Source organism: Oncorhynchus tshawytscha, linkage group LG15 (assembly GCF_018296145.1).
Source record: "Oncorhynchus tshawytscha isolate Ot180627B linkage group LG15, Otsh_v2.0, whole genome shotgun sequence".
In the NCBI taxonomy this organism is placed as follows: Eukaryota; Metazoa; Chordata; class Actinopteri; order Salmoniformes; family Salmonidae; genus Oncorhynchus; species Oncorhynchus tshawytscha.
Genome location: NC_056443.1, coordinates 7,891 through 79,979, shown reverse-complemented (window position 1 = coordinate 79,979; position 72,089 = coordinate 7,891). Strand labels below are relative to the sequence as shown.

Here is a 72,089-nt window from a genome sequence, read left to right as displayed (position 1 = left end):
GATGAACAACAAGCTAACCTTTCACCCCAAAGCCATTGGACATAGGCCTATCATCGGCACAGCGAGCACAAAGCAAGCATACTACCAGCCCTAGGCTAGTGCTGATGGGAAAGTGAATAGCTCTGAATGACATCTACAGTTGAGAGATCATGGAGATATAGGAGAGAGAGTGAGAGACAGCTCAATGGGGTAAGATGAGATGGCATTATTAGATCGAGCTAAGATGCGGGATAGACAGCCTAGCCTACACTGCTGTCAGGTGCAACCCTGCTACTCATCAACTGAGATTGAACCTATCACGTAGATGATAGATAGATCAATGCCGAGCATGAAATAAGATCAAGCGGTTCAGGTTTGGAACAGTGAAGCGTCAGTGTGAATTTGACCTGAAGGTAAAGCATGAATTACAGAGAGAAATAGCTTGCTACTTGAGGCCAACAGACCATAAGCTAATTGGTGTTTAAAAGGAAAACTCAAAAACCCCAAAACTATCTTTTGGTATTTGTTTCATTAGTCCATTGTTGACATAGACTCAACATATTTTGCTTGTCAGAAATCAAGTTATGTAACTTTCAAAATACAGAAATTATGCAAAACGCAGCATCATATGATGCAAAATGCATCATATGTGGATGATTTCTGTACTTTGAAAGTTACATATCTTGAAAAAACTTGATTGCTGACAAGCAAAACATTTTGGCACTATGTCAACAATGGACTAATGAAACAAATACCAAAATATCGTTTTTTGGTGGAGTTTTCCTTTATGTGTCAAAAACAGCCCGCCAGTTCTGCTATTGGCAACTGTTGGTTTCAGCACCATGGAAAGCAACTAGCTCACAGACAGACCGCTCATCCGCTTGGCTAAAGCGCTTCCTTCCACAAGATGTTCGATGTCTTTCCATTTACAAAATGAAATTCAAAACCCACTTTCAAGATGCAATAAGGGGAAATCAATGACTGTGATGACATTTGCGATCGCTGTTCTATATATAGCCACATTAATATGTATGTATCCCCTCCCTATTCTGGCTTGGGTAATAATAACTGCTCTCACCAACAGAGCGAATTAGTGATAAGGAATTTGTGATAACGTGTATCGTGTGCCAATGTATATGTTAATGATATACTGGTGAGAATTGTTGGTCAATAGGGGACACACAGCCAGCGTCGGCCTGAATATCGACTCTTGACATATATTTGCAATAGAAGCTATGTAAATACGAGTAGGTTATGATATATAATTGACAACATTGGAATGGTGATATACAATGTTGGCACCGTGAGTGGAGAGGCTATTTGTTTGGGATGATAGCGTCCTTCGTGGGGAAAAATACAGTGGCTTGACAGAGTAATTTTTACCCAGGAGGCATTTCGTTTCTTTACAAACCCTGGCGTCTTACCACCGATTTTACAGCGGCTATCCTTTGATAATGGCACAATTAAACGATTTACGCAGTAATTCGCATGCAAATAATTGTTACAAGAGATTATTTCAGTATCATACCATTTAGTGCATTCTAATATTTGATCTGATGCGGTATTGTAGACGAACTGACAAATTGTCCAGCATTTTACCAGATGCTTTAAATTAATAAATTAAGCGAATTAACAATTTATGGTAAAAACAGCATTGGTCTTATGGCTATCAATGCTTCAAGACTATCTTTGTAAATGTCAATAACAATAACCACCTATCCCATTTTTGAATGGTATCATCTATCCCCATGGTAAATGTGAATGGGTGTGAACATGCATTCTCCTTTCCTGTGCATTCATAGTGATACACTGCTGACAAGCTGCAGTGCTCTGCCTAATCAAAACACGGCACAAACACACGCCTTTCGTTCTCTTTCGTGAATAGGCCCGTTAAATGACGGGGTACGGAGAGGAGTGGACATTTTAAAGTGCACAAAAATGCCAGTAAAATCCTGCCTTCGAGCGGGCGCGCCCCCGGGCTTGTTGGCTTGCGCCCTTGACATAGCCGCGGCGAGTTGCTTTCTGTCATCCTCGCTGAGTTGGCTCAGGTCCACCTGTGCCCCCGTGGAGGTCCGAATGAAGCCTCCTTTCCCGTCCGGTGCGAGCCCCTCCGGTAATCCAGCAAGCACCCCTTCGCCGCCTTCGAGGCTCGCTTCGTTCCCCATGATGGCCCCTCCCGCCGCCCCCGTTTCGATTTCGACGCGACGCTCTGCGTTTCTAGCTCCAAAGAACGTGGTGAAAAGCGGTGAAAACGACCCCCCTCGACTCTGCGTGCATCTCAAATTATTTCTCCATCTTTACATCGCCCTCTCCCTCGTTCTCTCAGTTCTGTGTTGATATCGCGCATCTCTTCTGTCGATGGACGACGGTTTTCCGTGCGGGTCTGTCTTCAGTTCTATCCTACTACACCACATCCTCTCCCTCTCTCCCTGCGCTCTCAAACGCGCATGTTCCGCTTCTGACAGGTGATAGAAGACTTCACTGAAGGAAAATATGTGGGCTTTAAAGGGATCAACGTTAACCGTTAAACACATAACGTGTAGGCTACAGAAGAGCTCTTGTTAGTTCAAAGGGGCAAGTGTATTTCCCTGTACTCATTTGTAACCTTTACAACAATGACACGACCTAAGCTGCTGACTATTGATTTCTGTAATACATGACGTCCTGGTGACATTTTGGCTGTTATGTAAATATCACGATGATCATGTAATCTCAAGGTAGGCCTACAATGAGTGGGTTCAAGTGTTTAGGCATCACACATCCAGATGTATACACACACACACACACACACACACACCTAAATGCCAGTGATATGCCATTATAGCATTGTAGTGCTCTGGGTCAAGTGTGCAGGTGTGCATGCTTTTGTTCCAGCCAAAACACCTCTTCAATATATTATCACGATTTTGATTGATTTAATTGAAACTACACCCCGCAAATCATGTAGTTCTCCACTACCGGACTGGTAGCATACGACCTTGCATCCCACTGCTGGCTTGCTTCTGATGCTAAGCAGAGTTGGTCCTGGTCAGTCCCTGGATGGGAGACCAGATGCTGCTGGAACTAGTGTTGGAGGGCCAGTAGGAGGCACCCTTTCCTCTGGTCTAAAAAAATATTAGATTGTGTAGGGTGCTGTCTTTTGGATGTGATGTTAAACAGGTGTCCTGACACTTTGTGGTCACTACAGATCCCATGGCACTTTTTGGAAGAGTAGGGGTGTTAACCCTGGCATTTTTTATTTTAGTTAACTAGGCAAGTCAGTTAAGAACAAATTCTTATTTACAATGACAGCCTAGTGGGTTAACTGCCTTGTTCAGGGGCAGAACGACAGATTTGTACCTTGTAAGCTCGGGGATTTGAACTTGTAACCTTTCGGTTACTAGTCCATCACTCTAACCAATAGGCTACCCTTCCCAATCTAGCACTCACACCTAATCATCCCCAGTTTACAATTGGCTCATTCATCCCTTGTAACTATTCCCCAGCTTGTTGCTGAGAATGTGTTCTCAGTCAACTTACCTGGTTTAATAAAATAAAATAAACTATCAGAGTTGGTGAACATGGGGCTTGGATGAGACTTCATTTCCCAGAGTGCATCACTATGGCTGGATCTGTTTATCTGCACTGAACCTCAATTAGTTGCTTTTTCCTCATACTGTATCCTTGACACTATTCAATCAAATCCTATTACCAGGTCTTTGGGGTGTTCTGGTACAGTTTGGATTCATGTACCAAGCAGAATAATGTTTATAGTTTGGACATTCATGTAGCATGTAGCATGTAGCATGTAGCTAATCCTGGAAACATGGAAACAGTTTTTTATTGAATAGGGCCCCTTGTGACTTGACTGATACACTAATATGCGTAAACAGTTTGGTATTTACTCCATGTAAACAGTTTGGTATTTACTCCACGTAAACAGTTTGGTATTTACTCCACGTAAACAGTTTGGTATTTACTCCACGTAAACAGTTTGGTATTTACTCCACGTAAACAGTTTGGAATTTACTCCACGTAAACAGTTTGGTATTTACTCCATGTAAACAGTTTGGTATTTACTCCACGTAAATAGTTTGGTATTTACTCCACGTAAACAGTTTGGAATTTACTCCACGGAAAACAGTTTGGAATTTACTCCACGTAAACAGTTTGGTATTTACTCCACGTAAACAGTTTGGTATTTACTCCACGTAAACAGTTTGGTATTTACTCCACGTAAACAGTTTGGTATTTACTCCACGTAAACAGTTTGGTATTTACTCCACGTAAACAGTTTGGTATTTACTCCACGTAAACAGTTTGGTATTTACACTGAATGTATTAATCTACATATAATAATCATTAAGTGGGTGCTTACATTTGTCCTATTTCACACATGTACAAGCACATGTATGAATTGGATTATTACTTTTTGCATATCCCACTCCCCCTGAGACGGGACTCAGCCATTATTGACAGCAACCCTAGAGCAATTAGGGTTAAGTACATTGCTCAAGGGCACATCAGCAGAGTTTTCACCTAGTATGCTTGGGGATTTGAACCCACAACCTTTCAGTTACTGGCCCAACACTCCTAACCGCTAGGCTACCTGCCACCCAAACATGATGCCTAGTTTATGGGGAAAATATGTACCATTCTTTTTAATTCGTAACAGATTTATACATAATATTCTCAAAAAAACATCCACAAGATGAAAACTATTCACACAGTTGTAGCTCAAACGGAGTTCCACACTCACTTCCTCCACACACAGTGATTCTAATTCTGTATTTTAAGCAGGCACACCCTCCAGATCACTTATGATATGATATTATAGAGCGTCCACTGTGCTTTTCATCAGTGGAATGCGCTGTCATGTGATTATTCACAGCTTACAGAGCTCCAGGCTGGATGTGTCCTCTGTGTACCCAGCTTTAGGCTCTCCCTCCCTGGGTAACGGCAGAGGAGAGGTCCTAGGGTGGGAGAGTCATTTCGGTGAGCAATTTCTCTATAGATATCTTGTTATTGGCTGTGTTTCAATCCAAAAGATCCCTCAGCCTAAATTCATTGCCCTCATGGATAGAAACAACTGGGTAGGTGTAATCACTAGATCCATCTAGTTCCCACCATATTGCATTTCACCTATCCAGCCCTATCAGACCTGTGAAGGGAGTGAACAAGGTCAGAGGGGAGGGAACATCCTCTTGGAATAAAACACAGCAATCAACTTGTGTACTTGTGTTTATTATTGCAGTGGATGGTCATTGTGGTTACTATAGTATTGGATGGTCATTGTGTTTATTATAGCAGTGGATGGTCATTCTGTTTATTATAGCAGTGGACGGTCATTGTGTTTATTATAGTATTGGATGGTCATTGTGTTTATTATAGCAGTGGACGGTCATTGTGTTTATTATAGTATTGGATGGTCATTGTGTTTATTATAGCAGTGGACGGTCATTGTGTTTATTATAGTATTGGATGGTCATTGTGTTTATTATAACAGTGGATGGTCATTGTGTTTATTATAGCAGTGGATGGTCATTGTGTTTATTATAGCAGTGGACGGTCATTGTGTTTATTATAGCAGTGGATGGTCATTGTGTTTATTATAGCAGTGGACGGTCATTGTGTTTATTATAGCAGTGGATGGTCATTGTGTTTATTATAGCAGTGGACATGGTCATTGTGTTTATTATAGCAGTGGATGGTCATTGTGTTTATTATAGCAGAGGATGGTCATTGTGTTTATTATAGCAGTGGACGGTCATTGTGTTTATTATAGCAGTGGATGGTCATTGTGTTTATTATAGCAGTGGACGGTCATTGTGTTTATTATAGCAGTGGATGGTCATTGTGTTTATTATAGCAGTGGATGGTCATTGTGTTTATTATAGCAGTGGATGGTCATTGTGTTTACTATAGCAGTGGATGGTCATTGTGTTTATTATAGCAGTGGATGGTCATTGTGTTTATTATAGCAGTGGATGGTCATTGTGTTTATTATAGCAGTGGACGGTCATTGTGTTTATTATAGCAGTGGACGGTCATTGTGTTTATTATAGCAGTGGATGGTCATTGTGTTTATTATAGCAGGGATGGTCATTGTGTTTATTATAGCAGTGGATGGTCATTGTGTTTATTATAGCAGTGGATGGTCATTGTGTTTATTATAGCAGTGGATGGTCATTGTGTTTATTATAGCAGTGGATGGTCATTGTGTTTATTATAGCAGTGGATGGTCATTGTGTTTATTATAGCAGTGGATGGTCATTGTGTTTATTATAGCAGTGGACGGTCATTGTGTTTATTATAGCAGTGGATGGTCATTGTGTTTATTATAGCAGAGGATGGTCATTGTGTTCATTATAGCAGTGGACGGTCATTGTGTTTATTATAGCAGTGGATGGTCATTGTGTTTATTATAGTATTGGATGGTCATTGTGTTTATTATAGCAGTGGATGGTCATTGTGTTTATTATAGCAGTGGATGGTCATTGTGTTTATTATAGCAGTGGATGGTCATTGTGTTTATTATAGGATGGTCAGTGGATGGTCATTGTGTTTATTATAGCAGTGGATGGTCAGTGTTTATTATAGCAGTGGATGGTCATTGTGTTTATTATAGCAGTGGATGGTCATTGTGTTTATTATAGTATTGGATGGTCATTGTGTTTATTATAGCAGTGGATGGTCATTGTGTTTATTATAGTGGATGGTCATTGTGTTTATTATAGCAGTGGATGGTCATTGTGTTTATTATAGCAGTGGACGGTCATTGTGTTTATTATAGTATTGGATGGTCATTGTGTTTATTATAGCAGTGGATGGTCATTGTGTTTATTATAGCAGTGGATGGTCATTGTGTTTATTATAGCAGTGGATGGTCATTGTGTTTATTATAGCAGTGGATGGTCATTGTGTTTATTATAGCAGTGGATGGTCATTGTGTTTATTATAGCAGTGGATGGTCATTGTGTTTATTATAGCAGTGGATGGTCATTGTGTTTATTATAGTATTGGATGGTCATTGTGTTTATCATTGGATGGCATTGTGTTTATTATAGCAGTGGATGGTCATTGTGTTTATTATAGCAGTGGATGGTCATTGTGTTTATTATAGCAGTGGATGGTCATTGTGTTTATTATAGCAGTGGATGGTCATTGTGTTTATTATAGTATTGGATGGTCATTGTGTTTATTATAGTATTGGATGGTCATTGTGTTTATTATAGTAGTGGATGGTCATTGTGTTTATTATAGTGTTTTAGTGGATGGTCATTGTGTTTATTATAGCAGTGGATGGTCATTGTGTTTATTATAGCAGTGGATGGTCATTGTGTTTATTATAGCAGTGGATGGTCATTGTGTTTATTATAGTATTGGATGGTCATTGTGTTTATTATAGCATTGGATGGTCATTGTGTTTATTATGGTCATTGTGTTTATTATAGCAGTGGATGGTCAGTGTTTATTATAGTATTGATGGTCATTGTGTTTATTATAGTCATTGGATGGTCATTGTGTTTATTATAGCAGTGGATGGTCATTGTGTTTATTATAGTATTGGATGGTCATTGTGTTTATTATAGCAGTGGATGTTTGGATGGTCATTGTGTTTATTATAGCAGTGGATGGTCATTGTGTTTATTATAGCAGTGGATGGTCATTGTGTTTATTATAGTATTGGATGGTCATTGTGTTTATTATAGCAGTGGATGGTCATTGTGTTTATTATAGTAGTGGATGGTCATTGTGTTTATTATAGTATTGGATGGTCATTGTGTTTATTATAGTATTGGATGGTCATTGTGTTTATTATAGCAGTGGGTCATTGTGTTTATTATAGTATTGGATGGTCATTGTGTTTATTATAGTTGTGTTTATTATAGCAGTGGATGGTCATTGTGTTTATTATAGCAGTGGATGGTCATTGTGTTTATTATAGCAGTGGATGGTCATTGTGTTTATTATAGCAGTGGATGGTCATTGTGTTTATTATAGCAGTGGATGGTCATTGTGTTTATTATAGCAGTGGATGGTCATTGTGTTTATTATAGTATTGGATGGTCATTGTGGATGGTCATTGTGTTTATTATAGCAGTGGATGGTCATTGTGTTTATTATAGCAGTGGATGGTCATTGTGTTTATTATAGCAGTGGATGGTCATTGTGTTTATTATAGCAGTGGATGGTCATTGTGTTTATTATAGTGGATGGTCATTGTGTTTATTATAGCAGTGGATGTTCATTGTGTTTATTATAGCAGTGGATGGTCATTGTGTTTATTATAGCAGTGGATGGTCATTGTGTTTATTATAGCAGTGGATGGTCATTGTGTTTACTATAGTATTGGATGGTCATTGTGTTTATTATAGCAGTGGATGGTCATTGTGTTTACTATAGTATTGGATGGTCATTGTGTTTATTATAGCAGTGGATGGTCATTGTGTTTATTATAGTATTGGATGGTCATTGTGTTTATTATAGCAGTGGATGGTCATTGTGTTTATTATAGCAGTGGATGGTCATTGTGTTTATTATAGTGGATGGTCATTGTGTTTATTATAGCAGTGGATGGTCATTGTGTTTATTATAGTATTGGATGGTCATTGTGTTTATTATAGTATTGGATGGTCATTGTGTTTATTATAGCAGTGGATGGTCATTGTGTTTATTATAGCAGTGGATGGTCATTGTGTTTATTATAGCAGTGGATGGTCATTGTGTTTATTATAGCAGTGGATGGTCATTGTGTTTATTATAGTAGTGGATGGTCATTGTGTTTATTATAGCAGTGGATGGTCATTGTGTTTATTATAGCAGTGGATGGTCATTGTGTTTATTATAGCAGTGGATGGTCATTGTGTTTATTATAGCAGTGGATGGTCATTGTGTTTATTATAGCAGTGGATGGTCATTGTGTTTATTATAGCAGTGGATGGTCATTGTGTTTATTATAGTATTGGATGGTCATTGTGTTTATTATAGCAGTGGATGGTCATTGTGTTTATTATAGCAGTGGACGGTCATTGTGTTTATTATAGCAGTGGATGGACATTGTGTTTATTATAGCAGTGGACGGTCATTGTGTTTATTATAGCAGTGGACGGTCATTGTGTTTATTATAGCAGGTCATTGTGTTTATTATAGCAGTGGATGGACATTGTGTTTATTATAGCAGTGGACGGTCATTGTGTTTATTATAGTATTGGATAGTCATTGTGTTTGGTATAGGTATTAGTATAGCATTGTGTTTCAGTTGAACAGAACAGCCTTCTGCGTGTTTCAATTGTAAACATAGTAGGCAGTAGACTCCTCCTCTCTCAGTAGTGTGTCTCTCCTCTCTCTTGATCTTTCCATCACTTTCCCTTCTCCTCTCCATCGTGTATCTCTCTCTCTCTCTCTCTCTCTCTCTCGCTCTGTCTCTCTCTCTCTCTCTCTCCCTTTCGTTTCCTCTATTCCTCCTCTTCCCCTATCCCTCACTCATCCCCTCCCTCTCTCTCCCTCCCCCTCCTTCCTCTCCCTGGTGGTGACAGTGTGTGTGTAGATGGAGGTGTGTTTTAGTCAGGCGCTGGGTGCTGTCTCCAGTGATAAACTATGGTATTGAACAGAGAGCCTTCCCCACACTGACACTGGGCTGGCCACTGGAGCGAGCCCTAATGGCCTCTAGTCTGTGGAGCGGAAACAGCCCATACGCGCTCTCTCACACACACACACACACACACACACACACACACACACACACACACACACACACACACACACACACACACACACACACACACACACACACACACACACACACACACACACCACACACACATAAGCATGCAGACACTGGTGTACACACTCATATCCGTACACTGACGCACACTATTTTGCATACATGTATACACACTGTGTGTGTGTGTGTGTGTGTGTGTGTGTGTGTGTGTGTGTGTGTGTGTGTGTGTGTGTGTGTGTGTGTGTGTGTGTGTGTGTGTGTGTGTGTGTGTGTGTGTGTGTGTGTGTGTGTGTGTGTGTGTGTGTGCGTGCGTGCGTGCGTGTTTGTGTTTCTAAGCCAGGGAAGAATGTAATGGAATCTGGTAACCAGATCACACACACTGGGCTGTGTTCATTACATTTTAATACACACCTGACGGCCAAATGTGACTCACTAGTCGCTCACAGTGAAACTAGTTTCATTTCAGTCTGAGCTATCCAAAATACTTCCAGATGATTTGTACAATATTAATAGAAATGCCATAATATATATTTCACATAGTAAGGGATCAATATCAAATAGATTTGTCCTACCAAAAAACAAGACAAGAATAAATATGTAGTGATACAATTCCTACCACTAAAATCCTACAGTAAGTGTTCACTGAAATATGCAACCAGTGAACATCCAATCACCAGCCTTGGCAATTCCAAGGCAAATCACTCCCACTCTGCAGCAACAGGTGTCAGAATCAGACAGTTAGTTTCATAAAAGAGAGAAGCAGTCACATACCTTTGTCAGGGTGTATATCCTGTGTCTGTGTCCTCTACTATCCACTCTGAGAACAGGTTCCTCAGTGGTTTCTCAGTAGCACTAGCCCTGCGAGCGGAGCGATGTTTAACCAGAGGTTGATTAGTCCTGAACCCTTTCTATTCCCATTAGCGACCTGGCACACGCCTAACTCTGCCCTTAACACCAGATTCTTCTGACCGCTGACCAGAGAGAAGCGCTGAACTAAAAATATTCTTAAAGGAACAGTGTACTCTATCTCCTTCTCTCTTTCTCAAGACACACCTCATAATCCTCTTTACTCTGAGAGATAGGCCAATCACGAACTATACTATAATCTGTTGTTGTACACCAGCAAAGTTCAGCCTGTCACTCAGACGACTCCGACTAGGGGTCAAATCTGGGGTCAAATTCCACCTTTAATCTGGTAAAATTACATCAATCTGCAGATCTGATTGAACTGAAAAGGGATTGAACACAAGTCGGAGAAACACCTCTGCTCATGGTATAAAACCATCAGTCAACTCCAAAATCAAACACCACTGAACATCCTAACATGAGTAATACCGCTAGGGGGTATTTCAAGACATGTATACAACATGCATACTACTGCGTTCAAGCAGCTCGCTGTCAACAGATTACTGCATCTTTTCCTTTACAATGCCTAGACAGCCTTCTGGTTGCATAACGCATCTATCTAAACTCTTTGTTCCTCACACACTTCATACTGACAAACTGATTTACAGAGCTCTGGGTCCTATTTTTTTAGGCACCAAACAAGAGAAAACAGAATGAAAAAGGAAACTAACTTAAGCTTGTCCAAAACATTTTGCCACGGTGTGTCCTAATGAATATGACCCTGTTTTGGTGAAGTAGGATGACGTTGCCCCTAGACACTGACGCTCGACGGTCAGTTTAGCGTTTTCCTCATAATTGTCAAGGTAGGGTTGGAGAAGGGTAAGCCGATAGATCTGCAGATCAGGACATTCAGGCATTGTCTGCCAGGATTTGTTTTGGTGCTCTGACCTCACCAGGAGGGTGAGGCTGATTAATAAAGGACATCAGGTTCTTCTGTTCTTAACGGGATTGACAGGTCAGAGAAGTCCCTGGTCGCATTACCCTGTTCGGATGTTTCATATATCAACCAATGGTTGCGGGTCATGTCGTCGACCATGTCATCGACTGCCAGATTACTATAACAAATTATATGCTTAGTTGATACATAAAATACTTATTAAGGCGTTGTAAGATCTGTCAGGCGTCAGCAACGCGTCTTAACCATTGGTTTCCCTTCCAATGATTAAGGGTCAGCAAGACCCATAGTCCATCATGACCCATAGAATTGGCTGATCCTAGATGGGGCAGTAATACACTTTTACACTATTGAGATGAGCTATACTGTTTCAGCGTGGGTACACATCCACCATGGCTGCTGGAACCATGTTGGAAAGGGAAAGAAGTCAGCTCAGTACAGTTCAGGTAGGCATGAAGGTGTGAATAGGGTCTATCGCTGCCTTTTATCTGTCTTCTCTATTCACTCACTCCAACAAATTTGCATTTAACCTTTACTTAACTAGGCAAGCCAGTTTAGAACAAATTCTTATTTACAATGACGGCCTATGACGGCCTACAATGACGGCCTTCTTGTCCCTTTCTCTCCTTCTCTCTAACCCCTCCTCTCTTCCTCTAACTGCAGAAGGATTCCTCAAATCAGTTAACATTTCCAGACGAATATAGTGATGTAGCAACACCATCGAATTATTCAACTGTAGTGAAGTGGGAGGAGTCCCTTGACAACTCACTGTGTAATCCGTCAGAGAGGGGAGGAGAGCAGACATACAGAGTTAGAGAGAGAGAGAGAGAGAGAGAGAGAACAGAGTGAGAGAGACACAGAGAGAGAGAGAAAACAGTGTGTGTGAGGGAGAGAGAGAGATAGAGAGAGAAACAGAATGAGACAGAGAGAGGGAGACAGAGAGAGACAGAGAGACAGAGAGAGACAGAGAGAGAAAGAGAGAAACAGAGAGAGAGAAGAGAGAGACAGAGAGAGAAAGAGAGACAGAGAGAGACAGAGAGAGAAAGAGAGAAACAGAGTGAGAGACAGAGAGAGACAGAAAGAGAGAAAGAGAGAAACAGAGTGAGACAGAGAGAAACAGAGTGAGACAGAGAGAGACAGAGAGAGAAAGAGAGAGAAACAGAGTGAGACAGAGAGAAACAGAGTGAGACAGAGAGAGACAGAGAGAACAGAGTGAGACAGAGAGAAACAGAGGAGAGAGAGAGAAACAGAGTGAGACAGAGAGAAACAGACAGAGAGAGACAGAGAGAGACAGAGAGAGAGACAGAGAGAGAAAGAGAGAAACAGAGTGAGACAGAGAGAGACAGAGAGAGAGAAGAGAGAAACAGAGAGGAGACAGAGAGAGACAGAGAGAGACAGAGAGAGACAGAGAGAGAGAGAAACAGAGAAACAGAGTGAGACAGAGAGACAGAGAGAGACAGAGAGAGACAGAGAGAGAGAGAGAAAGAGAGAAACAGAGTGAGACAGAGAGACAGAGAGAGAGAAGAGAGAACAGAGAGAGACAGAGACAAGAGAGAGACAGAGAGAGACAAGAGAGAGAGAGAGAAACAGAGTGAGACAGAGAGCGAGAGAGAGAGACAGAGAGAGACAGAGAGAGAGAGAGAGAGACAGAGAAACAGAGAGAGACAGAGAGAGAAAGAGAGAGAGAGACAGAGAGAGACAGAGAGAAACAGAGAGAGAGAGAAACAGAGTGAAAGAGAGAGACAGAGAGAGACAGAGAGAGAAACAGAGAGAGACAGAGAGAGAAAGAGAGAAACAGAGTGAGACAAAGAGAGAGACAGAGAGAGAAAGAGAGAAACAGAGTGAGACAGAGAGAAACAGAGAGAGACAAAGAGAGAGACAGAGAGAGAAAGAGAGAAACAGAGTGAGACAGAGAGAAACAGAGAGAGACAAAGAGAGAGACAGAGAGAGAAAGAGAGAAACAGAGTGAGACAGAGAGCGACAGAGAGAGACAAAGAGAGAGACAGAGAGAGAAAGAGAGAAACAGAGTGAGACAGAGAGAAACAGAGTGAGACAGAGAGAGAGACAGAGAGAGAAAGAGAGAGAGAGAGCAAAAGGAAGAGAAAGGGGAGCAAAAGGAAGAGAAAGGGGTTCCCTCCTTCATTTGTGCTCTCTCTCACACACCCCGCTGTGAATCCCTAGCAACACCTCTTGTTAGGGAAGTGCGTCACAGGTGGTGATGTCACTGTAACAAGGCCGGTCCACTTGGTACAGATTAGGAGGAGGAAGGTGGAGAGAAGGTGATTAGCCAGGCTTGTAATAGATGAGTCACACTGAAGGACACACACACACACACAGGCAGAAAAAAACATGCATACACACACACACATACACACAGACACACACGCAGACACACACGCATACAAACAAAGAAGGCAAAACACACCCCTACGTACAGGTCTACATACTGTATATTAATTCTAAAACATTATAAACATTGTGGTAAACATTCAAGGTGAAAGACGCCCCGAACACATTCAAAACAACATGGGTTTTGACTACAGCAAATAGAGGATTCGTTGAGTGCAGTAATCTCGCCAGGGCAAAACCAAACCATACAAACTCCAAGGCAACTCAAGTCTCTGACACAGCTTTCTCAAAATGAACTCCCCAAGCAGTTGTTCTGTAGCCTGGTCCCAGATCTGTTTGTGCTATCTTGCTATATCCTTGTCACTCATTGTCACACCAACAGGCATGTCCTTCCACTTAAAGGTCACCTTTGGGCACCAAAACGGTCCAAGTCTGCCTCTTTTCTCAATTTTCAAACCAAAATGGGGTGTGCCTTTGGTGGTTCATAGATGTGTCATTCTGGTGATTTGTGCCGTGACCGACGTAGCTAGTTCCTTAGCTAAGCTAGCCACTATAGCTAGCCTCCTCCAGTATGTGTTGATGTCATTTCACAGGATACATTTTTTGGACGGAAGCTGTAGACATTGGTAGGAAATGGCACTTGTAGCCAAATATCTTTGTAATTTTGTTTTGTTTTTAAGCATTAAAATGGCCTGCTATGATGGTTCATTGATCTGTTATACCGTTTAAAGTCATTTGTCCCCGCCCCCCAAAGTCACCTTTATAGCTGGAATCCACATTAGGTTAGCAGCACCACTGTTTACCCCAACACATTTGTTTTTCTTTTTATGAAACAGGAGAGGAGCATCATGGTAAAAAAGTGCAATAAATACTTTGCTGTTCTGTCGCGCGTGTAATAATGTGCAACGATTTCTGAGGGGAAAACACTGTTCGTTGTTGGAAGTCATTTCTTTCTATTTGGAACATCACAAACGGATGTGGCAGTTTCACCATTACTGATTCCAGCTTTAAAGAGACACTGATTGAACGTGTTTTGTGTTGCTCATTATAAAAACACGTTTTCAGTCTTGGAGGTGTGTTTCCTGACCGATTCAGTGTTTGGTTAGTGATGTTTGTCCCCCATAAGACACTTAAGACATGGAAGCCTATTTCACTTCCCTCACAATCCCCAGAATAAATCTAAGACAAATCAAGAAATCTGTAATTAATTTTCATGTTTTTTGCCGAGGATGTTTTAGTTGCGCAATTTTACATCTGACTAAGGTGTTTGGTGCAGTATTTCTGAAGTAACAAAATGCACAACGTGTTGTCTTATAGAAACAAAGTGGTAACTGCTGGGCAGGTCTGGACAGTTTCACTGTCACCGCAGCTGTTCACCCCATGTCAGTCGGCAAATGGACATCGTCAAATCAAAACCTTCATTTTAGGCGAGAATGACTTCATGATCAAAATGTAGTCAATTTGAACAATAAAATAACCGTTTCTGACTCATATCGATAACACATAGGCTGTTTTCAAAGGGATTTGTTGCTTTTTAACTCTCTTTAACACTGGACACTATACATCTGTATTCCATCCACTCAGGGAATGGCCACAGAGGAGCTATTGATTCTAACCTATAGCAATCAATAGCCTCACAATCAAACCCCGTGTGTGTGTTGGCATGAGGGGGGTCGTTATGTGTTTGTGTTTTATGTGAATGAATTGTATGTGTGAATTTCGTTTTGATTGACAAGTGTGTTTGTTTACGAGGTCGAAGGGTGTGTGTCGTTGAACCTTGAGGGCTTGTGTGTACAATAGGATCCAACAGACATGAATACAACATTCCCAGAGCTCATTGAATCCTCTCACACTTCTCCTGGGAATAGCTATGGAAACTGGGAAGAGAGAGAGAGAGAAAATGGGAGGTGTAAATGATATAACTGACCACTGTTAGAAATGTAAAACCATCTCTGCTTTTAGACCTGTACATAAGACTAAGTGGTGTTCTTGAAGTCGTCATAGTGCTGGGGCTGCTCACTATATGTTAATGAGGTCTTCCAAGGGCTCGGTCTAGACTCATAATGGCCGCCAGTGACTCCTCTGTTTCTGGGGGTTTCTGCAACCCTTCAAGAGTCAAGCGTTGCCATGGCATCTGTGACCTGCCGCCTGAGGGGTCGTAACTATGGGGTGAGTGAGGGTTGGAAATCACACATCAAACAATCAAGGTGCTCTGTGTGTGTGTGTGGCTGAATGTCCTGTGTGTACTCAAGAGCAGCCTCGAGGTATCAATGTTTTACACTGTGCTTAACATTAACCTTATGCTAAGTTGTGGTCAACTGGGGTATAAAGAGAGAATAGGGTTCAGCTTGGTACAGCTGTTGAGAGGAAGAGATGAGGAAGAGATGGTTAGAGAAAGCAGGGGAGGGAGAGGGAATGAAATAAATAGAAAGACAGGGAATAAATAAGAGAGAGATATTTAAGGAGTAGGTCTGTGTGAGCACTGTCTTGTCACGGACCTGAATCTCCTCTCCCTGCTGACAGAGTTGATTTTCCCAGAATCCCTGGAGCCCACTCCTGGGCTGCGGAACGAGTGTGAGTCAGAGCTTCTGAAGAGTCCAATCTGGGAGTCGTGAGGAGACTGGGAGACACACACACATAGAGGACGAACACACACATAAGAGAATATCACAATGTCACATACACACATATATACAATTATTTATTTTTTTAAATTGGGGGTGTCTCTCAACTTATTGTTAAAAGTTAGAATAGTAGAATACACCAGATGCCATTTCTAAATGTGTCGTGCATCTGCAGTGTTTCTCTTGTTATGTCACTCCATTAGCCATGTCAGCTAACACTCTATAGCCTGGTAGATAGTCTAGCCAGCTATCTAAACTTGTAGTAATCATGACCTGACCTCCAGGGGGACCCATTGATTGTGTTAGTCATTCTAGCTCAGCTCTTATATTAACACGACATAAGTCATTACAAAATGTGTAGAATTGCAGAAAACTTGCTTTAAAACTGCTACATTTTCTCTGGCAGTGTTACCCCCATGGCAGTGTTTTCTCTACTCCCCATGGCAGTGTTTTCTCTACGCCCCATGGCAGTGTTTTCTCTCTACATGGCAGTGTTTTCTCTACCCATGGCAGTGTTTTCTCTACGCCCCATGGCAGTGTTTTCAGTGTTTTCTCTACAGTCCCCATGGCAGTGTTTTCTGGCAGTGTTTCTACTCCCCATGGCAGTGTTTTCTCTACGCCCCATGGCAGTGTTTTCTCTACGCCCCATGGCAGTGTTTTCTCTCCCATGGCCCCATGGCAGTGTTTTCTCTACGCCCCATGGCAGTGTTTTCTCTACGCCCATGGCAGTGTTTTCTCTACGCCCCATGGCAGTGTTTTCTCTACCCCATGGCAGTGTTTTCCCCCCCATGGCAGTGTTTTCTCTACGCCCCATGGCAGTGTTTTTCTCTCCCATGGCAGCCCCATGGCAGTGTTTTCTCTATGGCAGTGTTTCCCCATGGCAGTGTTTTCTCTACGCCCCATGGCAGTGTTTTCCATGGCAGTGTTTTCTCTCTGGCACTTCCCCATGGCAGTGTTTTCTCTATGGCAGTGTTTTCCCATGGCAGTGTTTTCTCTACACCCCATGGCAGTGTTTTCTCTACTCCCCATGGCAGTGTTTTCTCTATGGCAGTGTCCTACTCCCATGGCAGTGTTTTCTCTACCCCATGCAGTGTTTTCCATGGCAGTGTTTTCTCCATGGCAGTGTTTCCCCATGGCAGTGTTTTCTCTAGTGTTTCACCCCATGGCAGTGTTTTCTCTACACCCCATGGCAGTGTTTTCTCTACGCCCATGGCAGTGTTTTCCCCATGGCAGTGTTTTCTCTACTCCCATGACAGTGTTTTCTCCGCCCCATGGCAGTGTTTTCTCTCCGCCCCATGGCAGTGTTTTCTCTCCGCCCCATGGCAGTGTCTTACCCCATGGCAGTGTTTTCTCTACTCCCCATGGCAGTGTTTTCTCTACTCCCCATGGCAGTGTTTTCTCTACTCCCGATGGCAGTGTTTTCTCTACTCCCCATGGCAGTGTTTTCTCTACACCCATGGCAGTGGTTTCTCTATGGCCCATGACAGTGTTTCCCCCCATGGCAGTGTTTTCTCTACTCCCCATGACAGTGTTTTCTCTACGCCCCATGGCAGTGTTTTCTCTACTCCCCATGGCAGTGTTTTCTCTACCCCCCATGGCAGTGTTTTCTCTACCCCATGGCAGTGTTTTCTGACAGTGTACGCCCCATGACAGTGTTTTCTCTACACCCCATGGCAGTGTTTTCTCTACGCCCCATGGCAGTGTTTTCTCTACGGCCCATGACAGTGTTTTTCTCTACTCCCCCCATGGCAGTGTTTTCTCTACGCCCCCATGACAGTGTTTTCTCTACGCCCCATGGCAGTGTTTTCTCTATGCCCCATGGCAGTGTTTTCTCTACTCCCCATGGCAGTGTTTTCTCTACTCCCATGGCAGTGTTTTCTCTACTCCCCATGGCAGTGTTTTCTCTACGCCCCATGGCAGTGTTTTCTCTACTCCCCATGGCAGTGTTTTCTCTACTCCCATGACAGTGTTTTCTCTACGCCCCATGGCAGTGTTTTCTCTACGCCCCATGGCAGTGTTTTCTCCCATGACAGTGTTTTCTCTATGGCCCATGACAGTGTTTTCTCCATGGCAGTGTTTTCCACCCCCATGGCAGTGTTTTCTCTATTCCCCCCATGGCAGTGTTTTCTCCCCATGACAGTGTTTTCTCCCCCATGACAGTGTTTTCATGGCAGTGTTTTCTCTACTCCCCATGGCAGTGTTTTCTCTACTCCCCATGGCAGTGTTTTCTCTACTCCCCATGACAGTGTTTTCTCTACCCCATGGCAGTGTTTTCTCTACGCCCCATGGCAGTGTTTTCTCTACTCCCCATGGCAGTGTTTTCTCTACTCCCCCATGGCAGTGTTTTCTCTACGCCCCATGGCAGTGTTTTGGCAGTGTTTTCTACTCCCATGGCAGTGTTTTCTCTACTCCCCATGGCAGTGTTTTCTCTGTTTTCTCCCCATGGCAGTGTTTTCTCTACTCCCATGACAGTGTTTTCTCTACTCCCCATGACAGTGTTTTCTCTACTGACAGTGTTTTCCCCCCATGACAGTGTTTTCTCTACTCCCCATGACAGTGTTTTCTCTACTCCCCATGGCAGTGTTTTCTCTACTCCCCATGGCAGTGTTTTCTCTACTCCCCATGGCAGTGTTTTCTCTACAGCCCATGGCAGTGTTTTCTCTACGTCCCCATGGCAGTGTTTTCTCTACGGCCCATGACAGTGTTTTCTCTACGGCCCATGACAGTGTTTTCTCTACGTCCCATGACAGTGTTTTCTCTGGCAGTGTTTTTCTACCCCATGACAGTGTTTTTCTCCGCCCATGACAGTGTTTTCTCTATGACAGTGTTTTCCATGACAGTGTTTTCTCTCTATGGCAGTGTTTTCTCTACCATGGCAGTGTTTTACCCCCATGACAGTGTTCCCATGACAGTGTTTTCTCTACGTCCCATGACAGTGTTTTCTCTACGTCCCCATGACAGTGTTTTCTCTACGTCCCATGACAGTGTTTTCTCTACGCCCCATGGCAGTGTTTTCTCTACGTCCCATGACAGTGTTTTCCTCCCCATGACAGTGTTTTCTCTACGTCCCATGGCAGTGTTTTCTCTACTCTCCCCATGACAGTGTTTTCTCTACTCCCATGACAGTGTTTTCTCCGCCCCATGGCAGTGTTTCCCCCATGACAGTGTTTTCTCTACAGCCCCATGGCAGTGTTTTCTCTCCGCCCCATGGCAGTGTTTTCTCTACGCCCCATGGCAGTGTTTTCTCTACGCCCCATGGCAGTGTTTTCTCTAGTGTTTTCTCCCCATGGCAGTGTTTTCTCTACTCCCCATGGCAGTGTTTTCTCTACGTCCCATGACAGTGTTTTCTCCCCATGACAGTGTTTTCAGTCTACACCCCATGGCAGTGTTTTCTCTACACCCCATGACAGTGTTTTCTCTACACCCCATGGCAGTGTTTTCTCTACTCCCCATGGCAGTGTTTTCTCTATGGCAGTGTTTTTCCCATGACAGTGTTTTCTCTACATGCCCCATGGCAGTGTTTTCTCTGGCAGTGTTTTCTCCCCCATGGCAGTGTTTTCTCTACTCCCCCATGGCAGTGTTTTCTCTACGCCCCATGGCAGTGTTTTTCTCTACCCCCATGGCAGTGTTTTCTCCCATGACAGTGTCCCCCCCATGGCAGTGTTTTCTCTACTCCCCATGGCAGTGTTTTCTCTACTCCCCATGGCAGTGTTTTCTCTACAGCCCCATGGCAGTGTTTTCTCTACATGGCAGTGTTTTCTCCATGGCAGTGTTTTCTCTACGCCCCATGGCAGTGTTTTCTCTACATGGCAGTGTTTTCTCCATGGCAGTGTTTTCTCTACTCCCCATGGCAGTGTTTTCTCTACTCCCCATGGCAGTGTTTTCTCTACGCCCATGGCAGTGTTTTCTCTACTCCCCATGGCAGTGTTTTCTCTACTCCCCATGGCAGTGTTTTCTCTATGGCAGTGTCCCATGGCAGTGTTTTCTCTACTCCCCATGGCAGTGTTTTCTCTACTCCCCATGTGTTTTCTCTACTCCCCATGGCCCCATGGCAGTGTTTTCTCTACGTCCCATGGCAGTGTTTTCTCTACTCCCCATGGCAGTGTTTTCTCTATGGCAGTGTTTTTCCCCATGGCAGTGTTTTCTCTACTCCCATGGCAGTGTTTTCTCTACTCCCCATGGCAGTGTTTTCTCTACACCCCATGGCAGTGTTTTCTCTACTCCCCATGGCAGTGTTTTCTCTACAGCCCATGGCAGTGTTTTCTCTACACCCCAGCAGGAGACCACATACCTCTATAGCCCTTATATCCATTGTCCCATTCTGTCTATTATAAAGAAGTGATGAACTTCCATAGGTCATTTTTACAGTACGGGGATCTGTGTGCCATCTAGTGGCAATCCCATGACAACAACGGTGACGTGCATTTCAATACAGTCTACAATAGGCCAACCTACACACGACCACAAAGAAACAAACCAGTGGGTTAGCAAACATATGGTGTCTTCCTATTCATTCATCTGACTAAGACCCAGTACAAACATATTCTTCTGAGTGGAACCTCGAGCAGTGGAGGCTGCTGAAGGGGGGAACGGCTCATAATAACGTCTGGAACGAAGCGAATGGAATGACATCAAACACATGGCAACCGTGTATTTGATGTATTTGATACCATTCCACTTATTCTGCTCCAGCCATTACAACAAGCCTGTCCTCCCCAATTAAAGTACCATCAACCTCCTGTCATCAAGAGAGACTCTTTTCCATGGTAAAACCAGACATATTTCAATCCATCTCTAAATCCGAGATAGCTTGTTGTGAGACACATCGGTGTTGCATTCCTACCTACCAGCTGTTTAGCCTTGTCTATGCTGCAATACAGACCTGTCATTGACACAACAGAACAGAATGCCTCAGTTCAAAGCTACATGAATATGCATAGATGTAGCTTAATCATGCTTGTTGTAATGGTTCCAGGTTGATGTTTTTGCAGTCGTGCTGCACGTTTCAAGCGTCTCAGATTTGCTGACATAGGATCAGATTTTGTGTTTTAGATTATAATGAATATGATTATATGGACAGGGGAGACCTGACTCTAGATCAGAACTCATACTCTGAGACACTTGATACATACAACCCCTGATGATTAGCCCGCGACACAACTGCAAAAAGGTTAAGTGAACCGCCTGGGCCACTTAACCTGGATCAGCACCGATGTTTCAAGCAGTGAGCAAGTGTGTGCCTCTGCTTTGAGGAATCTATGGGTGTATCTCAGTCATCTAAAATGGGTTCTTCTCCTTGTTTCCTTTCCGCCATTGGCATCCACCATACTGCTTTAAATTTTCAGATGAGTACAGATGAAGAGGAGACGAGAGCAGGAAGCTACTCCAGACTATTGAGATGCACCCAAAGAGAGCAGTCACTGCAATGTCAATGACATAATAAACCCTGTGTTTAAACAGCCTTTTTAAAGGGGTACAAATATACTGTAGTGTGTTGTTTTATCATTGGTAGTCACCTATCACACCATTCCAAAGGTGTGTGCGTGCACTTGCACACGCACGCACTCACCACAGCAGGTTGGTGGCACCTTAATCGGGAGGATGAGCTCGTGGTAATGGCCAGAGCGGAATGAGTGGAATGGTATCAAACACATGGTTTCTATGTGGTTGATGCCATTGCATGAGCGTCGTTCCAGACATTATTATGAGCTGTCCTCCCTCAGCAGCCTCCACTGTCACACACACACACACATACAGCCCTTGTGTTCTTGGGGCAGCACCCATGGTAACGAACCCTGTGAATTCACAACACGTTTGTGACTCTTGGGGCCTGGGAACATAGATTGTGCTACTCTCATCAGTTAAGCTGAGGTTTCCACATGCACACTCTCTCTGTGTGACTGGATGGCTGCAGCGTCTGTGTGTGTGTGTGTGTGTGTGTATATGTGTGTGTGTGTATGTCAGTCAGAGGGTTCAGGGAGTTTGTGCCCACGCAGAGAGTGGTAGAGAACCTTTTAAGGTACCTGCAGGGATTCCGTGGTAGAGCACCATTTTAGGTAACACGCTGTGCCACTGTAGGCTCAATTAGAGTGGAGATGACGACCTCACGAAGGCCTTTAGTGACACTGTGTTAACTGTTAACCATCTGTCTCTCTAAAACTCTTAGACATAATCTTCAAAACTACAGACATAGAGTGACACACAGTGCAAGACGTTGTGGCTGATGAACATAAACAGCTGATGGTCATTGCATTCCAGTCACATAATTGATATACAGGGAACTTAGACTACTAACTAAAGTGTTCGAACAGGGGTGTTCATTCCATTGAGTTTAGTGTCTGTTTATTTTTGTTAAGACCTAGACAACCAGGTGGGAGGAGTTCCTTACTAATTAGTGACCTTAATTCATCAGTCAAGTCCAAGGGAGGAGTTAAAACCCGCAGACACTCAGCCCTCCGTGGAATGAGTTGGACACGTGAACTAGAATGACAGCTAAAATGTCATCCCCTGAAAAGCTAGGTAGGGATGGAAGTCCATTGGAACAGAGAATAGTGACCTCTTGTGGCTAATCCAAAACATGAACCTCCAGTTTAATTATTCATGACAAGGGGTGTTTTCATCCACAAGGAAGGCTGCCTCTTACTTATACAGCATAACATATCAATGACCTTTTTTGACACATCATTTCTGCCTTTAGTCAATGAAATCTCTCTGAGAGCCGTGGTCAACCCACTGAAGGATGTGGACAGAGAGCTTGTGATTCTACTTCAATATTTACTATACTTAGCACTGAGAGCCCACTATGGTTGTGTTTACACAGGCAGCCCAATTCTGATCTATTGCCACTAATTGGTATTTTAATCAATCAGATTGGCTCTTTAGCCAATAATATCAGAATTCGGCTGCCTCTGTAAACACAGCCATTGTGATTCAGCACGCACCTTAGAACTGAGTCACATCTTCCTCCACGGTCTGGGTTCAGAAGTCCTCTGGTGAAGGAGTAGGCTTCACTGTCTGTTGGAAAGTATTTTTAAAACGTTTTTTAAAGAAGATATAATACTGTGTAATTCACCATAATGTAAAAATACGTTTTCATCAGCTCAACCTTTTACCTGTGTGTTTGAGTGTGCAAACTGACTGCTCCCAGTCCCACCTGTGACTAAATGTGATAAAATGACTGTACAACACAAACAAAATACCTTTTGTCAACTCAGATTCACATGCATCAGACTGTACCATATATAACTGGAGAGAAGTTACAAAAGAACAACAACAAGGCTAGGTTTTACAGGAAATGTTTAATTAGACAACTGAACGCATGCCAGGAAGAACCATGTTACAGCAGAGGTATCTGTTCTCTCCTCGTCCACCTTACACATCGTGAGAGACCGGAAACATACCACAAACCACCAGGAAACCTTGCTATCTGCTGTCCATTATTGCTGTGACAAATCAGTCTTGTTGTATACTGAGGGGGAAACACATTGTTGTATGAAAAGTTGAAGGTCTTAATACAAGTTTTGGGGTTGGAGTATCATCACTGGGGTGTATTCATTAGCAGACACCATAGCAAAACGTTTAGCTACAGAAAACGATTTGCGACAAAAATGTGCGTTTGTTATTGGACAAGTTCAGGTTAGTCCCTCCCCGTTTCGGCCTGTTTGCTTCTGTTTGGTTCCTAGTGAATACACCCCTGGTACATGTTGGCATCTTTGTTTGGGCAAAATGAAGAATATTCACATCTCTCTTGCACATGTTGCCCACAGGACTTTTACCTCTCACAGGAAACATCTAGAGACAATAGAAAAGATGCACTTAAGTAGCATTCACATGCAGCTTTAACTCAGCGTCCTCAGACTAGGTTTAGATTGGAACCTTTTCCTTACTAATTCTTACATAGGAATTCACAGCTAATGTTTATCAGGTTTTGGGTAGTATTATCTTACATAAAATGAGTATTTGGGATGAACGAAATAGGTGGATGGGATTCCAAACTCCAACGAAAACACCTCCTGGGTAGAAAAATGAGCCATTTAGGAAAAGACCAGAAGAGACAGAAACATAGAAGAGGGTTTGAGAAACTTGTGCTTATCATCCTGAAGGCTCTCAGTCTGGATACTGTAAACACACAACAACCCCCCTGCTCCCACCTTCACCCGTGGTTCACTTCCCAAAACACGCCCCCGGGCTCACGCCCCTGTCCTTGACAGAGGAAGTCCGTCCTCATTGGTCCGTTTGTGTTTCTCAACGTGCCACAGTTTTTTCTTGATTATTGATGAGCCAAAATACCAGAATATCAAAAATAAATGCAACCCTTTCACAAAACAATGAGAAATAAATAATCAGTGGTGTTCTGCTTGTATATATTTACATACATAAAGAGTCGTTTTGTTGTTGTATGTATATGTACAGAATCAATAGGCAGTCTGTTTTTTCAGACTGAGCACGATATGACTGGAATTATAAATTCACACGCAACTCCAGGAGAAAGCAAAGAAAGAAAAATAACTTAAAGGGGCAGGTCAAAAATTCTACTACATAATTGTTTACCCCTACAGGGATGCAGTGGTTTGTAGTAGAGAGAGAAGTAAATATCAAATAAAAACAGAAAATAGATTTTTCTTTCATAGGACTCCTTTAACATAAAAACCTTACACAACGAGTAACTGGCGAAAATAGCTTATTCAAATCATGAACATTGATTGACTACGACATGCACAATGCTTTTCAAGCCTTGGGAGGAAGAGAAGCTTGATTTTGCTGCACAGATCACAGGCTAATGTGGATTTTGTCATTTTATATTGAATAATTCTGTTATTGAACTATAAACAATATGCAGGGCACCGTTGTGGATTGTTAATCAGCTAACTGTGCCCCATTTAATCTGTTTGACCTATAAGACAGTCAAGCTCTATGTACAAGCCCAAAGTGCTCATTCATGAGAGTCATTGTGAATCGAATCAGTTGAATAAAGTTGATCCGACAAACTGTATTGTGGGAAATGCAGTTCACTCTCTGAAAATGACTGTGCTTCTTTTGATGTATTTCGGTTCTAGTTTGTAATCGACTGGACAAATGATTCTTTATCCTTATAGTTCTTCCATTCTCTATATAGTGGACATCCTCTTCCTTCTGCGCATGTCAACAAGGCCAGTAGCTGCAGTAACAGACGTCCCTACTGAACTTAAATGTCTTAACCCCTTGTCTGAAATGTCTTCTGAAATGTCCTGTAGGGGCCATTATCCAAACTTGTCCAGAGGTCTGAATATGTATCATCCTCACTGAAAATGAATGTTTTTTTAACCCCATCCCAGTCCTATACGGAAGTAGCGTCTGTACAGAAGGGCTATGTGTCCACCAGATAACTCGGTCCCACTTGCAACACGGACCTGGACTACACAGTTCCTCAAATTGTACCCCCTGGGCCACTATATCCACATGGTTAGCATGTACAGTACGCATACGATTCCAGTTTAGCCTCAGTCTTCAATGTCCTGTTAGTCGCCAGGCTTCTCCAAGTCTTCACAGGGTATTTGCAGTGTGTGTGTGTGTGTGTGTGTGTGTGTGTGTGTGTGTGTGTGTGTGTGTGTGTGTGTGTGTGTGTGTGTGTGTGTGTGTGTGTGTGTGTGTGTGTGTGTGTGCTTTATGTGTGTATGTTTTAGACATTCCATTTGGACGGTATATTTCTGTCTACATATTATGTGTGAATGAGCACATGACCATGAGTATTGCATTATGTGGGATCCTACATTACATCTTTATGGGATAGCAAGTCTATATTTAATGTACAATATGTGTGTAAGTGTGTGTGTTGCTGTGTGTGTGTCTCAGACACTCCGGGGAGTCTCTGTTACTCATGGGTTCTCCTGTTTCGCCTTCTTATTCTCTGCCATCCGCCTCCCACATGGCCGTGTGCTGGGGTCCACCTCTGGCCCCACCACCCAGGCACCTGGGTTCCCCCGGGCGCCTTGGCCCTTCTGGGGGCTCTGGGTGGGTGTGGCCTGAGAGTTCTGGGCATTCTGGTTGTTGTTTTAGGGGCCTGTGCCTGGGTTAGCGTACCCCGCATGGTGGTACCTTCTGGGGTTCGTGCTCCCGGGGGCTACCTTCTTTGTTCTGCTGCTGCACGGCTGGATGCCCGCTCTGCTGCTTCTGGGCATTGGGTGCACCTGCGCCAAGGACTACTTTAGGCTTTAGGCCTGAGCTTGGGCTCATGCCGTCAGGACCTGCAGACTTTGGTCATTGGTGGTGATGGTGGGGTTTTCAGGCGCTGCTTGCTCCTTCCGCCACACACGCTCGCAGAACTCCTCCACGCTGTTCAGGTCAGGGTGGTCCAGGAGGAGAAATCCCTGTACCACAGCTTGTGTTTTGTTGAGTGCCCTGCACCAGCAGACACCTGCCACCAGACCCACTACCTGCGCGCCCAGACCCTCCAGCTCCACCCTGAAACCCACCAGGCAGCAGCTCACCCGGCCTCTGTGTGGGGATTGACCTCGGAGGGAGAGGCGGGAGAGGCTGGATGAGCCGTGCCACAGCGTGGCAGGTGTAGACGCCTGAGTGGGCCTGGGTGAGGATGCGGATGAGCAGGCCCTGCTCCGTGCGTATCATCCTGTCCTCCGACTTGATCTGGAGAGAGAGATGGAGGAGGGAAATGAGGATGGGAGGAAAGCGAGGGAATAGAAAGGGTGGGGTGGATTCAATATCCACTCAATATGGTTACATTTGAGTGCATGACAAATTATTAACAAACTGAAGCAATTTCAGGTAATCATTTGTGAAGGTTTTGTGTGCTTGCAAAAGTTATTGAAAATGATTGGGACGTTATTGAGAATGATGGTGAATAGGACACATCTTGCATGCAGAGTGTGTGTGTACCCACCTCATGTTTGCGGTCCTCGTTGGGTCTTTTTGGAGCTGCCAGTAGATGAGGGCTCTCTGGGACTTGGGACTACACTCCAGGAACATGCTGCTGTTCTCCACTCCGTACCTCCTGTCTCCACATGACCCAGCCCGTGCGTCATCTACACAGAACACAAGGATAGGGTTACCAGAAACACCACAGTGGGGTTTGTGTGTGTGTGTGTGTGTGTGTGTGTGTGTGTGTGTGTGTGTGTGTGTGTGTGTGTGTGTGTGTGTGTGTGTGTGTATGTGTGTGTGTGTGTGAGAGGAAAGCGTAAAATAAAAATCTAAAGCGTTTGTACCATGATGCTGCAGGTCGGAGCACTGGGAGAGGATCTCCATCTCTGATGTCCTGGCGTCCGTCTCTGTGATACAAACAAAGAAACATACACATGTTAGATTGTGTTCCCAGTGAGTTAATCAAACGTCCCTCACACACAACATATCAACCTGTAGGGTATTCGGTCAGGCCCCTCACTGCTCTGTTTCCTCCAAATATTTCTCTTATTTCCAGTGATTGAGGGCTCTATGTACTGTGACGTTTCTACCACTAGAGGCGATCTTAACCAGTGGCACAGCTGACACATTTGTGCAGTACAACTGAAGAACAGACCAGAACTGTTTATTTCACCATCAGCCCTCTGTTAAGTCTGATGCTATTGGGTAGGTGGATATTAAAAAGAGAGAAAATCACAGGCACATTTAAAAACAACCTTTGCTTCTATTAAAAGGAATGATTCATTGTGATTCATCGTTCAGGGACATGTCATTACTAAACATGAAACACAGATAGCCTGGGCCTTGAAAATCCTGAGTATGTCCTCCACGACTTGAAAGACCCTTTAGTCGATACAGTGTGTGTGTGTGTGTGTGTGTGTGTGTGTGTGTGTGTGTGTGTGTGTGTGTGTGTGTGTGTGTGTGTGTGTGTGTGTGTGTGTGTGTGTATGTTTTAGAGCATTCCATTGGGGCGGTATTTTTCTGTCTACATATTATTTGTGAATGAGCATATGACCATGAGTATTGCATTATGTGGGATCCTACAACATGCTTCCCTGTGCTCCCTATGTGTTCCTGGTTCATTACCACTAAGATCATAGGCTCTTACGTGTCGTAAAAATCTGAAGGGAGAGAGGGGAGCACAGCCAAAGGTGGAGGTCTCTAGGTCTCGTGGTCAGGTTTCTATAACCATACAGGACATATATATATATATATATATATATATACACACACACATATAAACAACATGTACACACACCCATTTACCCACCCACACACACACATAAATAAATACACTTACACATGCATATCCCCTCCGACGCACACCCTGCTCCTACCCAACACCCAGACACACACACTCCACCACTCTTCCTACATTTCCTCCCAAGCATTCCTGCCTTTGGCTGTCTGAACACGTGCAGGGCAGTCCGAGTGCCTGCTGAGCCGAGCCCGGGCGTCTGGTTCTCATTTAGCTGGAGAATAAAATATTTGGAGAGTACTGGAGCGCCCCAGCAGCTCTGACCAAGGGTGTACCACCACCCCTCTACCGCCCTCCTTCTGAGGCTGCTATTCAATTCACTCATACTTCCCTAGTGTAGATGTTGATCTGAGGTCAGTTTTGTGTTTTCGGACCTGATGGTTAGGGTTAGGTTTGAGGGAGGGTACGCTGATCATAGATCTGTATTTAATAGAGAGTTGTGCTGGACGGAGGTGGAGGGCTGGTAGTGGTCAGGCTAATCCTGCTGGATGGAGGAGAAGGTCATTTATGGGTGTGTTTGTTCATAGCTCTCGGCTGGTGGGGGTGAAGAAGTCAGACGGCTCATGTTGGCCTATTATTTGGTGTGTGTGGCTATGTGGGTGTTTTATAACTCTTGGCTATAGGGTGAAGTGGTTCTAACACTGCTACTGGCCAGGACTGTGTGTGTGCGGGGAAGCATGGTTTTACCACCCCTGAGCTGTGGAATGCACAACAATCACACAAATTGAATGTGTGTACCAGTGTATTTGTGTACGTGTACAAAGGCAAGAACAGTAGGTGAACCCTTTGGAATTACCCGGATCTCTGCATAAATTGGTCATCAAATTTGATCTGATCTTCATCTAAGTCACAACAATAGACAAACACAGTGTGCTTAAATTAATAACACATAAATAATTGTATTGTTCTTGTCTATATTGAATATGTCATTTAAACATTCACAGTCTAGGTTGTAAAAAGTATGTGAACCCCCCAGGCTAATGACTTCTCCAAAAGCTAATTGGAGTCAGGAGTCAGCTAACCTGCAGTCCAATCAATGAGACCAGATTGTAGATGTTGTTTAGAGCTGCCCTGCCATATCAAAAACACACACAACATGTGAGTTTGCTGTTCACAAGAAGCATTGCCTGATGTGAACCATTCCTCAAACAAAACAGGACCTACGATTAAGAATTGTTGACTTGCATAAAGCTGGAAAGGGTTTCTCTCTAAAAGCCTTAATGTTCATCAGTCCACAGTAAGACACATTGTCTATAAATGGAGAAAGTTCAGCACTGTTGATACTCTCCCTTGGAATAGCCCTCCTGCAAAGATGACTGCAAGAGCACAGCGCAGAATGCTCAATGAGGTTAAGAAGAATCCTAGAGTGTCAGCTAAAGACTTACAGAAATCTCTGGAACATGTTAACATCTCTTTTGACGAGTCTACGATACTAAACAAGAATGATGTTAATGGGAGGACACCACGGATGAAGCCACTGCTCTCCAAAAAACCATTTCTGCACGTCTGAAGTTTGCAAAAGTGAACCTGGATGTTCCGCAGCGCAACTGACAAAATATTCTGTGGACAGATGAAACTACAGTTGAGTTGTTTGGAACGAACACAACACTATGTGTGGAGAAAAAGGCACAGCACACCAACATCAAAACCTCATCCCAACTGTAAAGTATGGTGGATGGAGCATCATGGTTAGGGCTGCTTTGCTGACTCAGGGCCTGACAGCTTGCTATCATCAATGGAAAAATGAATTCCCAAGATGATCAAGACATTTGCAGGAGAATGTTAGGCTATCTGTCTGCCAATTGAAGTTCAACAGAAGTTGGGTGGACGCAACAGGACAACGGCCCAAAACACAGAAGTAAATCAACAACAGAATGGCCTCAACAGAAGAAAATACACCTTCTGGAGTGGCCCAGTCAGAGTCCTGACTTCAACCCGATTGAGATGCTGTGGCATGACCTCAAGAGAGCAGTTCACACCAGACATCCCAAGAATATTGCTTAACTGAAACAGTTCTGTAAAGAGGAATGGTCCAAAATGTCTCCTGTTGTGCAGGTCTGATCCACAACTGAGTTTGGTGAGGTTGTTGCTGCCAAAGGAGGGCCAGAGTTCACATATCTTTTTCACCCTGCACTGTGAATGTTTACACCATGTGTTCCATAAAGACATGAAAACATATCATTGTTTGTGTTATTAGTTAAAACAGACTGTGTTTGTCTATTGTTGTGACCTAGATGAAGATCAGATCAAATTTTATGACCAATTCATGCAGAAATCCAGGTATTTCCAAAGGGTTTACATACTTTTTCTTGACATTGTATGTGATATGTGGGCATGTGCACACATGTCCCTAAATGCTTGTATGTGGATTCTGTGTATATATGTGTATGCATAGGAACTTTTCTGTCTGTTTGTCTTTCTGTGTGTGTGTGTGTGTGTGTGTATTCATACTTTATGTTTACAAACCAGCATCCTACTACTTCAGACCCTCATTCTGCTTTTCTGCATTCATACTTGCCTGTGTGTGTCCCTACGAGAATGTCTGTGTGTGTGTGTATTCTACCGCTTGCGGTAGGGAAGTAACGGGAGCACTCTGTTCCATCCCAGGCACAGTAGGGGTCACGGGCCAGACAGCACTCAGCGCAAGCCTTCCCGTACACCTCACAGCGGTGCAAAGGCATCTGGGAAACGCCTAGCGCCGAGCCCAGGTACAGCTGTTGCTGTTTGGTGGAAAGCTCCATTGCTGTGATGGGGGTGGGCTCCTGCAGAAAGACACAGTTAGAGAAGATATAACACTCTGATTCATTTAGACACCCCCTCATAACTCCCTATGGAATTTCCCCACTCCTCCCTTTTTATTTCAGAGCTAGACATTGATCATGTACCCTTCACTTCCCAACAAAATGACTGGTGTTCTATTACACTCCCTTGAATATTTTCCATGTAAATACAATCAATTATAACCATAACCAGTTTCCCAGTGTGTGACCGTACCCTGAACACGGTCATCTCCTCCAGGACCACCTCTTCCAGGTCATGCCAGCTCTCTCTTGGGATGGTAACCACCTTCAGGACCGTGCCCAGGTCTACAACAGGAAACATACATCAGTATTCAGTTATCTATCTGACTCTAACCACCTACAGGACCATGCCCAGGTCTACAACAGGAAAACATACATCAGTATTCAGTTATCTATCTGACCCTAACCACCTATTCAGGACTGTGCCCAGGTCTACAACAGGAAACATACATCAGTATTCAGTTATCTCTCTGACTCTAACCACCTACAGGACCGTGCCCAGGTCTACAACAGGAAACATACATCAGTATTCAGTTATCTATCTGACTCTAACCACCTACTCCCAGGTGAAACATACATCAGTATTCAGTTATCTCTCTGACTCTAACCACCAGGACCGTGCCCAGGTCTACAACAGGAAACATACATCAGTATTCAGTTATCTCTCTGACTCTAACCACCTACAGGACCGTGCCCAGGTCTACAACAGGAAACATACATCAGTATTCAGTTATCTCTCTGACTCTAACCACCTACAGGACCGTGCCCAGGTCTACAACAGGAAACATACATCAGTATTCAGTTATCTCTGACTCTAACCACCTACAGGACCGTGCCCAGGTCTACAACAGGAAACATACATCAGTATTCAGTTATCTATCTGACTCTAACCACCTACAGGACCGTGCCCAGGTCTACAACAGGAAACATACATCAGTATTCAGTTATCTCTCTGACTCTAACCACCTACAGGACCGTGCCCAGGTCTACAACAGGAAACATACATCAGTATTCAGTTATCTCTCTGACTCTAACCACCTACAGGACCGTGCCCAGGTCTACAACAGGAAACATACATCAGTATTCAGTTATCTATCTGACTCTAACCACCTACAGGACCGTGCCCAGGTCTACAACAGGAAACATACATCAGTATTCAGTTATCTCTCTGACTCTAACCACCTACAGGACCGTGCCCAGGTCTACAACAGGAAACATACATCAGTTATCATCAACATTCAGGTCTACAACAGGAAATAATATTCAGTTACACTACAATATAACAGTTCAGTCAGTTATCTATCTGACTCTAACCACCTACAGGAAGGAGGCAACGAATCATTGCAGGACTTTCAAAAAGAAGGAGGCAACGAATCATTGCAGTTTATTGAAGTTGATGTCAAGGTGAACTTTGCTCAAGGGGACATTTGCTTGCCTTAGGTGCTCATGCAGCGTAACAACCTTGAGCACAAATCATAAATTCCCCCCCAAAAAACGCAGACTTTTTTTAACGTAGCATTCAACCAGTTGGATTGCTAATTAAAAAAAAAGGATAATATAAAAATAAATGAATCATATCTCACTGACCTGTTCCAATGAACATGACGTCGTACTGTCCGTCCTCGGCCTCCACCTTGTCCACCACTAGCTGGGAGAACTGGTAGTCCACATCAGTCCTCACCACGATGGGACGACCCCCGATGGGGTGCACAGGGTTAAACATGGCCGGGTGGCCCCGCGCAAAGGTGATCACATCATCAGGGAGGTCCTTGGTGGAGTCAAAGCCCCCAAAAGTTTTACTGGGGCACTATGAAGAACAAGAGGCTATAGGTCAGGTTTAATACATCTATGTGTCTGGAACTGAGGTCATAGCTGGGGCACTATGAAGAACAGGAGGTTCTAGAGTTAACAAGTCACATTTAATACATCTATGTGTCTGGAACTGAGGTCATAGCTGGGGCACTATGAAGAACAGGAGGTTCTAGAGTTAACAAGTCACATTTAATACATCTATGTGTCTGGAACTGAGGTCATAGCTGGGGCACTATGAAGAACAGGAGGTTCTAGAGTTAACAAGTCACATTTAATACATCTATGTGTCTGGAACTGAGGTCATAGCTGGGGCACTATGAAGAACAGGAGGTTCTAGAGTTAACAAGTCACATTTAATACATCTATGTGTCTGGAACTGAGGTCATAGCTGGGGCACTATGAAGAACAGGAGGTTCTAGAGTTAACAAGTCACATTTAATACATCTATGTGTCTGGAACTGAGGTCATAGCTGGGGCACTATGAAGAACAGGAGGTTCTAGAGTTAACAAGTCACATTTAATACATCTATGTGTCTGGAACTGAGGTCATAGCTGGGGCACTATGAAGAACAGGAGGTTCTAGAGTTAACATGTCACATTTAATACATCTATGTGTCTGGAACTGAGGTCATAGCTGGGGCACTATGAAGAACAGGAGGTTCTAGAGTTAACAAGTCACATTTAATACATCTATGTGTCTGGAACTGAGGTCATATGTATTTCATGTTGAGCCGTGTTATAATAAGTAGGGAATATGGTTATTGAGGTTATTGTGATGAATACTAATGTTACATTTTCCTTTCATAAGTCACCTATTACCTTGCTATAACTATTGATATTCATGACTTCTATAAAAGTTGACATGTGTGCCATCAGTCACTTGCTACTTCCATATACGTAAATATAGGTATCCGTTGTGAATTACTTGTATTTGTCTATTAGCTTCTAAGTAGCAGCTATGAGGTGCTATAACTTGTCATAACCCCATATGACCCCCTGTGACTCACCGTGCCAGGGGGGGTAGGGCACCCTCCCCTGGAAGGGTACCCACTGGTAGGTGGGCCCATCTCGGTGGGCATAGGGACCCAGGAAGACCCTCCGGATGTCTGCCATGTTGTACATACACACTGCTGAGCCTTTGAATATGTTACTGTAGAGGGGAGTAGGGAGGCAGGAGAGAGGATGAGAAGAGGGTAGAGGGAAAGAGGGAGAGAGGGAGAGGAGAGGGAGAGAGAGAGGGGGGGCAGGAGACTGTGAGACCCATAACCATCACAACATAAGACAATAATAATATCCAGGTCTGATATTATAGCTGTAGAAGAGGACATAATCAAAGCTCACCCTGACATACAACAGACAGACCAAGAAGAATGTTGTCATAATTAAATGGAGAGGATGTCGGTTAGAAACATGGCTGTGATAGAATCCAGCTTCCAGAGAATGGACAGGAATTTAGGCCGGTTACCAACGAGCGAGACCGTAATTCACCCCTAATGGAACACAGTTGGAGGGAATGATGGTAATGCTGTGTTGCAGTATTCCACCACTGTAGGTTTTCCAATGGACAATTCCATCATTTGTTCCAAGTGCTAAAGTGTATCTGTGTGAATCGTAGGGCTGGACAGAATCATTTACAAGAAATGGTTCAAGACCATAAAAATTCCTCTAGAATGAATTTAAACAAATCCATGTACTGACACAAAATACAAAACAATACATTTTCATTGACTAGATGCACATAATAGTGATTATTTATGGATATGCAGTAGTTTATTGGTCCATCTGAAACTATATTCCCCTGTGGCTTGGTAAAGTAGTACACTGCGTTATACAGAGAATAGTATCACTTGAGATTAGAGCTGGGCGATGTGGAAAACCATCCATATCACCATAAATTGCCTGAATTGATGCAATAACGACAAACAGAACGTTACGTTTATAACAGCAGTGTTTAACCTTTTAATATTACAACAATAAAAAAAGTGGAAAACATATTTCTTTGCAACATATTTCTTTGCAACAAGGCCTAGGCCTATTGAGCAAACATGGACATAATGTTTACTCTGGAGGATGCTCTTAGTCTTTCTAAAACAGTTCAATGGACTAGAGTTGAAGGATAGCTGCTCACTGTTGTGTCTGGGAAAGCTAAACAGCTGCTTTCTAAAACACTTTTCAATGGATATGAATCTGCGTTGACCAGTCTTCAATGAGTATCCCATGCCGGACAAGATATGTGTCTGTGTGTGCAGGTATACTTTCTTCAATGAGTATCATGGACATATGGACAAGATATGTGTCTGTGTGCAGGTATACTCCCTCATCTTCAATGAGTATCCCATGGCCTCTAATGGACAAGATATGTGTCTTAACCAGCTCTTCAAACCCAGCTGGACAAGATATGTGTCTGTGTGTGAAAATCCCTCTCTTCAATGAGTAAAGGCCTCTAGGAAAGATATGGGACACATACCTCCCTCACCTCTTCAATGGTATCCCATAGGCCTCTAATCATGGACAAGATATGTGTCTGTGTGTGCAGGTATACCTCCCTCACCTCTTCAATGAGTATCCCATAGGCCTCTACATTATGGACAAGATATGTGTCTGTGTGTGCAGGTATACCTCCCTCACCTCTTCAATGAGTATCCCATAGGCCTCTACATTATGGACAAGATATGTGTCTGTGTGTGCAGGTATACCTCCCTCACCTCTTCAATGAGTATCCCATAGGCCTCTACATTATGGACAAGATATGTGTCTGTGTGTGCAGGTATACCTCCCTCACCTCTTCAATGAATATCCCATAGGCCTCTACATTATGGACAAGATATGTGTCTGTGTGTGCAGGTATACCTCCCTCACCTCTTCAATGAATATCCCATAGGCCTCTACATTATGGACAAGATATGTGTCTGTGTGTGCAGGTATACCTCCCTCACCTCTTCAATGAATATCCCATAGGCCTCTACATTATGGACAAGATATGTGTCTGTGTGTGCAGGTATACCTCCCTCACCTCTTCAATGAGTATCCCATAGGCCTCTACATTACAAGATATGTGTACTTTTTCATTCACATTCACCACAAAAACCAAGGTATGAATACTGTCGTGTGCATGTTTTGTTGATCATCTGTATAATGACTATTTTGGGATTCACAGACTTCACCCTCCCTACACCTCTGATGAATATAACAGGAAACCTGTTAGATCAACATGCACTGCAAAATCATTCTGGCTATGGATACAGAGAACATCACCACATTAACATCAACACGCCAGAGGATATACCCATTAGACTTGGGGCTCTGCTGGGAGTTTACCTCATATTTCGATTTATTCATTCTGCTTTGCTACTAAAATAATAATAAACACTGACAACTGCAATATTATGTTATTGTTCTTATTGTCATGCATATTGTTATTATTAATAATAATAATAATAACAATATCAATAATGATAATAGGGGAGGGGAGTTAGTTCAAAAATGTACCCCAAAGGTTCTTCAAAGGTTATTTGAGGAACCACTAAAAGGGTTGTTAAAAGGGTTATTTGAAGAACCCTTTTAAAGGGGTTCCCGACAGTTTCAATTTGAAGAAACCTAAAGGATACTCCAGGAACCTTTTATTTTTAGAGTGTACAGCGCAAACTGATCTGGGACCTTGGCTATAAAGCAATAACTGGTCTAGGACCTTGGCTATAAAGCACAACCTGGTCTGGGACCTTTTCCCATAAGGCACAAACTGGTCTGGGACCTTGGCTATAAAGCACTAACTGGTCTGGGACCTTGGCTATAAAGCACAATCTGGTCTGGGACCTTTTCCTATAAAGCACAAACTGGTCTGGGACCTTGGCTATAAAGCACTAACTGGTCTGGGACCTTAGCTATAAAGCACAACCTGGTCTGGGACCTTTTCCTACAAGGCACAAACTGGTCTGGGACCTTTTGCTATAAAGCACAAACTGGTCTGGGACCTTTTGCTATAAAGCACAAACTGATCTGGGACCTTTTAATAAGGCACAAACTGATCTGGGACCTTTTGCTATAAATCACAAACTGATCTGGGACCTTGGCTATTCAGAACAAACTGATCTGGGACCTTAGCTATACAGTACAAACTGATCTGGGACCAGGCTAGCATATTGTGACAATGACTATAGGAGTTGGCTATACAGCACAAACTGATCTGGGACCAGGCTAGCAGTGATGTGGGTGGTATAGGAGCATCTGTCCACCCAGAACCCCAGATATCAGTAAACCATTAAAGATTAATGGAGGTACTTTTGTAAAATGTTAATTAGGGAGAAATGCAATTAACCGCTGGGCATACACAAACACTCTAATCCCTGACACGCCTGAATGTTGGACAGACACTAATGCAGGTGGAATACACACACACACACACACACACACACACACACACACACACACACACACACACACACACACACACACACACACACACCACACACACACACACACACACACACACACACACACACACACACACACACTGGTATCAGTACCATCGATCTATCAGTAGCAGCCTATGGGCCTCATTAAGTGGAATATTAAAAGCCAGTCCCCTGAATCCCGGCTCTATTCATCTCTGAAACAGGCCACTTACAAAAATAATTAAACCAGTCTAATTCCTCAAAGCCTGTAATTGAATTTTCAAGTGCTGTGTTACACTGCATGCATTAGAGATGGTGGAGAGGAACAGACCTGCACAGTGATTGGTTAAACAAAATGATGAGCCTGTTTTGTTTGTTAACGAGCTTGGCCTCTCCCTCTCTCTCCCTCCCCCTCTCTCTCTCTCTCTCTCTCTCTCTCCTCTCTCTCCCCCCCCTCTCTCCACTCACATCTCCCTCTCCCCACCCCCCCCCTCTCTCTCCTCATTTTCTCTGTACTCATTCTTATTATTAGGTCTGTGATTAATGATGAAGTGTTTGTCCTAATCGTGCGGCGGCTCCAGACAATGCCGCTCGAACATGGCACGCCCGAACGCCGCCAGCCGCCTAATCCATCATCTGAAGAAGCCCCCATCGCCAACATTGTTTTTCGCCTCAAGCCGCTTTTAACTCGCTTATTTCATCTCGCACTGCCCAACAGTGTGTACAGTACAATAGAACCATGGCTCTGGAGGCTACCCCTGTCGAGGTTTGAGCATCGGCCAGGGAGAGGGAGGCGTTCCCTGGGGAGCGAGGATTGTGTCCCCCTCCCCACCCCACTACCTCTCCACCACTTAATCAGATTTAGCTCCGAGGTTCCACAGAGTTTTACAATGAAAGGGGACAGGTAGCAGAGAATGGGGAAGAGGATTAAAGGGATTTTCAATCTGAGGAGGAGGTAAGACAAGGTGATGTCTGGCCACCTGGAAGAGGATTAAAGGGATTTTCAATCTGAGGAGGTAAGACAAGGTGATGTCTGGCCACCTGGAAGAGGATTAAAGGGATTTTCAATCTGAGGAGGAGTTAAGACAAGGTGATGTCTGGCCACCTGGAAGAGGATTAAAGGGATTTTCAATCTGAGGAGGAGGTAAGACAAGGTGATGTCTGGCCACCTGGAAGAGGATTAAAGGGCTTTTCAATCTGGAAGAGATTAAAGGGAGGAGGTGTTAAGACAAGGTGCTGTCTGGCCACCTGGAAGAGGATTAAAGGGATTTTCAATCTGAGGAGGAGTTAAGACAAGGTGATGTCTGGCCACCTGGAAGAGGATTAAAGGGATTTTCAATCTGAGGAGGAGTTAAGACAAGGTGCTGTCTGGCCACCTGGAAGTGGATTAAAGGGATTTTCAATCTGAGGAGGAGTTAAGACAAGGTGCTGTCTGGCCACCTGGAAGAGGATTAAAGGGATTTTCAATCTGAGGAGGAGGTAAGACAAGGTGATGTCTGGCCACCTGGAAGAGGATTAAAGGCATTTTCAATCTGAGGAGGAGGTAAGACAAGGAGGAAAGGAGGTTAAAGGGATTTTCAATCTGAGGAGGAGGTAAGACAAGGTGATGTCTGGCCACCTGGAAGTGGATTAAAGGGATTTTCAATCTGAGGAGGAGGTAAGACAAGGTGATGTCTGGCCACCTGGAAGTGGATTAAAGGAGGCAAAAATGATAGAGAGAGGACAGTAGAAATATGAGCTTTGTGTGTTTTAATAATTTGTCTAGAATGGTTTCACTGTTATACAGTACAGATCCCCTAGCAAACATAGCACATGTGTACTATGATCAATAGTAGTAGTATTGAATACACACAAGGGCACAGTAGGTTTTATGAATCATAAATATCTAGCTCATTACCTAGAAGTTGTGAAGACAGCATAGATCACTGGGTTCTTAGGATCTTTGGAGCTCATCAGAAAGACATCCTCTGAAACACATAGAAACCACATCGGGACATTAGCACAACCATCCCAACATCATACAGTGTTTCAATGAAACGATGCTACCATACGTACCCCTCTCGGGTAGAAAGTACCCACAGAGAGGCTCACATACACACACGCAGTTCCTTACGCAGCTCGTCGAAGTGTGTGTCGATGCCGTTGAGACCTGGCACTGAGCAGGTCAGTCTGGCCTTGAGGAAGGTGGTCCACTTATTGACCAGACTCCTGTGACCTCCCAGGTCATTCTGCAGGGACAGACACACAAACACACACACACGTTACACACACAAATAAACACACACACGCTACACACACAAACACATACATGTTACACACACAAATAAACACACACACGCTACACACACAAACACATACACGTTACACACACAAATAAACACACACGTTACACACACTCACAATACACACACACCTACACACACAAACACACACGTTACACACACTCACAATACACACACAAATAAACACACACCGTACACACACAAACACACATACGTTACACACACAGATAGTCTACAGACAGGCATGAAAATCCACAATATATAATACTTGTGTGAATTCAGCTTTGATACTGGGGAACATCTGTGTATGTGACATATTTCTGTGTCCCTGTGAATGGAACTGTGTGTGTGAGAGTTTAACATGTCCATGACTTGTGTGTGAGTTGAATATATCCATGATGTGTGTGAGAGTTTAATATATCCATGATGTGTGTGAGAGTTTAATATATCCATGATGTGTGTGTGAGTGCATGCTAGTTTGTTTCAGTGTGTTTTGTGTGCGTGTCCATGCGTCCATGTGTGTTTGCGTGTCTGTCTGTGCATGCCAGTGTGTGCATGGGATGCTTGTGTGTGTGTTTGTGTGTGTGTTGTTACCTTACACAGTTGTCCTATGCGGGCAATAGTGGCCTTGCCAGTGTGTTCTCCGTCCATGGCGTTCTCTTTGAAGAAGAGGAAGATCTTATCATCCTCAGGGTTGTCACTCTCTGGGATCAGGTTTACACCTACAAACCTGGGGTCTGACACACACACACACACACACACACACACACACACACACACACACACACACACACACACATACACACACACGTTAACAAATACACAGGTACAAACACACACGCGCACACACACACACACAAACTGCTTACAGACATGATCAAACATTCAAACACATATGTGCAAACACAGATACATGAGCACGCAAACAAACACCAGCTTGATAAACAAACAATGACTAATTTTCACCAGGGCTTAACCATGAAACCCTCATATCCGCATTAAACCAACCACTATTTAATTCCACCATGTCCTCCATCCTCCAGTCCTCCATAACCCCTATTAGAAGACACCTCCATCCTCCAGTCCTCCTTAACCCCTATTAGAAGACACCTCCATCCTCCATAACCCCTATTAGAAGACACCCCCATCCTCCAGTCCTCCATAAACTCTATTAGAAGACACCTCCATCCTCCAGTCCTCCATAACCCTATTAGAAGACACCTCCATCCTCCAGTCCTCCATAACCCCTATTAGGAGACACCTCCATCCTCCAGTCCTCCATAACCCCTATTAGGAGACACCTCCATCCTCCATAACCCCTATTAGAAGACACCTCCATCCTCCAGTCCTCCATAACCCCTTTTTAGAAGACACCTCCAAACAAACACATATGACTCTGATTCTATGTAATATACACTTCAGAATGTGTAACAAATGGCACCCTATTCCCTATATACTGCACTTCTACATAGTGAATAGGGTGCCATTTGGGACACAGCCCTAATGCATCGATTGCAGATTTCGGAGTGCGAGGAAATCAAACTCCTAAATGACTTGAGCCAAGAGCCTAGGGCTTGAATATCCCCAGCTAGAGGGATAGAGCTCTTTACGGAAAACTGATCTGGGAGCAGTCAGTCATGGAGGCGTCGGCACGGGAAAGGAGAGATGGCGTTTCGCCAACCCAACTAAGTTAGAGAGAGAGCAACAAGCGGGGCAGTGTTATGGTGGCGGTAAGCTCCACACACACACACACACACACACTGACACACACGCACACTGACACACACACGCACAAGGGTGCGAATATATTTGGCCACAACTGTATATACACACACACTCACACAATACAGGATGTGGCCGTGAAAAGGGAGACCCCTGGCCAAAGCAGGACCTTTACGCTGCCAGATTTATACTGTCTCCATGTGGGTGAGAGTCCCAAACACAGATATGCAAGTACACACACACACACGCACACGCACAGACATTTAATAAATGCACAGTGCGCGAGCAGACGGATGCACACACACACAGCCATTTAATAAATGCACAGTGCGCGAGCAGACGGATGCACACACACACAGACATTTTATAAATGCACAGTGCGCGAGCAGACGGATGCACACACACACAACCCCGCAAACACACACACACACACACACCACAACGGCTGCACTCATGCCATTCAATACATTTAATGTCGGACAAAGGCCACTTCATTGGTCGTGGGCTTAACTATAAACCCGAGTTAGGAGTGTTAACAGATCGGGAGGATGTGTAAATAAATGTCTGCCACAGTCTGTCTGGCCAACCTAGGGTCTGAAGCCTTCTGAAGTGCATACCTATTCACATAGCCATTAAGGATTCTCTATGAAGTAGGAACGCCATGCTTGCCATTCATACTAGTCTAGAGTCTAGAATAGAAAAGAATCCATTCTGGTAATCCCCAAATTACAATAACCAGAGAGGATTTATCCGGAGCCAGTGGATGGAGAAGCCAACAGACAATAGGAGGATTAAGGTGAGAAGATTACCTTTTGGGTAAATCGCTCTTTCTGAATGTGTCACGGCATTCATCACCATGGAGTGGGTTTGGGGGGGTTCACTGTTCTGTGAATGGGAGGTGGGGCTGTAAAGGGGTGGTGGTGGGTTGAAATTTGACGTCGCTGCCGGAAAACAGCTGAGGGGATTAACTCCATGGGAAAGAATATGGATTCCGGGGGAAAAACATAAATTGACCTTTGTGCGGCAGCCATTAAATCCTTGGCTATGCAGGCAGACTGACAGAGTGAGGGCTCCTCTCCTTCCCACCCCTGGCTAATCTCACCAGCACCAGCAGCCACACACATTCATACACACACTGACTTTATGAATGGGGATCTGATCTCTATGTCTGTCTTTGAATGGGATCTCATCAGAGACACTCACGGCTTATAGATAGGACTAAGCTCTGTCCGACAGCTATTTAAACCAATGAATGGCGTCCTCTCGCCAATTGACCAATGAGAAGGTTCCTTTGATGCGCTTTAAAGGATTAAGTGTATCATGTCTATATTATACTATCAAGAGCCCCCTCTCCTATCGACCAATAAAAAGGGCTGATTCATATAATTTCAGCCAATTAAGGTTGTTGCCTACTGTCTCATATCATCAACGGTTCCCTCTTGTTAATTTCAATTAGTTATACCTCTGCAAATACAATTTAATCAGAAGTGTCTTATTTGATTTCTCCCTTGGAAAATAGCTTTTTGCTTTAATGTGATCGAGCTGTATAATAAAAAGTACCATTGAGCCATCTAGAGTCATGTTGCTCAGTCCTGATAGGATGATGCTCCCGAGGGTGCGGAAGATGGCAAAGTCCCTTCCCATGAAGTCTGCCGATGTGCCAGAGTACAGCTCCCCATCTGCCAACCAGAAACCAGGGTCAGCAACAAGCAGCCAATGAGATTAGAGATGTTAAGTGTCAGGAAGTCCACTGGCAAACTCCAACCAATCACAAGTGGGATTAGAGTCGGACTCACCTAACATTATGGACGCAGAGAGCATCTTGGGGTCGTAGGGCTTTTCCCCGGCCGTTCTCGAAGTGGGACGACTCCAGTCGAAAGATGTTGTCCTGAAGGGAAAGATCAGTGTTCAAGAATAGTCCGTAGGAAACCCATCTAGAACATTCCAAAACAACACGCAAATGACACAAAAGTTGCTCACTATATAAGGAATAGTGTCATATTAGTACACTACAGAAGGAATATGGTTTGCAAGAAGTTCACTAAATGGGGAATAGTGTGTCAAATTAGTGCACTTGATGGGTAACAGTGTGTCATTAGAGACCTGAAACACGTACTGTGGAGTAGAGCTGTACCTTATTGACCCTTGTAGATGTATATTAATAACTGACAGACCCCGTCAATCTATGTAAAATAGCACCATGCTACACACACACACACACACACACACACACACACACACACACACACACACACACACACACACACACACACACACACACACACACACACACACACACACACACACACACACACACACTCACACACACTCACACACACACAGAACCCATTATATTAATGCAGGACAAGATAGTGATTTCCCCCCCTTTCCACAGTTGAACAGTTACACTGTGTGGGATCATTGATTAAGCTGTATCTGCTTATCAAGATGATTGATTAAACTGTTGTGTGGGAGAACGATTTCCGCTTGTTAATGTGGGCCTGTGTAATGAGCTTTTTCCCCCCACTTTGCACAAATGAAATCATTGATTAGAAACACTGAATGAGTGGGAAATAGTCACAACAGAAAATAATGATCTAGTCCCTTGTCTTGGTGCAATTTAGATTCTATTGGAGGTTAGAGGGGGTGGTGGTGTGTGTGTGTGTGTGTTGTGCCCCTACCTCTGCCCGTTTGCCCATCTCCAGATAGGCACAGATGGGGTGGAAGGCCCCTGTACCACAGATATACAGGTGGGTGGAGTTGTAGGGTTGGAGCACTCGGATGAAGTTGGAACACTCTTTCTGACAGGAGACGAGAGACAAACACTTCATCAACATCTCATCAACTTGGGCTCCCGAGTGGCACAGCGGTCTAAGGCACTGCATCTCAGTGCTAGAGGTGTCACTACTGACCCTGGTTTGATTCCAGTCTGTATCACAACTGGCCGTGATTGTCTCATAGGGACTCTAACCCGGCCAAACCCTGGGTTAGTAAATAAGAATTTGTTGTTAACTGACTTGCCTAGTTAAATAAAGGTTCAATAAAGGTTCATACATTAAAAAATTAAAACACTTGATCAGTTTCAAAGTCTCTAACAAACAACACTCACATGTTAAAACTGGAATCCTAATGATGTAACAGCCATGTCTGTTTGAGATATTCCAACAACAAAGAAGTTACTGGAGACAGAAGAGCACAGTATGTACTGCTATTTGTTTTTCCTTGCTGCATGACTCTCCTCAGCTCGGCAACAAAGACAACAACAACGGTGGTGGGGCCAGTGGCGCTGTTTCCCCATCCTGCGGAGTCCATCTTTAAGTGTCCACATAGCATCTAGCATTTATTGTATCTGTGTAATTATATACAGCTACAACTAAGCAAATTAAGCAACGATTCAGTTAATATGCTAGTAACTACTTCGAACCAAAGTTTGTCCAGTTTTGCTGATTGCAGTTCAATCGTTATTTTAACTACCTTATCTGCAGTTATCTTGATCAGCTGAGCTACCACATTCTGCCTACCAAAGTAGCTCTAGAATACAGAGGTAAGGACATAGTGAGGACAATATGTCTGCGTGCTCCAGCTGTCTTAAAGTGCTGTAGGTGCAACCTAAAACAACTTCAGATTTGATCACTCCAGGCATAAGTAAGACTTGGTGGTTGGCGCTACTGGAAAGCTCCTGCAATCTGAAGTAGGAGTTTCAGGTCCGGTTGCTGTGGTAAATTGCTTGTGAAATGAAGTGGCGTTCAGTTTTGCTGAAGGAAATGCCACCTGTGAGCTAAATCAGGCCATGACTGTGTCCTAAATGCTCCCCGTTCCCTCTACAGTACACTCTGTTTGACCAGGGCCATGGGTAGACCCAGAGGTCATATGGTGCCATTTGGGATGCATCCCATGTTCACATCAGATCTCTAATGATCCGTCCGTCCATGTGTGTTTCCATGTGTGTCCGTCCGTGTGTGTGTGTCCGTCCACCTGTCCATCCGTAGGAGTTTGTGCGTGTGTGTTTGTGTGTGTGTCCGTCCGTTCGTCCGTCAGTGTGTGTGTATTCACGTCAGATCTGTAGTGATCCATCTGGTTGAATTTACTGAAGGTATTTGGACTCCCAGCCTCAGCACATGTGGATAGTCCCAGTGCTGGGAGACTGTTTATGCTAACCCTAATGAATGGGATTAGTTCATGTTCTAGTCCTCTGGTAAGTCTTCTACAGGGTTCAGTAGGGTACACACATGCTAAAACGATGAAGGCACGATTCATTGATGAGGAATACACACCTTTAGTTGACTGAAACACACACACACACACAGACACACACAGACACAAAGCCCATTCCAGGTTAATACACACACACACGCATCTCTTTCCCGGGTCATTAAGAAAATAAATACGGACCTTCTGTGTCAATAAAAATCCTAAACCGAAGGATTATGTTCTGTCTGCACAGAGCCACCTCTAGTCTCAGGGATGCTAACTGCTCAGGCTTCCTGTCCCTCACAGCAATGAGACATTACATTTATTTCCTTGCTTCGCCAATAAGTAAGCCAGGACAGTGGAAGGGGCAAAAATATTTTTTGAAAGGCTGAAAGTTCAACAGATAAGAGAAAATAGAAAATAAACCATTCATGGAGTAAATCACTAACCCATAGTCAAAAATGCCAGATCACCCCAGGATATAACTACCATGTTGTGTAAACAACAGGTCACCCCAGGCTAGTGTCATTGATATCTAACTGAAGGTTTGAAGGATATCAACCTTGTTTCTGTCACCCCAGGATATTATCACTAACCCATAGTCAAAACAATAGGTTAAACTATTATCACTAACCCATAGTCAACAACAGGTCACCCCAGGATAATCACTAACCCATAGCACAGAACAGGTCACCCCAGGATATTATCACTAACCCATAGTCACAACAATGGTTGGATGTAAAACCCATAGGCTTAAACCAGGATATTATCAGTAAAAGTCATTGATATCACTAACCCATAACTGGTCACAGGTTTGAAGGATATCAACCTAGTCACAACAACAGGATTAAACTTTACCCATGTCAAACAACCAGGATAGTATCACTAACCCATAGTCAAAACAATAGGTCAACCCAGGATATTAGGATAATAGGTCACCCCAGGATATCACTAACCCATAGTCACAACAACAGGTCACCCCAGGATATTATCACTAACCCATAGTCACAACAACAGGTCACCCCAGGATATTATCACTAACCCATAGTCACAACAACAGGTCAACCCAGGATATTATCACTAACCCATAGTCACAACAACAGGTATTATCACCCCAGGATATTATCACTAACCCATAGTCACAACAACAGGTCACCCCAGGATATTATCACTAACCCATAGTCAAAACAATAGGTCACCCCAGGATATTATCACTAACCCATAGTCACAACAATAGGTCACCCCAGGATATTATCACTAACCCATAGTCACAACAACAGGTCACCCCAGGATATTATCAGTAACCCATAGTCACAACAACAGGTTAAACAAACCCAGGATATTATCACTAACCCATAGTCACCAACAGGTCAGTATTATCACAACCCAAGTCACAACAATAGGTCAACCCAGGATATTATCAGTAACCCATAGTCACAACCAGGTCACCCCAGGATCAACCCATAGTCAAACAGGTCACCCCAGGATATTATCACCCATAACCCATAGTCACAACAACAGGTCAACCCCAGGATATTATCACTAACCCATAGTCACAACAACAGGTCACCCCAGGATATTATCACCCATAACCAACAGGTTAGTCACAAGTCAACAGGTTACCACCCCAGGTCACCCCATATTATCACAACCCAGGTCACCCCAGGATCACATAGTCAACAACAGTTCCAGTGTCCCTATCTGTGTTCAACCAGATAACAAACCAAGAACCTCTAAACCCAGATATGCTCCACAACCTTTTATGGTTCACAACCATCACAACAACAGACCCCAGGATTTATCAAGGGTTACTTGTGTGAAAGTCTTCTTAATGACTTTTATCCTAACCCATATCACAACAACAGGGCTTCCTAACATTCCCGTCAATGTTCACGGCAACAACAGGTCACCCCAGGAAGAAGCAATGTCTTCCTCCATCATTCTCACATATTATCACTAACCCATAGCTATTATATATCATTGTAAACTGTCTCATTAATCATCTTACTGACAGAGATGTTTAGATTTTCTCATGGTCATTAGACTAATTTCCAGACAGGCATTTTGTGTCTCCGTGTGTGTGTGTGTGTGTGTGTGTGTGTGTGTGTGTGTGTGTGTGTGTGTGTGTGTGTGTGTGTGTGTGTGTGTGTGTGTGTGTGTGTGTGTGTGTGTGTGTGTGTAATATTGAGTGCATGTTGTGTGTGTGCCACTGACAGACATTTACTCAGCCTAGTCAGACATGCTACTCTGCAATTTTCAGGGTGAAAAATGACTTCTCTACACACAAACTGTGTCGTTACCTGAATACCACTGCATCCTCTGGGGAGAGAAGGGTCATTATTGGGAATAACTGATTACTTTCCCTTGAAAGGAGGGGAATTAGTAGGCAGCTTTGTTTAAGGTAGATGGTTGAGTGTGTTTTGAGAGCACACAGTGAACCTAACATGCAACAGTCTGCAGATACAACTATAACTTCTGAAGTAAATGAGAATCATTTCTCACTCTGCACTGTGTTGAACCATTCAACATTTCCTGCATCACTTGTCTGTTAGGGCTGGGAATTGCCAAGGACCTCACAATATGATATTATCACAAGATTTAGGTGCTGAAATTATATGTAGTGTGATTCTACATGTGGTGTGATTCTGTATGTATAGTGATTCTATATGTATAGTGATTCTATATGTATAGTGATTCTATATGTAGTGTGATTCTATAGTGATTCTATATGTATTGTGATTCTATAACCAGTGTGTGATTGATTCTATATGTATGTGATTCTATATGTATAGTGATTCTATATGTAGTGTTCTATATGTATTGATTCTATATGTATGGTGATTCTATATGTGATTCTATATGTATAGTGATTCTATATGTATAGTGATTCTATATGTGATTCTATATGTATAGTGATTCTATATGTATTGTGATTCTATATGTATAGTATTCTAGTGATTCTATATGTATATGTGATTCTATATGTATAGTGATTCTATATGTATAGTGATTCTATATGTATAGTGATTCTATATGTATAGTGATTGATTCTATATGTATAGTGATTCTATATGTGATTCTATATGTATTGTGATTCTATATGTATGAGTGATTCTATATGTATAGTGATTCTATATGTATTCTATATGTATAGTGATTCTATATGTATAGTGATTCTATATGTATAGTGATTCTATATGTAGTGTGATTCTATATGTATAGTGATTCTATATGTATAGTGATTCTATATGTATTGTGATTCTATATGTATAGTGATTCTATATGTGATAGTGATTCTATATGTATTGTGATTCTATATGTATAGTGATTCTATATGTATAGTGATTCTATATGTATAGTGATTCTATATGTATAGTGATTCTATATGTATGTGATTCTATATGTATAGTGATTCTATATGATTCTATATGTATAGTGATTCTATATGTATTGTGATTCTATATGTATAGTGATTCTATATGTATAGTGATTCTATATGTATAGTGATTCTATATGTATAGTATTCTATATGTATAGTGATTCTATATGTATAGTGATTCTATATGTATAGTGATTCTATATGTATTGATTCTATATGTATAGTGATTCTATATGTATAGTGATTCTATATGTATAGTGATTCTATATGTATAGTGATTCTATATGTATATTCTATATGTATAGTGATTCTATATGTATAGTGATTCTATATGTGATTCTATATGTATTCTAGTATAGTGATTCTATATGTAGTGTGATTCTATATGTATAGTGATTCTATATGTATAGTGATTCTATATGTATAGTGATTCTATATGTATAGTGATTCTATATGTATAGTGATTTTATATGTGATTCTATATGTATAGTGATTCTATATGTATAGTGATTCTATATGTATAGTGATTCTATATGTATAGTGATTCTATATGTATAGTGATTCTATATGTATTGTGATTCTATATGTATAGTGATTCTATATGTATAGTGATTCTATATGTATAGTGATTCATATGTAGTGTGATTCTATATGTATAGTGATTCTATATGTATAGTGATTCTATATGTATAGTGATTCTATATGTATAGTGATTCTATATGTATAGTGATTCTATATGTATCGTGATTCTATGTGATTCTATATGTATATATGATTCTATATGTATTCTATATGTGATTCTATATGTATAGTGATTCTATATGTATTGTGATTCTATATGTAGTGTGATTCTATATGTATGTGATTCTATATGTATATTCTATATGTGTGATTCTATATGTATAGTGTGATTCTATATGTATAGTGATTCTATATGTATAGTGATTCTATATGTATAGTGATTCTATATGTATAGTGATTCTATATGTATAGTGATTCTATATGTATAGTGATTCTATATGTATAGTGATTCTATATGTATAGTGATTCTATATGTATAGTGATTCTATATGTATAGTGATTCTATATGTATAGTGATTCTATATGTATAGTGATTCTATATGTATTGTGATTCTATATGTATAGTGATTCTATATGTATAGTGATTCTATATGTATAGTGATTCTATATGTATAGTGATTCTATATGTATAGTGATTCTATATGTAGTGTGATTCTATATGTATAGTGATTCTATATGTATAGTGATTCTATATGTATAGTGATTCTATATGTATAGTGATTCTATATGTATTTCTATATGTATTGATTCTATATGTATAGTGATTCTATATGTATAGTGATTCTATATGTATAGTGATTCTATATGTATAGTGATTCTATATGTATAGTGATTCTATATGTAGTGATTGATTCTATATGTATAGTGATTCTATATGTATAGTGATTCTATATGTATAGTGATTCTATATGTATAGTGATTCTATATGTATAGTGATTCTATATATGTGATTCTATATGTATAGTGATTCTATATGTATAGTGATTCTATATGTATAGTGATTCTATATGTATAGTGATTCTATATGTATAGTGATGATTCTATATGTATTCTATATGTATTGTGATTCTATATGTATAGTGATTCTATATGTATAGTGATTCTATATGTATAGTGATTCTATATGTATAGTGATTCTATATGTAGTGTGATTCTATATGTATAGTGATTCTATATGTATAGTGATTCTATATGTATATTCTATATGTATTGTGATTCTATATGTATAGTGATTCTATATGTAGTGTGATTCTATATGTATAGTGATTCTATATGTATAGTGATTCTATATGTATCAGATTCTATATGTATTGTGATTCTATATGTATAGTGATTCTATATGTATTGTGATTCTATATGTATAGTGATTCTATATGTATGTGATTCTATATAGTGATTCTATATGTATAGTGATTCTATATGTATTCTGATTCTATATGTATAGTGATTCTATATGTATAGTGATTCTATATGTAGTGTGATTCTATATGTATAGTGATTCTATATGTATAGATTCTATATGTATAGTGATTCTATATGTATAGTGATTCTATATGTAGTGTGATTCTATATGTATGTGATTCTATATGTATTGTGATTCTATATGTATAGTGATTCTATATGTATTGTGATTCTATATGTATTGATTCTATATGTATAGTGATTCTATATGTGATTCTATATGTATGTGATTCTATATGTATAGTGATTATATATGTATAGTGATTCTATATGTATAGTGATTCTATATGTATAGTGATTCTATATGTAGTGTGATTCTATATGTAGTGTGATTCTATATGTATAGTGATTCTATATGTATGTGATTCTATATGTATAGTGATTCTATATGTATTGTGATTCTATATGTATTGTGATTCTATATGTATTGTGATTCTATATGTATTGTGATTCTATATGTATAGTGATTCTATATGTATTGCGATTCTATATGTATTGTGATTCTAAATTTATTGCGATTCTATATGTATTGCGATTAGATACTTTGATTTTAACATTTTGCCTTCAGAAAGTATTTATACCCCTTGACTTATTCCACATTTTAATGCCTGAATTGAAAATGGATTAAATTGACACAATACCACATAATGAACCCCAAGTAAAAAAATATTTTTTTTTTTGCAAATGTATTGAAAATGAAATTAAGAAATATCTAATTTACATAAGTATTCACACCCCTGAGTCAATACTTTGTAGAAGCACCTTTAGCATTAATTACAGCTGTGAATCTATCTTGGTAAGTCTCTAAGAGCTGTCTACTCCTGGATTGTGCAACATTTGCCCATTATCTTTTTCAAAATTCATCAAGCTCTGTCAAATTAGTTGTTGATCATTGCTAGACAACCATGCTCATGTCTTGCCTTTGATTTTCAAGTAGATCTAAGTCAAAACTGTATCTCGACCACAGGAACATTTGGCCTTGTGTGTTAGGTTATTGTCCTGCTGAAAGGTGAATTCAGACAGAACCAAGTTTTCTTCTAGGATTTTACCTGTGCTTAGCTGCATTCCGTTTACAAAAAGTGAATTGCTTTACTTTAGTGCCTTGTTGCAAACAGGATGCATGTTTTGGAATATTTTTATTCTGTACAGGCTTCCTTGTTTTCACTCTGTCAATTAGCTTAGTATTGTGGAGTAACTACAATGTTATTGATCCATCCTCAGTTTTCTCCTATTAAACTCAAACTGTTTTAAAGTCACCCTTGGCCTCATGATGAAATCTCTGAGCAATTTCATCCTTTCTGGCAACTGAGTTCAAATATCAATATAATATTGTGCAACAATAATATAACGATATGTAACTGTATCGATCCCCCATCGCTATAATCAACTCTCTCAGATCTTCACGAGTCCACATGGGCTATGGGATTGGGCAATAATCCATAACTGAATCAAATGAGTCACGTTCCTGACTGAATCATACCCAACCTACTGAGTCATCTTGTACAAAGCCCAGTGAATCACCAGTAAGACATTTGGGCAGAGAGTGCTGTACTGTTGCATTTGTTCCAGGGCTCTAAATTGAGTGGAGAAATTCACCACTGCTAGGAATGCTTTTGTAATGTCCTAATCAAGCATTCGTGCCCACAAAAACGCAGCTTTCATTGCCTCATTTTCTAGAGTAAACATTTTTACAGCATGCAAATGCCTCATCAATGTGTGTGTGTGAATGCGCGCATGCATCTGTGTGTGTGTGTGTTATAGAGTAAACGTGTGGGTATCTGGTCATGTGTACAGCAGGAATGTCTGTATGTATCTGTGTTAGGGCAGTGCTATGTTTATAACCCAAAACCTGCCACAGACTATGACCCAAGTGGAACCTCTGTGATTTATGGACTGAACTACGTAATCCCACATAATCCTAGAGCCCCTCCCCCACTGCATGTGCACTCAGCCATGAAATTAGAAGCAGATACAACACGAGGGTTGTGTGTAAACCCCACATGAGATAACACACAATCTGATACATACAACACACACACACTCTCTCTCTCTCTCTCTCTCTCTCTGCGATAACGCACACAATCAGACGGCACACCCACACACACTCACTTCATCTCTCTCCCAAACACACACAGACACACACACTGAGTTCAGCTGTGCATGCAGAACATTGGTAGATAAATAAACAGAGTGATGTGATGTACTGCGTTCTTGCCGTGCCAACAGAACCAACAAACACACACAGTGGGGAAGGAACGCTTCCAGGGGACCACAAGGTCATGGACACTACTAGCAACGACAGCTATGCTAGTTTGGATCAATGTTGCTATAATGTCGCTTCCACATCATTTCCACAACAAACATCTTCTAAATGTTTCCATCTGACGACACGATGTGGAAAAATATTATTATTAATGTTGCAGGTTATTAATGGTTATTATTTATTAATGTTAGGTTATTATAGGTTATTAATGTTGCAGGTAACACACTAGCAACATGTCAGACAAGCTAGTTACATGGGTTCCTAATGGTAACACACTAACAACATGTCAGACAAGCTAGTTACATGGGTTCCTAATGGTAACACTAACAGCATGTCAGACATGCTAGTTACATGGGTTCCTAATGGTAACACACTAACAACATGTCAGACAAGCTAGTTACATGGGTTCCTAATGGTAACACACTAACAGCATGTCAGACATGCTAGTTACATGGGTTCCTAATGGTAACACACTAACAACATGTCAGACAAGCTAGTTACATGGGTTCCTAATGGTAACACACTAACAGCATGTCAGACATGCTAGTTACATGGGTTCCTAATGGTAACACACAACATAACAACATGTCAGACAAGCTAGTTACATGGGTTCCTAATGGTAACACACTAACAACATGTCAGACAAGCTAGTTACATGGGTTCCTAATGGTAACACACTAACAACATGTCAGACAAGCTAGTTACGCTAATGATAACACGCTAACAGTATGTCACACATGCTAGTTACATAGGTTACTAATGATAACACGCTAACAGCATGTCAGACATGCTAGTTACGTAGGTTACTAATGATAACACGCTAACAGCATGTCAGACATGCTAGTTACGTAGGTTACTAATGATAACACGCTAACAGTATGTCACACATGCTAGTTACGTAGGTTACTAATGATAACACGCTAACAGCATGTCAGACATGCTAGTTACGTAGGTTACGAATGATAACACGCTAACAGTATGTCACACATGCTAGTTACGTAGGTTACTAATGATAACACGCTAACAGTATGTCAGACATGCTAGTTACGTAGGTTACTAATGATAACACGCTAACAGCTTGTCAGACATGCTAGTTACGTAGGTTACTAATGATAACACTTTTGTCACTTCTAGGTTAGACTACTGCAATGCTCTATTTTCCGGCTACCCGGATAAAGCACTAAATAAACTTCAGTTAGTGCTAAATACGGCTGCTAGAATCCTGACTAGAACCAAAAAATTTGATCATATTACTCCAGTGCTAGCCTCTCTACACTGGCTTCCTGTCAAAGCAAGGGCTGATTTCAAGGTTTTACTGCTAACCTACAAAGCATTACATGGGCTTGCTCCTACCTATCTCTCTGATTTGGTCCTGCCGTACATACCTACACGTATGCTACGGTCACAAGACGCAGGCCTCCTAATTGTCCCTAGAATTTCTAAGCAAACAGCTGGAGGCAGGGCTTTCTCCTATAGAGCTCCATTTTTATGGAACGGTCTGCCTACCCATGTCAGAGACGCATGGGTCTGCCTACCCATGTCAGAGACTCGGTCTCAACCTTTAAGTCTTTACTGAAGACTCATCTCTTCAGTGGGTCATATGATTGAGTGTAGTCTGGCCCAGGAGTGGGAAGGTGAACGGAAAGGCTCTGGAGCAACGAACCGCCCTTGCTGTCTCTGCCTGGCCGGTTCCCCTCTTTCCACTGGGATTCTCTGCCTCTAACCCTATTACAGGGGCTGAGTCACTGGCTTACTGGGGCTCTCTCATGCCGTCCCTGGAGGGGGTGCGTCACCTGAGTGGGTTGATTCACTGTTGTGGTCATCCTGTCTGGGTTGGCGCCCCCCTTGGCTTGTGCCGTGGCGGAGATCTTTGTGGGCTATACTCAGCCTTGTCTCAGGATGGTAAGTTGGTGGTTGAAGATATCCCTCTAGTGGTGTGGGGGCTGTGCTTTGGCAAAGTGGGTGGGGTTATATCCTTCCTGTTTGGCCCTGTCCGGGGTGTCCTCGGATGGGGCCACAGTGTCTCCTGACCCCTCCTGTCTCAGCTTCCAGTATTTATGCTGCAGTAGTTTATGTGTCGGGGGCTGGGATCAGTTTGTTATATCTGGAGTACTTCTCCTGTCCTATTCGGTGTCCTGTGTGAATCTAAGTGTGCGTTCTCTAATTCTCTCCTTCTCTCTTTCTTTCTCTCTCTCAGAGGACCTGAGCCCTAGGACCATGCCCCAGGACTACCTGACATGATGACTCCTTGCTGTCCCCAGTCCACCTGGCCATGCTGCTGTTCCAGTTTCAACTGACCTGAGCCCTAGGACCATGCCCCAGGACTACCTGACATGATGACTCCTTGCTGTCCCCAGTCCACCTGGCCATGCTGCTGCTCCAGTTTCAACTTCCACCTGACTGTGCTGCTGCTCCAGTTTCAACTGTTCTGCCTTATTATTATACGACCATGCTGGTCATTTATGAACATTTGAACATCTTGGCCATGTTCTGTTATAATCTCCACCCGGCACAGCCAGAAGAGGACTGGCCACCCCACATAGCCTGGTTCCTCTCTAGGTTTCTTCCTAGGTTTTGGCCTTTCTAGGGAGTTTTTCCTAGCCACCGTGCTTCTACACCTGCATTGCTTGCTGTTTGGGGTTTTAGGCTGGGTTTCTGTACAGCACTTTGAGATATCAGCTGATGTACGAAGGGCTATATAAATAAATTTGATTTGATTTGATTTGATAACACGCTAACAGCATGTCAGACATGCTAGTTACGTAGGTTACGAATGATAACACGCTAACAGTATGTCAGACATGCTAGTTACGTAGGTTACTAATGATAACATGCTAACAGTATGTCAGACATGCTAGTTACGTAGGTTACTAATGATAACACGCTAACAGCATGTCAGACATGCTAGTTACGTAGGTTACTAATGATAACACGCTAACAGCATGTCAGACATGCTAGTTACATTCCCCTGCATAAGCTGTGTGCTGACAAGTTAAAGTATAGCCTGCAGGTAACATACACCACATGTATCCACCTATTGTGTCAGGCTACATAAGAGTGACATAAGTGGTTATAAAGTGACTCGCAGAACTTACCCCGAGGTCTTTCCCCGCCCACTTGCACTCGTCACGCTTTGAGGGCGTTGCTGGCCATGCGATCTATGGAGAGGAGGAGAGAGGGAGTGTTAGCATACAGAACAGGAGAGAATGTGTCATTGAGAGAGATTATAAACAACAACATCATTGAGTTTCATCTCAATCTCTTCATTCGAAGATTCAATAATGGACACTCTTACTAACAGTTGTGGCTGCTTTGTGTGATATATTGTTGTCTCTACCTTCTTGCCCTTTGGGCTGTTGACTGTGGCCAATAATGTTTGCACCATGTTTTGTGCTGCTACCATGTTGTGTTGCTACCATGTTGTTGTCATGTTGTGTTGCTACCATGCTGTGTTGCATGTGTTGCTGCCTTGTTATGTTGTTGTCTTAGGTCTCTCTTTATGTTGTGTTGTCTCTCTTGTTGTGATGTGTGTTTTGTCCTATATTTATATATATTTATATGTATTTATTTGTTTTAATCCCAGGCCCCGTCCCCGCTGGCCTTTTTCCTTTCGGTAGGCCGTCATTGTAAATAAGAATTTGTTCTTAACTGACTTGCCTAGTTAAATAAAGATGAAATGAAAATAAAATCATTTAAAAGTGAGGGAGTGGTATACTAAGGAACAGAGGAGAGAATGTGTCATATGAACAGAGAGAGTGAGTCATCATGTAAAACAAGAGAGAAAGAGTGCACAATAATAGTCTGGGGTCCATTCAGGGGGTAGTCTAACCAGGAATTGAACCCAGGTTTATGCAAATGATAGTCCAACACATTTGCCATTGCACCAATGGGTCAGAACCTCTGGATGCGTATGCTAAGTGTTGCATGTAGCTTGCTAACTTGTTATGCTGGAGGGAAGTGAGTTTTGAACTATGAAGTAAGAGAGACAGATAGCTTTAAAGGGAATACAGTGTAAGTCACTACCAATTTACAATGGCTCCGAGCTAGCAACATTGGGCCTAGTCTTATTCACTTGCTGGGTCAATCCCCCAAATCTTAAGGTGGACCCAGGTTCAAAAACATTTGGGAACCCCCTGTATAAGCTTAGCTTTACAGTACTGAAAGTTAAATAACCAGAGCACTCCTGAGGCCCTTTGAGAATCATTTAAGACTTTCAATTAAAGATGGTTGTCCTTATGGTCTTACCATCTGTCACATTTGTGTGTGTGTGTCCTTCCAGTGTCCCCTGAATTGTAAAAACAGATTGTGTGTTTGTGTGTGTCCCGCCGGTGTCCCCTGAATTATAAAACCAGATTTTGTGTGTGTGTGTGTGTCCCCTGATTATAAAAACAGGTGTCCCCTGATTATAAAAACAGATTGTGTGTGTGTGTGTCCCGCCAGTGTCCCCTGAATTATAAAAACAGATTGTGTGTGTGTGTGTGTGTGTCCCGCCGGTGTCCCCTGAATTATAAAAACAGATTTTGTGTGTGTGTGTGTGTGTGTCCCGCCGGTGTCCCCTGAATTATAAAAACAGATTGTGTGTGTGTGTGTGTCCCGCCGGTGTCCCCTGATTATAAAAACAGATTGTGTGTGTGTGTGTCCCGCCAGTGTCCCCTGAATTATAAAAACAGATTTTGTGTGTGTGTGTGTGTCCCGCCGGTGTCCCCTGAATTATAAAAACAGATTGTGTGTGTGTGTGTGTCCCGCCGGTGTCCCCTGAATTATAAAAACAGATTGTGTGCTGGGGCCGGACTCATAATAAGAGCTGGAATAATCATCCACAGGCATGAAAGCTGAGGAGTACAACAAGTCATAGAAGTGCAGGTACCAGAATGCAGGTAGGTGCTAGAACATGTGTACCCACCCACACATGGTATGCTCATGGCACTGGAAAAACACCACAAATAGCAGGTTAACAAACACACACAGACTCAACATGCGGGCACACACACACCCTCACACACACCACGTGGGCACACACACAAACAACACACACACACACACACAACACACACACACACACACACACACACACACACACACACACACACACACACACACACACACACACACACACCACGCGGCACACACACACACACATCCTTCTATTCATAGCGTATCTCTCTTCAGGATCAGCTGAGCTGTTCTGTCAGACCAAGGGGACTTGCAGTGCACATCTGGGTAATTGCATTAGATTTGCTAAATCACCGCTTTTCCACTTATCTTTCTCTGCATTATCAAAGATCTGAATAGGGAAAACACATCCGCGCCAAGGGCCCCAAAAAATGATGTAATTCTCTTATATTTAAATAGCCTCTGCAATGCATACAGTGTGTGTGCGTGTGTGTGTGTTGTGTGTGTGTGTGTGTGTGTGTGTGTGTGTGTGTGTGTGTGTGTGTGTGTGTGTGTGTGTGTGTGTGTGTGTGTGTGTGTGTGTGTGTGTGTGTATGTGTGTTGTGTGTGTGTGTGTGTGTGTGTGTGTGTGTGTGTGTGTGTGTGTGTGTGTGTGTGTGTGTGTGTGTGTGTGTGTGTGTGTGTGTGTGTGTGTGTGCAGCACTTTAAGCGCCTTTGCAGTTTCTCCAGTGCCTCGGTGCTTCTTGTTCACATCAATCTCCACGTCTGTGATAGCTGTCAGAATCAGATAAAAAGACTCTTAACTCTCCTGTAAGCTGTTCCAGGTGGACTGATGGAATTATAAACAGGCCTGTCTAGAAAAAGAGACAGAGAGATGGAGAGAAAGGGATGGAGGGAGGAAATCACAGTAATGGACTCCAGAGAGATGGAGAGAGGAGCAGGAGTGGGTCTCGAATAACAAAGGGTTGCTGCTCAATCAAAGATGTTTTTTCATTTGAACACACTATGTTCACCAGCCAATCAGCATCATACTCTGTGCTCACTAGTCAATGAGCATGACCTCTGCACTCAGAGATCCAAACTTCCAATTAGGATAGGTTTGGATATAACGTCAACCTAAATCCTGATCATGCCGTATAGCAGATCTAGTCAAATGGAATCCCGCCCGCCAACTGGTTTAATTACATTTATTCAATTATATTCCTGTCCCCCAACCATCTACACAGAGGAAAATGATCCCAATGAAAAACATGTAAATACATAGCTCTGCCATAAACAGCTGAGAAGTGCATTCTAATTACTCAAGCATCCTCACTTCCTGTTGCTAATTATTCATACGGATCATCATAGGGAAGTTCAGACAGCTTTCAGCTTTTCAGTATTTATGGGAAATGCGGTCCAAGTCTTCTCCTCTCAGAGTTTGATTTGGCAGTGAGGTCCCTTACATAGCTCCATAGATTTGCTATTATGTGTTTTCATTGGCAGTTACTAAATGGACGGCTTGCCTATACACTGGACCTCCTGTCTGAATCAATATCCACTCTTTAAAAGCAGGTTTATTTTATTTCATGCATATGTGCCTTTTACTGGAAGGATTGAGAATAAGCGGTCCATTGTATGTCTCTATTGATGCAAGACCCATAGAGAAAATGTTGGTTTTGTGTGGTCGTGTGGTCATTGTGTTGTCTTCATAATGTTGACCTTGTGTGCGGTCAAAGAGTAGGACTCTTACCTGTTTGTGCTCTCTGTTGAGATTGACCAAGTCGAAGGAGAAGACGTGGTCCTCGGCACCCACCAACAGTCTTCCCCTCTCCTCGTCCAATAGGAAGGTGTCGTAGCCGGAGCTGTTGGTGAGGCCGTTGAAAGTGATGAGGTTACTGGATTCTACCATCTCTGAAACACACACAGAGGACAGAACATGGATGAGTCTAAAGCAGATAGACAAACATATGGATGGAAGAGGAAGAAAGGTGGACAGATGGATGAATGGATGGGTGGGTAGACAGACAGACTAGGGTTAAACAGTTCCAGTAATTTCCCCCAAATTCTCTGCTTTTCCAGAAATCATGGTTGAAGGATTCTTGGATTTCCAGCTAATTCTCTTGTAATTCCAGGAACCTCCCAACCAGGATTTCTGGGAAATACAGAGAGTTTTGGGAAAGGTACAGAAATTAAACAACCCTAGAATAGACAGACAAAAATATCTAAAGAGCTTCAATTTAGATACGCTGCATGTCGATAGTCAATGTTACGGTTATAACCAACAGCAAATGAATTGTGGCACAACAGAGTGTTGTATGACTGTGTTGCTGGTAAAGTGACATAGACAGATGAAGAATTTAAGTTCTGGGAGTTCAGATTTCTCAAGCTAGACACTTCTAAAAAGGTTCACCAAAAACTGCCCTTTGGGATGTCACACAGATCTGGTCAGGCATGACGTAAGGCCTCTAAGGTGGACACTGCGTGACCCAGTCTCAGCATGGCGCAAAAGCTGCCCAAGCATGAGATTGGCTGAATCTTTTATAGGCTTTCGGGACAGGACTGTGTGTGGTCAGTTAAGATGTGTAGTACAGTGTGTGCAGAGGCATAGCGATAAATAGCAGGTGGAGGCAGGAGAGTAAGTTCCTATAAACCTGTCAGGTCAACTAAACATCCCCCAACCTGAGACAAAACCTCTGAAACGTTTATCACCACAGGCAACTTTTGATGACACATGCAGTAGTAACAGCATGTTGAGACTGCTGAGATAAAGCCAAGCCAGCCTTCATTACACCAACAAAAATAACCAACTCAGAAGACAACAGTGTTGCTATGTTTTTGCCTCTGGTTCCTCAATACAAATCAGAATTGCTACTCAACCAAACAACCTGGTCGAAAAACGTTCCTCGAAAATCTAAAAGAATGATAAAGATAAGTGAGCATGATAATAAAAGAATTGATGCGTCTCTAACAGTTTTTTTGGGTCGGATTCTGCCCTTCTACGTATCTGCTTCCATTTAGACTCCACTCCTTGTACCAGACACACCTGGACATGGACATACGGCCTGTACAGAAATGACAGGTACATTAAAAACCCATGTCTCAGCACTGCATCACAGATCAACTGGCAGTCTGGACTGTGATGTCCTCTGAGCCCTGATTGACGGGCGGCTAAATATCCCCTAAATTGCACACTATTAACCCTCATAGGGTCCAGGGCTATTCCTAGTCATCAGTAGTGTACAATGGGAATAGGATGCCACTTGGAACCTTAACCCCAGAGAAGCCATCTGCACCCACTCTCCCGGGGTATTGTGGGTAAGATCGTGGACATCTGTGTGTATAGAGCGAAGAGGAAGAAGAGAGGGGGGGGGGGGTGTCAGTGATCCTCTCGTCTGTGTCAACATCTCTCTGTATCAAGTGTTCCATGGTATTCCCAATGGGATGAGGAGGGGAAGAGAGCAGGTTGAGGGGGACTGTGGATCACCCAATAAAGCAGCTCACAGCTCATCTAGGTCGACTAGGGCTGCTTCAAGGCTGAATGTGAGGCTTTTCAAGGTGTGTGTAGTGGTTGGTGTTACAGTACAGATATTGTGCTGCCTGTATCGCCTTTATGGCAACCTGTCTGTCTATGTGTGTGTGTGTTTGTTCATAGGTACGTCACTATACAGTACTTGTGTGCAATTCTGTGTGCACGCTGCTGCCTATGTATGCATGACCATCAGTCCTCTAACAGCTTTTCCAACAGTTAGAGCAGATGTAACCAGAGAAGAAATGTTAAGTAGACAAACAGAGACTGGCTGACTGATCCAGGGTCTGGAGGCATCGTCAGTGGCTGGCCCGTTTCATCACGGGGCCAACAGCCTATCAGATAACCCTTTACTCCTAATCAACCAATCAGCTATGACAGCCCCGGGACAGGAAACAAGTTATAGTGAGCACAAGGAAAAGTGCTTTACAGTGAAGGTAATGCTTGAAGAGGTGGACTTCTATTACCTACAGTAAGTAAAGGGGAAATGGAGAGAGTTGGTCAGAGAGGAAGGGAAGAGATGGAAGAAATTAAGTCACATATTGAACTGTGATGGTTTTAAAGGGAGATGGTTTGTCACTGATAACCTGAATACAACTTCTGCTACAAAAACAAAAGGTGAGGAAGAGAGGGTTAAAGAGGAGAATAGAAGAGGGATACTTATAAGAGACCACAGGAGGTTGATGGCACCTTAATTGTGGAGTACATGCTTGTGGTAATGACTGAAGCGGAATTAGTGGAATGAGATCAAATACATCAAACACACAGTTCCCAGGTGTTTGATGCCATTCCATCTGTTCCGTTCCGGACATTATTATGAGCCGTTCTCCCCTCAACAGCCTCCACTGTGAGAGACAGAGAACAGATAAAGAGAGTGAGACGGATGTACCAAGACAATGGACAGAGACAAAAATAGGAAGAGCAGACGAGATCTGCTCATCTCAAAACAGAACAGAAAGGTATGCAGCTATGTTCTCTGCCATTTTGGCCCTGGATCTGACACTTCCCGCCCCTTTAAAAGCCCTCTAAAAGTGAGCGACTGTTGATCTCTGGAGCCAGGAATTTGCACGCTCTCTCCATAATGGCAGCCGTGGAGATCCATCGCGAAAGGTTTCCCCCAGATGGGCCGGAGATTAAACACATGCCATATATCTCAACACGTCGTGTTCTCAGAGTAAGACAGGTTGGGATGGTAGACTGAGCAAGGCTTTATCGTAGCTGAGGATCGCCAAGGCTGCGAGGCCGATGTGACTGGGGTGAGACACCTAAGAACCCAAGAGGTAAAGACGGACACCCTCGTTTGGAGACGTGTTCACACACAGCACACACAGAGCACAACGGCCTTTCTCTCAAGCAAATGCAAGGGAGCAGATGTACCTATCACACACACACAGATATATACACACACACGCACACACACACACTCCTCTTCCCAGACTAAGTTGTAATCCAATCAGTGTTTTTGCAATGGCAGCATTAACCAGTAGAACACCGAGCCCACTCAGCAGTTTCTACCGCACACACACTCTGCCCCACACCACTGCACTCCCACATCTCTCAAACACACATACACTCTGCGCCTGCACCACCACACTCTCATTTGAATAAACACACACACGCACACCACACACACACATACACTCCTTATAACGTCTTTCACTCAGACATGTGCGTAAACATATCCTTTCTCTACTGCCCATCTCACACACTCACTTATACAAACCTCCTTCTCTTCATACACATCCTTTGTTCCCCTGCTCTCCCTCCCACACAGAAAACAGGTAGGTGTGGCTGAATCTGGACCACAGACCTGTCTGTCTGTCTGTCTCTGTGTGTGTGTGTGTGTGTGTGTGTGTATACCTGTGCCTGCTCAGGCACACATCTCTACATGTGTTCAAGCACTCTTTCTACGCGTTCGCATTAAGTACGTCCTCGAAACCGATAAACACTCCTGATTCATTCAAATAAATTATTCGCTCCCTATCTTACGTCATTATGGAAAATAACCAGGCTCTTGTTTTATTTTAAAAGCCTTTGGGGGAAAAAACTAGCCAAATTGAATTCACAAGTGTGATTGTCAGGAGGAGTGCACTTCATCTTTCCATTCTCTAAACAGAGAGGCCTTTCAGCCGCCTACACCCTCTACACTCAGCACAATGGCAGAATAACGAAACATGAAAAGCGGCGAGACATTAAATTATGTTTATATATGTTTATCTGAATGACTCGAGCATAAAAGTAAGGCCCAACAGGAAAAAAGCACTTCACAAAAAACTTATGCAACACTAGGTTATAGGAATAATAGCAGCGTTTATTGGGGAGTGTTGGTTGTGGGAGAGAGGTATTCTGGAGAACAGAAGTAGAGACTACCTGTGTTTGAAATCGCCTCATTTCCTCTTTCAACATTTCATTTCGTGTCTCTCTGCCAGATCTGTCGTTGGTACTAGTTACCACAGCCACAAAGTCAGGAGGCCCGCCTACTTGACCAATCAGATGAGGGAGTGTTAGCTACAATAATAAAACCACCCGTTCTAAATGCAAAGTGGAAATCAGATGTCCTATTTAAACTCAGCTTGCAAGATTATCCTTATGTTTGCACTTACTCACAGTTACTTGTCTTAACCCCAAATAGGTTTACTCCAATAGCTGCATTCTTTTTAAAAATAGCATGTAGACAAACAAATTGACACATCTTGACTTTCCATTTTCTATTTCAAGTAATCCGCAAGTAAAAAGTGCAGTTTCACAGAAAGGCTCTCACACACACACACACACAATTTATTTTTAAATTGGATGATTTAAGCTGGACAACTTCAGCTCTGTTACATTTATTAATTCAAAGTTGCAATATGCAGAAATCACTCCATTTCCTTGTCGCAAAATGTCTAATAGTTTGCCTAATTTCAGTTTGTGACTAAACAAGCAAGTCTAGTGTAGAGAATCATTGTACCATCTAAACCGCTGTGGAATATATTTTCAATAACCAAACAATGTGTATTTTCCGGTGTTTGAAGCTGGTGTACAAAACCAAAAGTATAAGATGTAAAAATGAAACTTAGGAACGGGAAGCATAGAAATATGGCCTTGCTTTCAAGAGAATGACAGATCTATAACTCACATTTCTATGTGAATTTGGACGGGTTGCCCAAAAACATACATACTGCAACTTTAACTTAACATAGCCTTGCAGTCCACCATTTCACCATTTCCTACCAGTTTCCGTCTCTGTACCAAGACATGGGCTTCAGGATATGGAAGAGAGCAAAACAGGTCACAATAATAATTGATTGGACTTACAGCACATGGCACTTTTCTAGACACCCAAAGCTCTTTATAATATAAGGGGAAACTCTCCCCCCTCACCCTACTTACATAGTATATTTGTATTTATTTTGTTGGCCCATCCACTCCTCTCTTCGAAAGACAAGAGTCACTTTGTTTTACATTTGAGGTTTTTAAATCAGATAAGTTGTTACATATATTGTACATTATTCATACAATTTACATACATGGTGCTTTTATAGACAATATTAAATGATAGCAATACAGTTTGACATACACATTACACGTCAAATGGTATGACAGACTCTTGTAATGAGTACCATGGGATCTTTAGCGACCACAGAGTCAGGACACCCGTTTCAAGTCCCCTCTTCCTCCATTTTATTGAGGAACATTACATTGTTAGTTAGTACTTCAAAATGATTCAACTGAAATGAATGTTGGAAAAATGTATAGAGTAAATTACAGTGATCCATCTGTGGACTTCTTGTTCATTTCAGAAGCATATTTCTCCTGGGCTTTAGTTTGTCTGTCTTTCCGCTGGTGGCATCCATACGTCTTTGTGCCCACAACCTGAAATGGAAAACCATTGAATGGGAGACTTTTACTCTCCCAAATGAGTTGGGGTTTTTTCCTGCCAAAGGCTGAGCATCTGTTGAAGGTCAAGAACATGATGTATTACTACTAGAATGAAAGGCAGCTCTATCAATCACAATAACTCTGTGCTTGGAATGGAATCCCTTATGTTAGCTCTCTAGCTCATTTTAGATGAGTAGCAACAGTTAGCTACTAGTTTCGCAATGTTATAGAATTTTAGTGACGTTGCCAATTCCTGTTCCCGAATGTATTTAGTTATTTGATCCTCAAACTTGAACTCGATACGCCATTTTGAAAATGAGGTGTTTCCCACAAAACTTAATGCGCGTCATCACACTCCCTCTTCTGATTAGTCAGGTAGACGGGCCTTTAGAGACGGCATACATGTCATCACACTCCCTCTTCTGATTAGTCAGGTAGACGGGCCTTTAGAGACGGCATACATGTCATCACACTCCCTCTTCTGATTAGTCAGGTAGACTGGCCTTTAGAGACGGCATACATGTCATCACACTCCCTCTTCTGATTAGTCAGGTAGACGGGCCTTTAGAGACGGCATACATGTCATCACACCCCTCTTCTGATTAGTCAGGTAGTCAGGTAGCCTTTAGGCCATACATGTCATCACACTCCCTCTTCTGATTAGTCAGGTAGACGGGCCTTTAGAGACGGCATACATGTCATCACACTCCCTCTTCTGATTAGTCAGGTAGACGGGCCTTTAGATACATGTCATCACACTCCCTCTTCTGATTAGTCAGGTCAGAGACGGCATACATGTCATCACACTCTTCTGATTAGTCAGGTAGACGGGCCTTTAGAGACGGCATACATGTCATCACACTCCCTCTTCTGATTAGTCAGGTAGACGGGCCTTTAGAGACGGCATACATGTCATCACACTCCCTCTTCTGATTAGTCAGGTAGACGGGCCTTTAGAGACGGCATACATGTCATCACACTCCCTCTTCTGATTAGTCAGGTAGACTGGCCTTTAGAGACGGATTAGTCAGGTAGGCGGGCCTTTAGAGACGGCATGTCATCACACTCCCTCTTCTGATTAGTCAGGTAGGCGGGCCTTTAGAGACGGCATACATGTCATCACACTCCCTCTTCTGATTAGTCAGGTAGACGGGCCTTTAGAGACGGCATACATGTCATCACACTCCCTCTTCTGATTAGTCAGGTAGACGGGCCTTTAGGGCCATACATGTCATCACACTCCCTCTTCTGATTAGTCAGGTAGACGGGCCTTTAGAGACGGCATACATGTCATCACACTCCTCTTCTGCATACATGTCATCACACTCCCTCTTCTGATTAGTCAGGTAGACGGGCCTTTAGAGACGGCATACATGTCATCACACTCCCTCTTCTGATTAGTCAGGTAGGCGGGCCTTTAGAGACGGCATACATGCCATCACACTCACTCATCTGATTAGTCAGGTAGACGGGCCTTTAGAGACGGCATACATGTCATCACACTCCCTCTTCTGATTAGTCAGGTAGGCGGGCCTTTAGAGACGGCATACATGTCATCACACTCACTCATCTGATTAGTTGAGAAAGTGGGCTGTTTCCTGGATGGGGTTGATAGGAGGGTTGTATGTCGATGTGTGTGTGTGGTCTTGTTCTTCTATCCTCGTGGGGACCTGAAATCCCCAGAATTCCCCACAAGGCTGGTAAAACAAGGAAAAGCCTCCCTTGTGGAGAACCATTTTCCCCATGAGGAAAATGGCTATTTTAAGCTTAGGGGTCAGGTTTAAGGTTACAATTAGGGTTTGGGTTACAATTAGGGTTAGGGGTTAGACTTAGGCGTTAGGGTTAGGTTTTGGGGTTAAAGTTCTGGTTAAGTTTAAAATTAGGGGTTAGGGAAAATAGGATTTTGAATGTGCATCAATTTTTGATGTCCCCGCGAGGATAGAAAAAACTAGTGTGTGTGTGTGTGTGTGTGTGTGTGTGTGTGTGTGTGTGTGTGTGTGTGTGTGTGTGTGTGCGTGTGTGTGTGTGTGTGTGTGTGTGTGTGTGTGTGTGTGTGTGTGTGTGTGTGTGTGTATGTGTGTGTGTGTGTGGGAGGTTGGAGTGTGAACATGTGTGTGTGCATGTCTGTGTGTGTTGTGTGTGGAGAGACAGGAAGAGATTGAAGATGAATCTGAACAGATCAGATGATTTGGGAGCTACCTGTTTATCTTTCAAAGAACAATAGCAGACTTTGGAAAAGAAAAACGCCCTTCTCCCACCCAACACCAACAGTCTGGTTTGGCATCCATCTCTCTGTCTCTCTCTTTCTCTCACTCCATTCTCGGTGTGTGGCGCATTTGTTTCGGCGCTCTCACGGCAACCTCCACTGCAGAGCAAGCACAGGTGGTGGACGCATTTCGATGGAAAGGTGGGGGAGGCTTTGAGCAACACATTTTTTGAATGTTATCTTAATTAAGCCCTGGGATCGCCACAAGCCTTGATGCTTGGCTTTTCCTCTCCTTCCTCCTTTTTCTGCACTTCTTCTCCCTCTTTCGCAGCTGCTGGTGTGTGTGGCAGGTTGCCGCAGTAACGGTTACTATAACAGAAACGTCCAAAACCGATGGATTAATCCGACGACGATTGACAGGCATTGATAACGGCTGCGAGTGTAAACAGGAACTTGAAATACAGGTGTCTCGCCCTTAGTGACACTGACACACCATTTAAACACAGGAACTATTCATGTCTAAACCCAAGGACTCTGTTGAGGGTTTAGACACTTCAAAGTGTTCCATTGGACAGAACATGTGGATGAATGTTTCATGCACATTCAGTTGGTTCTCCATTTCATGGACCTGGTTGGATTCTGAGGTCACTCTATTGTACTTATGCCTGTTTTGACACACTTTTTCTTTAAAACTGAACCAATCATTATAGCCTTGATTTCTCCATAGTGGTAGCTTTTCCTTAGAGAGTAACCATCCTTAATGATTTCTCCATAGTGGTAGCTTTTCCTTACAGAGTAACCATCCTTTACGATTTCTCCATAGTGGTAGCTTTTCCTTACAGAGTAACCATCCTTTACGATTTCTCCATAGTGGTAGCTTTTCCTTACAGAGTAACCATCCTTTATGGTTTCTCCATAGTGGTAGCTTTTCCTTACAGAGTAACCATCCTTAATGATTTCTCCATAGTGGTAGCTATTCCTTACAGAGTAAACATCCTTTATGATTTCTCCATACTGGTAGCTATTTCTTACAGAGTAACCATCCTTTATGATTTCTCCATAGTGGTAGCTATTTCTTACAGAGTAACCATCCTTTATGATTTCTCCATAGTGGTAGCTATTTCTTAGAGAGTAACCATCCTTTATGATTTCTCCATAGTGGTAGCTATTCCTTACAGAGTAACCATCCTTTATGATTTCTCCATAGTGGTAGCTATTCCTTACAGAGTAACCATCCTTTATGATTTCTCCATAGTGGTAGCTATTCCTTACAGAGTAACCATCCTTTATGATTTCTCCATTGGTAGCTATTCTTACAGAGTAACCATCCTTTATGATTTCTCCATAGTGGTAGCTATTCTTTACAGAGTAACCATCCTTTATGATTTCTCCATAGTGGTAGCTTTTCCTTACAGAGTAACCATCCTTTATGATTTCTCCATAGTGGTAGCTATTTCTTACAGAGTAACCATCCTTTATGATTTCTCCATAGTGGTAGCTTTTCCTTACAGAGTAACCATCCTTTATGATTTCTCCATAGTGGTAGCTATTCCTTACAGAGTAACCATCCTTTATGCCATTATACTTCCGGCGCCGACAGAGATGGCCGCTTCGCTTCGCGTTCCTAGGAAACTATGCAGTTTTTTGTTTTTTTACGTGTTATTTCTTACATTAGTACCCCAGGTCATCTTAGGTTTCATTACATACAGTCGAGAAGAACTACTGAATATAAGATCAGCGTCAACTCACCATCAGTACGACCAAGAATATGTTTTTCGCGACGCGGATCCTGTGTTCTGCCTTACAAACAGGACAACGGAGTGGATTCCATGCAGCGACCCAAAAAAACGACTCCGAAAAAGAGGGAAACGAGGCGGTCTTCTGGTCAGACTCCGGAGACGGGCACACCGTGCACCACTCCCTAGCATTCTTCTTGCCAATGTCCAGTCTCTTGACAACAAGGTTGATGAAATCCGAGCAAGGGTAGCATTCCAGAGGGACATCAGAGACTGTAACGTTCTCTGCTTCACGGAAACATGGCTCACTGGAACGACGCTATCCGAGGTGGTGCAGCCAACGGGTTTCTCCACGCATCGCGCCGACAGAGACAAACATCTTTCTGGTAAGAAGAGGGGCGGGGCGTATGCCTTATGACTAACGTGACATGGTGTGATGAAAGAAACATACAGGAACTCAAATCCTTCTGTTCACCTGATTTAGAATTCCTCACAATCAAATGTAGACCGCATTATCTACCAAGAGAATTCTCTTCGATTATAATCACAGCTGTATATATCCCCCCAAGCAGACACATCGATGGCTCTGAACGAACTTTATTTAACTCTCTGCAAACTGGAAACGATTTATCCGGAGGCTGCATTCATTGTAGCTGGGGATTTTAACAAGGCTAATCTGAAAACAAGACTCCCTAAATTTTATCAGCATATCGATTGCGCAACCAGGGGTGGAAAGACCTTGGATCATTGTTACTCTAACTTCCGCGACGCATATAAGGCCCTGCCCTGCCCCGCCCCCCTTTCGGAAAAGCTGACCACGACTCCATTTTGTTGATCCCTGCCTACAGACAGAAACTAAAACAAGAAGCTCCCACGCTGAGGTCTGTCCAACGCTGGTCCGACCAAGCTGACTCCACACTCCAAGACTGCTTCCATCACGTGGACTGGGAGATGTTTCGTATTGCGTCAGACAACAACATTGACGAATACGCTGATTCGGTGTGCGAGTTCATTAGAACGTGCGTTGAAGATGTCGTTCCCATAGCAACGATTAAAACATTCCCTAACCAGAAACCGTGGATTGATGGCAGCATTTGTGTGAAACTGAAAGCGCGAACCACTGCTTTTAATCAGGGCAAGGTGTCTGGTGACATGACTGAATACAAACAGTGCAGCTATTCCCTCCGCAAGGCTATTAAACAAGCTAAGCGTCAGTACAGAGACAAAGTAGAATCTCAATTCAACGGCTCAGACAGAAGAGGCATGTAGCAGGGTCTACAGTCAATCACGGACTACAGGAAGAAATCCAGCCCAGTCACGGACCAGGATGTCTTGCTCCCAGGCAGACTAAATAACTTTTTGCCCGCTTTGAGGACAATACAGTGCCAATGACACGGCCTGCAATGAAAACATGCAGTCTCTCCTTCACTGCAGCCGAGGTGAGTAAGACATTTAAACGTGTTAACCCTCGCAAGGCTGCAGGCCCAGACGGCATCCCCAGCCGCGCCCTCAGAGCATGCGCAGACCAGCTGGCCGGTGTGTTTACGGACATATTCAATCAATCCCTATACCAGTCTGCTGTTCCCACATGCTTCAAGAGGGCCACCATTGTTCCTGTTCCCAAGAAAGCTAAGGTAACTGAGCTAAACGACTACCGCCCCGTAGCACTCACATCCGTCATCATGAAGTGCTTTGAGAGACTAGTCAAGGACCATATCACCTCCACCCTACCTGACACCCTAGATCCACTCCAATTCCGCTTACCGCCCAAATAGGTCCACAGACGATGCAATCTCAACCACACTGCACACTGCCCTAACCCATCTGGACAAGAGGAATACCTATGTGAGAATGCTGTTCATCGACTACAGCTCGGCATTCAACACCATAGTACCCTCCAAGCTCGTCATCAAGCTCGAGACCCTGGGTCTCGACCCCGCCCTGTGCAACTGGGTACTGGACTTCCTGACGGGCCGCCCCCAGGTGGTGAGGGTAGGCAACAACATCTCCTCCCCGCTGATCCTCAACACTGGGGCCCCACAAGGGTGCGTTCTGAGCCCTCTCCTGAGCCCTCTCAACCTCAGGAGGCTGAAGAAATTCGGCTTGTCACCAAAAGCACTCACAAACTTCTACAGATGCACAATCGAGAGCATCCTGGCGGGCTGTATCACCGCCTGGTATGGCAACTGCACCGCCCTCAACCGTAAGGCTCTCCAGAGGGTAGTGAGGTCTGCACAACGCATCACCGGGGGCAAACTACCTGCCCTCCAGGACACCTACACCACCCGATGCTACAGGAAGGCCATAAAGATCATCAAGGACATCAACCACCCGAGCCACTGCCTGTTCACTATCATCCAGAAGGCGAGGTCAGTACAGGTGCATCAAAGC

The 72,089-nt window shown here is 42.9% G+C and overlaps 1 pseudogene; it reads right to left on the bottom strand.

Annotated features, from left to right (window-relative positions):
- Positions 1-26,667: 26,667 nt before the first annotated feature.
- On the bottom strand, positions 26,668-60,300 carry LOC121838832 (annotated as a pseudogene).
- Positions 60,301-72,089: the final 11,789 nt, after the last annotated feature.